General features: G+C 40.0%; 1 long non-coding RNA gene across 1 annotated transcript; it reads left to right on the forward strand.

Annotated features, from left to right (window-relative positions):
• The first annotated feature begins 3,914 nt into the window (after positions 1–3,914).
• Positions 3,915–49,709, forward strand: LOC147823407 (uncharacterized). Its single transcript, XR_015443906.1, has 3 exons — positions 3,915–5,384; positions 37,263–37,353; positions 49,507–49,709. It is a non-coding gene; the product is annotated as an uncharacterized LOC147823407 (long non-coding RNA).
• Positions 49,710–72,089: the final 22,380 nt, after the last annotated feature.

The raw sequence follows: 72,089 nt of genomic DNA on the forward strand, positions 1-72,089 counted from the left end.
ATTGGTTATTCAGAACTGCATTGTTCAATTTCCATGTGTTTATGAAATTCTTTTGGCTTCTTTTCCTATGGATCTCCAATTTCATCCCACTATGGTCTGATATTATACAGGGGATAACTTCAATTCCTTTGCACTTCCTTAAACATGTTCTATGTGTGAGTATGTGGCCTATTTTGGAGAATGACCCATGTGCAGCTGAGAAGAATGTGTATTCTGATTTTGTGGGGTGGAAGACTCTGTAAACATCTGTTAAGTTCATTTGTTCAGGAATTCGATTGAGTTCTAGTATTTCATTACTTATTTTTTGTCTAGTTGATCTATCTATTTGTGACAGTGGAGTGTTGAGGTCCCCCACTACAATTGTATTAGTGCATATATGACTTTTCATGTCCTTTAGTATTTGTTTTATATAGTTGGGTGCACCAGTGTTTGTTGCATAGATATTTATGATTGTCATCTCTTCCTCTTGGATTCTTCTCTTTACAAGGATGTAGTGTCCTTCTTCATCTCTCTTAATCAGTGTTGGTTTGAAATCTACTTGATCTGCAAAGAGGATAGCTACTGCTGCTTTTTTTTTGAGTTCCTGTCACATGCAGTATTGTTTTCCACCCTTTAACTTTCAGTCTATGAGTTTCCTTTTGAATGAAGTGTATTTCTTCTATGCAGCATATTGTCGGATTTTGCTTCTTGACCCATTCTGCCAGTCTATTTCTTTTGATTGGTGAATTGAGACCATTAACATTGATGGTTATAACTGAAACGTATTGACTTCTCATTGCCATGACCTTTACTTTTTGTTGGATTCTCCCCCTTTCCATTTAATTTCTTGTCATGCCAGATGGGCTCATTCTGCTTTGCTTCCTGGGGTTGTGATCCTCAATGTCTGTTCCCAGGATATTGTGTAAAATTCTTTGGAGTACTGGGTTGTTATTCATGAAGTTTCTAAGGTGCTCTTTGTCATGAAAGTATCTTATTTCTTCATTTTGAAAGATAGTTTTGCAGGGTACATCAATCTGGGTTGGAGGCTGTTTTCTTTTAGAGCTTGGAATATGTCACTCCAAGCTCTTTTTGCCTTGATGGTTTGTGTTGAGAAGTCTGCTGTGACTCTGATGGGCTTTCCTTTGTATGTGATTTGTTTCTTTTCTCTGACTGCTTGGAGAACTTTGTTCTTCTGTTGTGTTTCTGGAATCTTAACAATTATATGCCTATGTGTAGATTTTTTTGATCAAGGCTATTTGGAGTCCTATATGCCTCACTTATCTGTATGTCAAGCTCTTTTCCCCTGCTTAGGAAGTTTTCTGCCATTATTTCTGTGAAGAGATTTTTTATGTCATCTCCACTCTCTCCTGTTTCTTCATTGAGCCCAATCAGTCTTATGTTATTCTTCTTTGCATCATCTAGCAGCTGCTGGATAGATTTCTCATGTTCCCTTATAATTTTGAAGCCATTTTTCTTTTCCTGGTTACTAATTGCAATCTTATCTTCTATATCTGAAAATCTGTCCTCACATTGGCTCATTCTGTTGTGTAGACTTTCAATGGAGTTTTTCATGTCCTGGAAATCTCTTTGCATCTGTTTTATGGATTCCATTTGTTTCTTATGTTGGGATTCCATCATGTTCCTCAGCTCCTCTCTAGATTTATTAATCATGTCTTGCACTAGGGGCACAATTTCTCCTGTTATCTGAGAAATTATTTCTGATTTCATTTTTTTCCAGATCCCCTTTTGTTGCCAATTCAGTGGGTCCAGGTGGTTGAGTATCAGAGTGTTCCATCTCATCTCCCTTTGGGGTTGCTGTAGGTGATCTGGAAGTCTGGTTTTGAGACTTATTTACTTGTTTCCTCATTTCAGTTGGGGCGGGGGGCTGTTAGTACCTGCACGGATTACCTCCTCTGAGCTGGGAGAGGTGGGACAGGGGCCAGGAGCAGCGGTAGGGATGGTGACCCAAAAGCCCTTTCCTGTGGGCTGGAAGCAGCGGGAGTGATGGTGGCCGGGAAGCCCCTTCCTCTGGATCAGGAGCAGTGGGATGGTGGCTCAGAAGCCCCTACCTCTGTGCCAGGAGCAGCGGGACTCAGTACCTTGATCTGGTGGTCTGGTGTCCTCTGCATTTTTGTAATGTGGAACCAGGTGTCTGCCTTTCTGCAGTGGGGTGATTCAGTGTCTTCCGCATGACTCTTCTTAATTGACTTTTAAGTCCTAGAGCCTAGCTCAGTGCCTGTCATATAGTAGGAGCACACTAACTTGTGGAAATGATAATTCCTAAAGTGTGAGTTTGTATGATAAGTACAGACTGATGAAAAGGTTACAATAGCTGAACTGGCAACCTTTCCTTTCCAATTTTTTTCTTTCTTTCTTTTTCTTTTAGGTCAAATTACCTCCTTGGGACTCCCATCCCACATGGGAAAGATCTCTGTTTTCCATCAGTTTGAGAAAGAAGTGTATTTTGTATCTCAGGTTTGTTCTTGGATTTGGGAACCTGAGCTCAGGATGGAGCACTGCTATAATGTTCAGATTTTGGCTGCCTTGAAATTTACAGAGAGAAGAATTCTAATACTAGAAATAGATCAATATCCAGCACCTGTTCTTTCTCTGTGCCCAGAACACCCACTGAAGCCAGGAGGAGCGGGGTGTGTGTATGTGTGTGTGGGGGGGGGGGCGTGTGGAAACTAGAATGAATGCCTTTGTCTGCTAATTTGAGTTTCATTCTGTCATTTCACTCCCAAGATGATTCTGAAAAATGAATGTATTTATAAGGGTATTAATAACATATTTCTCTCCTAGTCATAATGATTAAGTTGTTGGTATTGCCAGGTGCCTGCAGCCTCCATCACAAAGTCCCGAACAGCTTTGCTCTACCATTTGACTACACTGAGATTGTCTAACTGACTACACCAGAGGAGCTGCTACTGATTTTTTCCTTCTTTTAGTTGATTTAAATTTATACTGAAAACAGAGAGTGAAAAATATTCTAAATAGTAAAGTCATTCTTCAGCTTTCCTTTTATTAGACTATTCCCAAAGAATAATTTTATAGTCAAAGTGTCACAGTTGGCTTTTCCCACGTTTTCTTTTTTTCCATCCAGAGGGTCTCATGAGCCAGTCATTCATCACTGCCTGAAGTTCTCAAATACTCCCCATTGTACTTACAGCAAAGTTGTTGCATATCTCTACAGATTAACCCCACCTTGTTTCCAGTGTTCCAATTCACACCTGGCCTCATCACAGGGCAGATCACAGAGGAGACCCTGGAGAAAGTCAGCCCAGTTTTGAGCCACAGCGCTGCCATTTGCTATCAGTGGACCTTGGACAAATAACCTACTTCACAATGCCTGTTTTTCTTAATATGATAATTAGAATCATAGTAGTACTAGGATGGTGATGAAGACTGAAATTATCCTGAGATGCTAAAAGTACTCAATAGTTGGTAGTTTTATTATGAGAAAGAGAAAAGCAGTCCTCCAGTGTCCAGAAGCTGGACTGACCCAGAGTTGGTGCTCTCCTGTTAAAATAAATGTTTTCACAGAACATTACCATCAGACAAGGCCACTCTGTGGTAATAAAGATTAAGAAAATAACCAGACCACTGCAAAATCATGTTTGAACATAGACAAAATATAACATTATCCATCCACAAAAATGACCAGGCATCCCTTTATTCTGGCTAGTAGGAGTGACTTCTGATTTTTTACCAATTGCATTGCCTTCTTTCTAGATAAGAGTTATTAAGGCAAAGCCCATGTCCTTAAACCTGCTCCCAAATCATCTGTGCTCATGTTGCATAATAAGTCCTTTTAAACACTTTCTTATCGAGACAGCCCATAGTTCCTTTGGGCAACACATAATAAACCCAACTGTTCAATTACAGGTGTATTTCTGGTGGTCTCCAGCTGGAAGACATTGACAATTATTCCTTTTCATAACCAAAAAATCACAGGATTTAAAGTCATATAACATAGAGCAATGCAAAAGACACCTTGCAAGCTTGGATAAGTTATTTGAGGTCTCTGTTGGTTTTCTCATTTGTTAAAATTAGGAGATTTGGCTCATGAATTTCATAGTTCTTATCAGCATCACCACGCTGTGGGTAACAGTGACAGACACTTAGCAACATTATGAGTGTCATGAAGCAGGAATAATGAACATATGAATGTCCTCAGATTCCTATGTTTCCTAACCCACCAAAAAGAATCCTGTAATCGCTAACCTAATCTTTCCTCTACTCGCACCTCTTTATGAAGAGAAGCTTGGACCTTATGGGATATAGGGCATATGTTGAGAGTAGAGAGAGGAGAGGATGGAAAGAAAACCACACAACCTGGTAGGGGGGTGGGAGATTTTCTAGGGCTCGTAGAAGGTGGTAGAGAAAGACATTAAGACAGAGGGAAGTCGATGACAGAAAAGAAGAAAGTACTATGTAGATCATATGTTTGTATCCCCTTTGTTGCTTTTGGAAAGAAACAAGGAAATAATAGGGTTTTTTGTTTTTTGTTTTTTGAGACACAGTCTCACTATGTAGTTCAGGCTGGTCTTGAACTCCGTAAGTAGCCCAGGCTGGCCTCAAACTCATGGTGATCCTCCTGCCTCAGCCTCCAGAGTGCGGGGATTACAGGTATGCACCACCACGCCTGGCCAAATAGGCTGATTGTTGAGTAATTTGAATTGCTGCATTGTACTTCCTGAAAGGAGCACACTGACACATGTGGCCTCTGAGTTGATTAGGATTTGGTAATATTATAAGTAATAGTTTCTTATATAGACAGAAAATCCACCAAAAGAAAGGGCTTCTTTATCTTGGAAGGCTTGTTATTTTACAGTTAATATTGAGAATAAACAGCTTTTTCTCAAATATTTCCACCAGGATCCAGGCTTTAACCATATAGAGCTGCTCCTGATGTCCAACATGAAAGACCCATAGGGTTGAGCCCCTGCATAGGTGGTAATGAGAATATGCTTAAATGGGGCTGGGGAAGCAACAGAAATTAGTGTCATTAGTTCATAGGTTCCAGAGGCTTAGTTAATTAATACCTTTGGCATAGAAACCCAATGAAGCCAATCTCGTCAGGTCTCAGAAGGAGGGTCACCAAGCATTCTGGCACATGCCTGTGAGTGTGGGGCTTCCCCAAATGTCAGTCTTCCAATGATATAACAAGGATATTCCTTGACAAACTGGGATCACCACAATATTCCTCTTCCTTCACAGCATCAACTCGTCTTTTTATAGTCTATTACAGATGAAGCGCTTCTTCCTAGCATATTCCTTGTATACCAGACCTCTGCTAAATAATGGAGTCCTAGAACTGGTAGAGATCCTTGGATACCATGAAGTCATCCACTGCTTCCCAGCACGCCTCATTCAGATGGTCTGTTTGGATCATCCCCGAACAGGTAAGAGAGTCCACACGCGAGGAACGGACGAGTGCTTATTTTAGCTTCTTATAATCCTCACTGTTTGCTATTTGAATTTCTTTTCTCTTACACAGTTTCTTTCTATTTTCTTACACATTATTATGCAATTGAAAGAGAGGTGCAGCTGCCCCAGTTTTGTAGGAGAATTAGGAATGTGTCCTAGTGTGTAAAATTGCAGAACTCTTAATACTAACAGGAACCATGGTCAGGGGTGGAGGGAGATTACTGCTTTGTTTTGGGGAATTTAAAGAAAAATTTCCAGCAAATATGGGCATAAAGTGAGAGTTCAGTGTTTAGAGGATTCCCCCAAAATGCTCTTACAGCTATAAGATTGGTTTGTCTCAGGCTTAGAGAAAAAAGTTGCTGATATTTCTTTCAGATCCTAATGGTTATGCATAGATATAGCTCAATTCTGATCTCTGGAGGGATTAATTATATTTATTTTTCTCTTATGTTCTACTCCCATATGTGTATAAGACTTAATCAATCTAAATATTTAGGAAATGGAATTCATTTTCTTGTGTATGTATATTGGACTTTTCTGTTACATCTGGATGATAGGGTCTATCTAATCTCAGCGGGCCAAACTGCTTTTGGGTCCCAGTCACCTGAGCTTGGTGAGCTATGGATGACTTGGTCAGATACTCTACTGGTCACATTCTGGACCCTTGGCTCAGTACTTCAAGACACATGCATATATGGTATGCATATTTGTTGTCGTTGTTGTTTTAAATTTTATTTTATTGGCACGTTTTAGGTATACAATATAATGACATTCATCATTGGAAATTTGCACCTTACATAATCTCTCTTAGTTCTTATTTTTCCCCCTTCCCCTGCCCTCCCTTCAACCCCTCCAGCCCTCCCTATTTACAAAGACTTTGTTTCTATTTTTTCATTTTCTCTTATTAATTTCATTTCCTTCTTTCCTTTCCCCTACCCCTCCCACTTCTCCTTCCCCTTTGCCCCTTTTCTTCCTATTTCACATTATCTATTATACCTTTTAGTTCTTATTTACCCTTCCAGTTTCTCACACTAGAGAAACTATTCAGTATTTACACATGTGTGTCCTGTTTATTTCACTTAAGAGTATCGCCTCAATGTGCACCCATTTAGCTATAAATGTCTCTAATTTCTCATTTTTTGTGCATGAATAGTACTCTGTTTTATTAAAAAAACACACATTTTCTTTATCCAGTCTCCAGTTGATGGGCATCTGGGCTGCTGCCAAGTTTTAGCTATTACAAATTGTGCTGCTATGAAAATGGGTGCACATATATCACTGTGGTATGATTCTTTTAAGTCTTTGGGGAAGATACCCAGTAGGGAAATAACTGGGTCAAATGGGACTTCCAGTCCTAGTTCTTTGAAGTATCTCCATACTGGTTTCCAGTGGTTGCACCAGTCTACCCTCCCACCAGTAGTGTAGCAGGGTTCCTCTTTCCCCACAGCCCCGCCAGCATTTGTTATTGGTTGATTTCATGATAGTACCTATTCTTTCTGGAGTGAGGTGGAATCTCAGCATTGTTTTCATTTGCATCTCTGGAATGACCAGTGATGTTGAATAATTTTTCATACGTTTATTTGCTATTTCTACTTCTTCGTCTGAGAAATGTCTGTTCATTTCAGATGCCCATTTTCAGATTGGGTCTTTAAATTTGAGAGGTCTGATTATTTTTAAGTTCTTTGTAGAGTCAAGATAGTAGACCTTTGTCTGAGGAACAGCAGGTGAAGATTTTTTTCCCACATTATGGGTTGTCTCTTCACACTGTTGGTGGTTTCTCTTGCTGTGCAGAAGCTTTTTATTTATTTGATTATTAAAATTTTTTTTTTGGTGCCAGGGATTGAACTCAGGTCCTTGTGCTTGCAAGACAGGCGGCAGAACCACTGAGCTAAATCCCCGGCCCTGCAGAAGCTTTTTAATAAGAAGAAATCCCACTTGTTGATTGTTTGTGCTAGTTCATGGGCAACTGAGGTTTTGTTCATAAAATCTTTTCCTACACCAATGACTTCAAGAGTTCTACCTAATCTCTCTTCCAGGCGATTCGGCATTTCTATTTTAATATTTAGATCCTTAATCCATTTTGATTTTAGTTTAGTGCATGGTAAGAGATATAGGTCTAGTTTTAGTCTTTGGGAAGTTGAAACCCAATTTTTCCAGCACCATTTATTAAAGAGGGTATCTTTTCTCCAATGAGGGTGTTTGGCTTCTTTATCAAAGATGAGATGACTGAGTGTGTCTGGCATGGTTTCTGCATTTTATAATCTGTTCCACTGGTCCTCAGGTCTGCTTCTTTGCCAGTACCATGCTGTTTTTATCACAGTAGCTTTGTAGTATAGTTTCAAGTTGGGGATTGTGATACCCCCTTCCATGTCTCTGTTACCTAGAATTGCTTTTGCTATTCTGGGTCTCTTCTTGTTCCAAATGAATTTTTGGATGGTTTTCTCAAAGTCCATGAAGTATGCTGCTGGGATTTCAATCTGGATTGCATTGAATCTATATAGCAGTTTTGGAAGTATGGTCACTTTCACTATATTAATCCTTCCTACCCAGGAGCAGGGGATGTCTGTCCATTTTCTGATATCATCTTCAATCTCTCTTTTCAGAGTGCCATAGTTTTCAGAGAAGAGGTCTTTGATTTCTTTCATTAGGATGATTCCTAGGTATTTCAGTTTTGTGGATGGTATTGTGAAAGGAATTATTTGCCCTATTTCTCTCTCAGTGAGTCTGTCATTCATGTAGAGGAAAGCTATTGATTTTTGTGTGTTGACCTTGTAACCAGCTACTTGACTGAATTTGGTTATTAAGTCTAGAAGACTTTTGGTGGAGTTCTTGGGGTCTTCTATAGAGATTATCATGTCATCTGCAAAGAATGACAATTTGACTTCTTCATTACCTATCTTTATTCCTTTTATTTCTTTCTCTTGTCTAATTGCCGTGGCTAATGTTTCCAGAATTATATTGAACAAGAGTGGTGATAGTGGACATCCTTGTCTTGTTCCTGATTTTAGTGTGAAGGATTTCAGTTTTTGACCATTTAGTATGATATTGGCTGTTGGTTTTTCATAGATGACTTCTATCAGTTTGAAGTAGAGACCTTCTATTCCAATTTTTTGTAGGGTTTTTATTATAAATGCATGTTGGATTTTGTCAAATGCTTTTTCTGAGTATATGGAGATAATCATATGGTTTTTGTCCTTGGCTCTATTGATATAGTGTATTACATTGATTGATTTGCATATATTGAACCATCCCTGCATCCCTGGGATAAAGCTCACTTGAGCAGGGTGTATGATCTTCTTGATGATCTTCTGCATTCTGTTTGCCATTATCTTATTAAGGATCTTTGCATCTATGTTCATTAGTGAGATTGGCCTATAGTTCTCTTTTGCAGTTGGGTCTTTCTCTGCTTTGGGGATCAAGGTGATGCTTGCTTCCAGGAATGAATTTGGGAGCATTGCTTCCCTTTCAATTTCATTGAAGAGTTTAAACAGTAGTGGCAGCAGTTCCTCTCTAAACGTCCTGTAGAATTCAGCAGTGAAGCCATCAGGACCTGGGCTTTTCTTAGTTGATAAGTTTTAAATTACGTTTTCAATGTCATTGGTCGATATTGGATCGTTCAGAATTTTTAGGTCTTCTTCATTCAACTTTGGTAACTCATATGTATCTAGGAATCTGTCCATTTCTTCTGTGTTGTCCACCTTATTGGTGTATAGGTTCTGGAAGTAGGTATTGATGATCCTCTGGATTTCTGCTGGGTCTGTTGTAATTTCACCCTTTTCATTCCTAATTGCATGGATTTGGACCTTTTCTTTCCTTTTTCTGACAAGGTTGGCTAAAAGGTTGTCAATTTTGTTGATTCTTTCAAAGAACCAACTCTTGGCTCCATTGACTTTTTGTATCAATTTCTTAGTCTCCATTGCATTGATTTCTCCTCTGATCTTTATAATTTCCTCCCTTGTATGAGCTTTGGGGTTGTCCTGATCTTCTTTTTCTAGAAGCTTGAGGTTCAGCATCAGGTTGTTTAATCGGGGTCATTCTGTTTTCGTAATATGTGTATTCACTGCTATGAATTTCCCTCGTAAGACTGCTTTCATTGTGTCCCATAGATTCTGATATCTTGTATTGTCATTGTCATTTAATTGAAGGAATTGTCTGATTTATTCTCTAATTTCCTCTGTGACCCATTGGTTATTCAGAACTGCATTGTTCAATTTCCATGTGTTTATGAAATTCTTGTGGTTTCTTTTCCTATTGTTCTCCAATTTCATAGCACTATGGTCTGATAATACCCAGGGGATAACTTCAATTCCTTTGCCCTTCCTTAAACATGTTCTATGCGTGAGTATGTGGTCTATTTTGGAGAATGACCCATGTGCAGCTGAGAAGAATGTGTATTCTGATTTTGTGGGGTGGAAGACTCTGTAAACATTTGTTAAGTTCATTTGTTCAAGAGTTTGATTGAGTTCTAGTATTTCATTACTTATTTTTTGTCTAGTTGATCTATCTATTTGTGACAGTGGGGTGTTGGTGTCCCCCACTACAATTGTATTAGTGCATATATGACTTTTCATGTCCATTAGTATTTGTTTTATATCGTTGGGTGCAGTAGTGTTTGGTGCATAGATATTTATGATTGTCATCTCTTCCTTTTGGATTGTTCCCTTTACAAGGATGTAATGGCCTTCTTCAACTCCCTTAATCAGTGTTGGTTTGAAATCTATTTGATCTGCAAAGAGGATAGCTACTCCTGCTTTTTTGGGGGTTCCTGTCACATGCAGTATTGTTTTCCACCCTTTAACTTTCAGTCTATGAGTTTCCTTTTGAATGAAGTGTGTTTCTTGTATGCAGCATATTGTCGGATTTTGCTTCTTGACCCATTCTGCCAGTCTATTTCTTTTGATTGGTGAATTGAGACCATTAACATTGATGGTTATAACTGAAACATATTGACTTCTCATTGCCATGACTTTTTCTTTTTGTTTTGTTCTCCCCCTTTGCATTTAATTCCTTGTCATGCCAGATGGGTTCATTCTGCTTTGCTTCCTGGGGTTGTGATCCTCAATGTCTGTTCCTAGGATATTGTGTAAAATTTCTTGGAGTGCTGGTTTGGTATTCATGAAGTTCCTCAGGTGCTCTTTGTCGTGAAAGTATCTTATTTCTCCATCCATTTTGAAAGATAGTTTTGCAGAGTACATCAATCTGGGTTGGAGGCTGTTTTCTTTTAGAGCTTGGAATATGTCACTCCAAGCTCTTCTTGCCTTGATGGTTTGTGTTGAGAAGTCTTCTGTGATTCTGATGGGATTTCCTTTGTATGTGATTTGTTTCTTTTCTCTAACTGCTTGTAGGACTTTGTTCTTCTGGTAAGTTTCTGAAATCTTAACAATTATATGCCTATGTGTAGATTTTTTTTGATCAATGCTATTTGGAGTCCTATATACCTCACTTATCTGTATGTCAAGCTGTTTTCCCCTGCTTGGGAAGTTTTCTGCCATTATTTCTGGGAAGAGATTTTTTTATGTCATCTCCACTCTCTCCTGTTTCTTCATTGAGCCCAATCGGTCTTATGTTATTCTTTTTTGCATCATCTAGCAGCTGCTGGATTGATTTCTCATGTTCCCTTATAATTTTGAAGCAATTTTTCTTTTCCTGGTCACTAATTGCAATCTTATCTTCTATATCTGAAAATCTGTCCTCACATTGGCTCATTCTGTTGTGTAGACTTTCAATGGAGTTTTTCATGTCCTGGAAATCTCTTTGCATCTGTTTTATGGATTCCATTTGTTTCTTATGTTGGGATTCCATCATGTTCCTCAGCTCCTCTCTAGATTTATTAATCATGTCTTGCACTAGGAGCACAATTTCTCCTGTCATCTGAGAAATTATTTCTGATTTCATTTTTTCCAGATCCCCTTTTGTTGCCAATTCAGTGGGTCCAGGTGGTTGAGTATCAGAGTGTTCCATCTCATTTCCTTTTGAGGTTGCTGTAGGTGATCTGGAAGTCTGGTTTTGAGAATTATTTACTTGTTTTCTCATTTCGACTGGAGGGAGGCTCTTGGTGCCTGCACGGATTACCTCCTCTGAGTTGGGAGATGTGGGACAGGGACCAGAAGCAGCAGTAGGGATGGTGGCCCAAAAGCCCTTTCCTGTGGGCTGGGAGGAGTGGGGGGGATGGTGGCCGGGAAGCCCCTTTCTCTGGACCAGGAGCAGTGGTGGGACGGCAGCTCCGAATCCCCTACCTTTGGGCCAGGAACAGTGGAAGGGATGGTGGCCAGGAAGCCCCTTCCTCTGGACCAGGAGCAGTGGGGTGGCTGCTCAGAAGCCCCTTTCTCTGTGCAGGGAGCAGCGGGACTCAGTACTGTGGTTTGGTGGTCCGGTGTCCTCTGTGTCTTTGTAGTGTGCAACCAGGTGGCTATAGAGAGGAGCAGGGCAGGGTGTCCAGTGGATTGTTTTTAGGGCGCGGGCTGATTCAGAGTGTTCTGCACACCTCATGACCTTGATAGGGCGTGGACAGACCTGCCTGTCTGCAGTGGGCTGATTCGGCGTGTTCCATGCGAATCACAACCTCGGTTAGGTGTCCTATATGTAGATATTTTTGATAAAGGCTATTTGGAGTCCTATATGCATCACTTATCTGTATATCAAGTTCTTTTCCCTTGCTTGGAAAATTTCCTGCCATCACTTCTGTGAAGAGTTTTTTTTATGTCATCTGCACTCTTTCCTGTTTCTTCGTTGATTCCAATCAGTCTTATGTTATTCTTCTTTGCATCATCTAGCAGCTGCTGGATTGATTTCTCATGGTCCTTTACAGTTTTGAAGGAATTTTTCTTTTCCTGGTCACTAATTGCAATCTTATCTTCTATATCTGAAATTCTGTCCTCACATTGGCTCATTCTGCTGTGTAAACTTTCAATGGAGTTTTTGATCTCCTGGAAATCTGTTTGTATCTGTTTTATGGATTCCATTTGTTTCCTATGTTGGGATTCCATCATGTTCCTCAGATCCTCCATATATTTTAATCTTTGTCCTCCCTAGATTTATTAATCATGTCTTGCACTATGTGCACAATCTCTCCTGTTATCTGAGAAATTATTTCTGATTTTGCTTTTTCCAGATCCTCTTTTGTTGCCAGTTCAGGGAGTCCAGGTGGTTGAGTATCAGAGTGTTCCATCTTCTTTCCCTTTGGGGTTAATTTAGGTGATCTGGAAGTCTGGTTTTGAGATTTGTTTATGTGTCTTCTCATTTTGTCTGGGGTGGGGGATGGGAATGCTCTTGGTGCTGTTTAGCTCACCTCCTCTGTGCTGGGAGCAGTGGAATGGTGGCCTGGAAGCCCCTTCCTCTGTGCTGGGAGTGTGGACAGCAGCCCAGAAGCCCCTTCCTCTGGGCTGGGAGCAGTGGAACGGCCGCCTGGAAGCCCCTTCATCTGGGCTTGGAGCCTGTTGTTGTTAAATTGTTTTGTTTCAGAGTACTAGCCAGTACATAGTCACTATAGTAGATTTGTAAAACACAAAAGTATAATAGGAAGAGGAAAAATTTACTCTATTTCTACCTAAAGACAAAATTGATTTGAGGAGTATTTCATCCTGATCTTTATTTCTATGTAATATTGCTTGTTTCACAGATGACACTCCGGCACCCTACTTTTTCTCACTTACAATTACAAGCCTTTTTCCATTTTAAAATGAACCCTTTTTTTTTAATGACATGTTTGATGGTTGCATAACATTCCATGGGCCACTCTTCTATTAGTGGAGGAGACAACATACACACAAAGTTTATATTATGTTCCCAAATTAGTTAGTCAAGATCATAAAATTTTACAACAAGGTGTCCTTAGAGAATGGCAGCAGATGTCACACATCTCAGCCTATCTTCTGTCATTCTGTGCCCATCTGACGAGGCACATGCCATCAGCTGCTGCTCTTCACCATAGGTCTCTGGATCTAGAAAGGTCCTTCCACCACTCTGGTGCTTCCTTCTCAGACGAATGTATACCAACAAACTATGCACTTTTGTTGGAGATATTTATTACAATATCTAACTTTCCTAGAACCGAACTCAGCAAGGAATAAGTAATATTCTTGTCTCTCATCAGGCAATACCTGTGCCCTGTCCAGAGAGCTCTGGATTCCAGCCCTGGGCCGAGGATGGGCAAGGGGTCCTTCCTTGGACACTGTCGGAGCCCTGGGGGGGTGGCTGTTTCTTATTTCTGTGTCCTTTAGAGTTCTCTTTACTTCTTAGCTGCCAATTCCTTGTTACTCCAGTCTCCAGTTATAGTTAATGGTTCTTTATATTAGGCATTCTCGCTCAAATCACAATGTATCTTCTTTCTCCTGATGTCGCCCAGACTGATAAAAAGAAGGGAAGCAGAGTGAGAGTCCAGGTGTCTCAGGCTGTGACTTTCTGGCATGATGGAAAGGTCATTTCACTTTGGAGTCTCCGCCCTGATCCCTGGGTTTCTCATCTGCAAAACAGTATTAATAATAGTACCTGTCTCATAGGGTTGTTGTGAGGTTAGAAGAAATAATACTTATAAATACCTTAAATAGTGCCTGGCATGCATTAAATATGCAGTAAATATTATCTGTCATTATAATTTAATCTGGGTGGCCTTGACAATGAGTTTGATTGTAGGATTACAGTGTGAATCCAGTGACAAAAACATGCACTATAGTTTACTTAATTATTCCTGCATGGCATACATTTTGGTTGCTTTTAACATTTTGCTATATTCCTTCCTTTCTTCCTCTGTGTGTGGTGTGTGGTGTGTGTGGTGTGTGTGTGTGTGGTGCTGAGGATCAAACCCAGGGCCTTGTGGATCAAGTGTTCTAACACTAAGATAAATGCTCAGCCTAATATTTTTATAATAGACAATTACAAAATGACTATTTTTGTGTATAAAACCCATTTACCCTGGGATTTTATTTATGGGGGACCATGGAAATTCACTTATCCTTAAGGAAGTACCTCAGTTAATAGGAATAGGTTCTATGTCTAATCCAATGAGGGATGTAGAATTAGAAAATATAAAATAAATCATGCTGGGAATCTCAGGGACTCAGATTTTGCCCAATTCCCAATGATCTCTTTCTAACTGCTTTTTTTTGGTACCGGAAATCGAACTCAGGGACTCACGTTTGCCAGGCAGACGCTATGCCACTCAGCTACATTCCTGGTGTAACTGCTCGTTAATATGTGACAAAACAAAGATTTAATTTTGAGAAAATAAAATTTTGAGTATATCATCTTATTATAGTTCTTAAAATTTTCCTTGACTTTTAATTTGTCTTCATCTTGGAAGTTCTCATTCTGAATTAGTCAATCAAGTTAATTAATATTTATTAAAATGTCAGATCATTTGAAATTAAATGATTTTGAGACAGAATTTCAGAAAGCTCTCATCTAAGTGCTTGAGATGCATTAGTGGAAAATTCTCTGTCCTAAATGACCATATATTTTAGAGGTTATGGTAGTGAGCACAATGCTTAAATAAATTATATAGCATGTTGGAAAACAGTAATGTGATGAAAATATAGATGTAGATAAGGAGGATCGGGTGTGTACAGGATTGCACTTTAGGGGAGGGGTGGTGCTGGGGATCAAACTCAGGAGCTTGCGTTTGTGAGGCAGGCGTAGTGCCACTGAGCTAAATCCCTGGCCCAGGGTTGCACTTTTTAAGAGGGTAGTTAGGATATGTTTCTTGGGATAACATATTACCAAAGACTTGAAGGAGGTAAGGCAGTTACCCTGCAGCTACATGGGGTGAACTAGTCCAGGTACAGAGGAATGTAAGTATGAAGGTCCCTAAAGTGGGAGCATAGCAGGTGTGTTTCAAGAATAGCCAAGAAAATGTAGCTGAGCAAAACAAGTGAAAAGGAAAAATGGTAGCAAATGAAGACAGGGAGATGATACATCCTAGATTGTGTTGGACATTTTAAGCCCTTGTCAGAGCATTGGATTTTACTCTGAGTAAAATAGAGGAGAGCAGAGGAAGGATATGATTGGATTTACATTTAGTCAGGAGCCTTCTGGCTCCTGAGTGAGGCTGAAGTCAGAGTAGAAGATAATCTTTGCTACCCCTTCTCTTTTTCATTCCCTTGCCCATGGAGGAGGTAACATGGCTAAAAACAATGAGAGATGTTTTTTAGAGCCATGCAGACATATGAGCTGGACTGGGGTGGTAGGCTAGTGGCCCAGGAGCTGAGGGTACTACAGAAGAGGGTGGCAATGTTATGGATGTATTAGATGGGAGAAACAGCCATCATGGAAGGGAGCTGATTATATTGAACAAATTAGAAATTTATTTCATAGAAAAGTAAGTAATGAGGATAACAGAAGCTGAGTTTCTCATTGCTGGAAAAGAAATTTACAAACAGAAAAGGGGAAGGCTAGAAGAACTCTTAAGTGTTCTTGGGATTGGAGATATCAGTATGATCTCTCTCTCTCTCTCACTCTCTCTAGCTCTCTCTCTCATCTACTTAATTATAGATGTATAATTATGTGTGCTTTTGTGCACTATATAAGCATACATATCTCTTAGTTCTGTCCATTGAGAGGGACAGGACCAATACCATCTTAGTGATAATGAATACAACAAGCACCCAGGCATTAGTTTTTAAATATCATCTCTAACTAAAAGAAACCAGGGATCCTTGGAAAAATAACTAATGGTTAATTCCAGGGTGGGAGCTTGGAAAGTATAAGGTAAACCTGGAACACCTAGGGAAAATAAGGAAATGCCCAATTAATGACAGAAACATTTCAGAAAGATGCAGGGTCTCTAACTGGTTAGATCAGGGACAAAGCATAAAAAGATAACAAATGTATCAACGATAAGCATAAAAATGATAGCAATGTATTACAGCCCAGTGAGTAAAATTGGAATCAGTGAGTTCATATTGATATAATTAAATGAATGAATGAAGAAATGAAAAGGAATTGCTTTTCTTACTGTAGAATGACAACTGGTAAATGTAGACGGAATAATAGAAAGAGAGAATCACTATATAGCAACCTTCACACATACGGCTAATTTTGTCTGAAGTTGTCAATGAATGCTAAGGTTGATAGGTGAAAGTTTCGTGAGAATTTGGGTATTTTGACATAATCTATGAATACCTCTCTGGAAAAATGGTGATTGAAAGTAGAGAAACCTGGCAGGCATCATCATGACCACGTGACCAAGGTGGGATCGGTTGACATGGTGTACCTTCTGATCTGATGTACTGGGAAGAGCACAACATTGCTTCTGTGGAATTCTTGCTATGAATGAGTTGCCTGAAATCACCAAGAGAGGGACCGTAGATTGAGTGGAGAAAAAGATATCCTCAGGACTTCTTGGCAGGGATGTTTTTTCAGCCTAGGTAAATTCACCAAAAGAAAATCACAAAAAGATGTCCAACTATGTGAAAATCCATGACTAAAACTCCCACATTCTTTATCCTCAAAGTGCTAGAAGTTTTATATATGGAAAAAAGGATTAACATAAGAACAATAATACTATATATATGAACATTTTCATTGTGTGCCTTGTCAGACACCCTTTTAAATGCTTTAAATGGATTATCACATTCAGTCTTCATCTCAACTTTATGAGGGAGGCAATATCATTTCTGTTTTACTCGTGAGAACACTGAGGCTAAGAGGATTCAATTAATGTGTTCCAAATCTGACTGCTGGTAAATAATGACGTAGAGATTCACACTTGTGACATATCTACATAGGCTTCCAGTTTGTAGGCTGAGTTATCCTACCTTAGGACTAGAAAAAAGACAAAAAGAAGTTTATGATGGGGCTCTAGATCCCTCTTGACTAAGTAAATCAACTAGCCCAACATATTCTCTCTCTCTCTCTCTCTCTCTCTGACACACACACACACACACACACACACACACATACACACACACACAATTTGTAGCTGAAGACTTCAGAGGATTTGAGAGAATTCCATTCCTCACCTGACTGACCCTCACTGGGGTGCCACCCTTCTGAGGGGGGTCCTGGAAACTTTGGTGTGATGGAGAAAGGGCCTTCAGGTACCATGTTTCCTAGGGCCACAATTCAACATAGGTGGTGGAAAGAGTGTACAAGGGTCCATATCCTGGGTTCTGAATACAACAAACCCTGTGTTTTAAAGAGCTCTATATTCCTGAAATTTCTTTCTTTTGGCTTTCTGTTATTTGTCACTTTTACAAGCTACTGAACTTCATCGCTGGTGTGAACAGTTTCAAAGCTTACATATTTCTTCTTGTAATCAGTTTAGTCGATCTCGTAACTATAGAGTGAGGTGGTAAATCCTAAGCTCCCATTCTGAGTCAGAATTTATGACAAGAACAACGTGCTTGTGCCCAAACAGAACCATGCATGTATGGTAATGTGGCACTGGAAATTTATGTACTTCCGTTTATCCAAGGAACAGGAAGTCCTTCTATAAAATGAATTAAGAGCCAACTGTCTACAGCAGGCAATGAGAACAGTTCGAAATAGGACTTCTGAGAGAATCATTTAATTTCTGAGAGGCCAGAGTTTATACTGAACAACCACGTGTTCCAGTGTTTTACAGAAGTGGTTCCAGGAGACCACTGCCATTTTAACCCCTGCTCAACAGCAATGAATATAACTATCTTTGCCCACAAGTTGTGTAATTGAAGATATTCCCTTATCACTGTTCTCTGGTGCTGGATGCCACACAGGACTAGGCCCTAGTATTAGAAAAGAGATTATCAGCAGAGTGCATCCCAGGCATTCCTTTCACTGATTAACTGGTTGGCTCTTCTTCTTAGTGAAGATGATTCTTTATGATTCTCCTTGCCAGACTTTAAAACTCTGGTCTTGTAGATAAGCCCACTATCATTTACAACTCCATAGAATAATATGGCTTCTATATACTGTATTCTTTAAAATGCCCATACTTCAATAGGTCCTTGTATTAGTTACCTACTACTGCTGTGTAACAAATTATCCAAAATTATGTGTCTTAAAATCAATACTGATTATGTCTCAGTTTCTGTGGGTCAGGAGTTCTGGTATAGCTTGATTGACCCCTCTGTTTCAGGGTCTCTCACAATATATCACCTGCAACTGTGGTTACCTTGAGGCTCTATTAGGCAAGACCTTACCTTCACTCATAAAGGCTTTTTGCATGATTCAGTTCCCGCTGGGGTAAAAGTCTCAGTTTTTCTCAAGCTGTTGATTGGAAGTTGGTTGTTTACCACTTGTGCATCTCACAGGCCAGAGGGCATAATCCAGACAGAAGTCAGTATTTTGTAACAATCACAGAAGTGACATCCCATCTTCAGTACTGGGGATCAAACTCAGGACCTTGCACTTACAAGATAGGCGTGGCACCACTGAGCTAAATCCCCAGCCCTGACATCCCATCTTCCATTCACTGGTCTATACTTAAGGGCATAGATTACACAGAAAACCTACTTAGTGGGAGCCATTTATAGGTCTTTCATGTGCACTGTCTCACTTTATCCTTATAAAAATTCTCCAATGTAGTATTAGTCCTTCCATTTTACAGGTGGGACAATGAATTCTCTGACTCTTGTGCTACATCTATAACATTGAAGTTCAAATTTAGGGATTCAGTGTTTATTCATTTACATTCAATTACATGGAATGAACATGATACTAGGTGTGTTGTAAGTTTTTATTCTTGGTAAAATATGGAACTGCATCCTAGTAGTTTTTAAATGAGTGTTCTGAAATGAGAAAAGACTTCTGATTTATTGTGTTATACCAAAAGTGGATACAATATAAAAATTATATATTTTGCATCATTATAAGAATATAAGAATTCTTATTAGAATTATTGGTTAATCTATTTTTATAATTTTCAATGATATACTTGGGAACATTCTCTTGGTTTTGAATGTCTAAGATCTAATCACTTCCATTTTGGAGATCGAACACAGATGAATTGTGGTGATGATATAAACAATGCCCCAGAAACCGAAATAGAGCATTTCATTCCAGTTCTATTTATAGCTCAACCTCTGTGCACAGATACATGGGGAAAGCTGACATGTATCTTGAGTCAGCTCCACATTAAACACACATCAAGTACCTGCCACAAGCATCAGCAAGGCTTATCATTATGCTGCTCTTGAGATCATGCAGAATTTACAGAAATAAAGTGGTAAATTGAAAACCTGCACATATATAAAAGATGAATTTAAAAGTTATTTGTGCTTCTTCCTTAGGGGAGCCTACACTGTGCCAAGTACTGTGCAAAGGGTTGCTTATAAAAGTACTCACAAATTACCTATTTAATCCTCCTTAGGGCTGCTCCTAAAAGTAAAGTTGGGGTAGGGGCTGCTGGTGATTCAAAGAGGGTTCAGTTTTCTTTGATGAGATGGCTCTGAGGTCCTGAGTCCTTGCTGGCCAGCCAGGAGGAGATCCATGTGAAACTCTTCTTGCTGACACAGAAACTCCAGAGTTTATTGGAGTGGGAGTGGGCCCCACCTACCTTCCCACTCACGGAAACAGATCTGAGCAAATGTGCTTGTCTCTGATAGCTGGCAGTCAGCATCAGCAGCTTCTGCATCCACGGAGTCAATCAACCTCAATTTGAAAATACTAAAAAAAAGCAAATAAATAAAAAGTGGGTGCTGAGAATGTATAGTCTTTTCCCTTTACTATTTACATAGCATTTACATTATAATAGTAATCTAGAGATGACATAAAGTATATGGGAGGATGACTAATGGTTATATGTACATGTACCAGTTTCTATGGGGAACTTGAGCATTAGTGGATTTTGGTAGTGCTGTCAGTAGTGCTGGAACCAATTTCCCAAGGATATGGAGGGATAACTGTGGTACAGTACTTTCTTTTTGGTTCTGAGGCTTCAATCCAGGCTCTCTCTCATGCTAAGGTTGCCCTTTACTATTGAGTTACTCCCCCAACCTTCCAACCCCCTTTAAGATAACGGAAGATAGTCAGGGGTTTGAAAGTCAGTGAGAGGATCACTAGTGTACAGTGTTTCCTCACTAGCAGAAAGGCAGGTGTTCTGGGGCCATCATCTAGCAGAGCAGATGCAACCTAGAGACAGGTGTGTGATCATCTCTGACCTACAGGATTACTCAGAGGCCAACAGGAAAAGCAAGTCCAGCTTAATAAAACCCAACAGCATCTAGAAATCTAGAGAATCAATAAATGTTTGACGCCCACAGGGGAACTTGGAAGCAAAGTGATTCCAACTGGAAGACCTTTTGCAGATAGTGATTCTTGAACAACAATCTAAGATGTGTAAAGGGAGAAATAGAAATGACTGAAGGCAGGAGCCCTAACTTATTGTCTTGAAATATGAATATGTTTTGGTTGATTTGCAGCCTTTTCTGGTATGCTCAAGAGACCCCAATGATTCGATGACCCCTTTCCTTTCCACCTGGCTCCCCTGAGGTGGGGTGGTGGTGGCGCTAAAATACTCTATAGAACCAGTTCTTCATGCAGCAGCCTCTATAGCAACAGAGCAGGTAGGAGGCAGCTGCCATAGAAGCTGTAGCTTCGATTTTATTTTTTTCCCCTCCAAATATTCAGATTTCTAAGTGGAGAGAAAACACAAACACCAAAAACCTCATTAGAATTTTGGATTAAAGACAGCTATCTGTCTTGTCTCATTTTTGATACACCAGCTGATAATTGGGCTATAGCTAGGTCTAAAAATAACATACAGTACATTAAAATAATGTTCCTTAGCTACATTTCCAAAGTGGTATTCTGGGACTTCTGTGCATTAATCCTGTAACAATAACAGGATTTGCGCTTTTAACTCCCCTGGTGTAGCTTTGAAAATCTAGCCTAAAGCAGCTAATGTTGCCATTTAAATCATCCTCTCACTATCCACAGGGAAATGTGGAGATTAAAAAAATGACAACCCAACTGCTCAAATGACCTATACTTGGGAGAACCAGAGAAACAACCTATTTCCTCTTAGGAACTGGGATGATCAATATAAATATTTCAAAAGAGCTATCATGCAATAAAAGCCCTGGAATGTGTATGCTACTTCAGAAAACCGTAGATATTTTCAATGTGGACAGATCAGGTTTCCCACAGGGGAGAGAGGCATTGTAACTGCTGAATAACCACAGCTGAGCTGGGGTGCATGTGTGTGAGCCTGTGTGAGTGTGTGTGTGTGTGTAGGGAGTATGGAGGAAGAAGGCTGTCATTATTGCGTATGTTTCTGGTAAACATTCTTTTTTTCTCTGTCGAAACTTGGGCGTCTCCCAGAGATTAGGTACTGTTAATTGTGTCAGCTAAAAAAATTTGCATATCTTAAAATTTGCACCCAGCTCTAACGTGAAGCTCTAAATAGCCTTAAATTGAAGTGGCAGGAGTTTTTCAATGATACCATTAATTGTGTTTCATTAATTGAGAAAAAGAGCTTTTGTGCAGCCACAGTTGTGATGGGCTAGATTTAATCAGCGTAGGTACCACTAACAGGCTGGCACTGCTTTTGGCCTGCAATGCCTTTGAAATTCTAAAACGGAAAAGGAGGCCAACACACTGAGCAATTATTTCGGAACAGATTGCCCGTTAACATTTCATAATATCACTGAAATGCATCCTTTCTGGGACAGAGTCTTGCTCTGGCTCTGAATGTCCAAGAGGTGGCAGCACTACCTGCTCTGTTGGCGGCTGTGTCCCTCCAGACCCAGCTCACCGCAGAGGTCTGTCCTTGCAGCCAGTGGAGGGTGGAGGTGGGGAGAAGTGGGGAGGGGGGGAGGGGAGACAGCATTCTGCATCTCAGTTCTTCAGGGGAGTCCAGGAAACAGCTGCATGAATTATTTAAATGGATTTGAAAAGGGTTTTCTTTTTTTCCCCATGAAATCTACTGTCCTCTGTGACATCTTTCTATGAAGACCACATGGGGACACTTATGTGTTCCCTGGTTTGCTCCCTGAGGGAGAGAGGAAGAGTTTCAATTGCTAGGGGTCCCCTGAGGCCTCATTTTTAAGTCCCGGTACTTGTCTTTTGTAAACACAGGAAGGTGGGATTAAGATGGTATTACTGACAATTATTTTCTGAGTATGTTTGTGTGCAAGGCACTTAACACAGCCCTGAGAATGTGACATAGTCTACTGAGGACTGCATTCTTTTTTCTGCAGCCATTCTCAGTGCCACCCCCTCTCCAACACCAATCTCATGCTAAAAATATTCTGCAGAACAAATAGCTGTTGAGACAGCATCAAAGCCTGCGCAGATAAGGGACAATATAACCTGCCATGCTAAGTCAAATGCATGAAATGAAAAGCATCTGGTGACTTGTGTGAGGGGGTGTTAGGGCTGGTCGACAAAGGCCAGCATCCAGGCCCCTGGGGAACTTGGGTCTCTGTGTGCCTGGAGGTCTGAGGACAAGAGTGGGGACCCACTGAGGTAGCCCTCCCGATGTTAACTGGCGGGATGCAGAGACAGGACTCTCATGGGAGACTGGCGTCCAGGAGGTCACAAGACACTGGAGTTAGGCTCACTAACAGTTTATAGTCCAGTGTGGCTCAGTCAGGGGTCTTCTCATTCCTACCCTATCCAACATTGACACTTGGGCACAGTGTCCACCACTGTTGTCACCAATTTGGCCTGTCTTTGACTCTGGGCACCTTTCATTAGCTTATTTCTTCAGCTTAGTCTTGACTTTGACCCTCTGTCCTATAGCTTTCATATATAGCATGTGAGCTCTGTATACATCTTTCCTATTTCTGGTCTCACCAACAACACAATGACTATGTTTCCTGGTCCCAGAGAGGAAAAAGAGAGTGAGGGGAAAGAAGACTTATTGGTTCAGTTAACCATACCATTCCTGTCTATCTGGAGGGAGCTTTGGTGACCAGCACCTCCAGGAAAAGAGCCAGCCTATGATTGGCTGCTCTGGCATCGCCTTCAGTAAAGACCTGCTCTTTTTTTCAGGAGGGTTGTGAATGTGGTAGGCACTGACTTTGATATTTTTTTTTTCCCCAAGCAGCAGTGCTCTCAGGCTCAGTGATGCTGGATGTCTTGGTGTCGAGGTATTGCTACCCTGATGGTTGTTCAGACTCCAGAGGAGAGATGACTGCTTAACCTCTTATTCGCAGGAATTCACTCGTGCAGGTTGGAGAACACACTTAAGGGTGGCAATTTATGCCCAATCCTCAATGATTCCAGAAACTTGAAGGAAGGTGTACAGGGTCTTCATCTGAACCATGATGGTATGTAGTTTTGTATAGTATAGGTTTGTTCAGGCTGGAGGAAGGGAGTACTTGGATTAGATTCTAGTTTCCAGGTTATAACCAAGTCTTCCTTAATAAGGTCTCAAAATGTATGCTTTAATACAAAGATTCTCAAATGCTACTTCTAGAGGATTCCTCTGGGTGCCATGAGGGATGTAGCAATGAGCTTGTCATCTGCTACCCAGTGAGCTGGCCGCATTCCTGGTTGATACTGCCAAGCCATCTGGAGCAGGGGCAAGAGGCACACGGGACACAAGGGCCACAGAGCTGCTGAGTTTCTTGGCCTTGCTCTTTGCCTCCCTCTAGTCCTTTCCCTGCTGCACACTGGGGATGTGGCAGAAAAACGGAGAGCCCAAGAGACAGCTTACTGGATTCTGGCTACTTCCAGTTGGTCCACCTAGAACTTGAGGATTCTTGCCCTGACAGTTGGAACCTTCACTCTGTCTCTTCCACTTGTAGCCACTCTCAGTCTCAAGGTACTGCCAGGGATATAGTAACTGTAAGGATGAAGTGGGGAACAAATTATACTGAGCTTTTCAGAGGCAACCAAGTCCCTTCAGTATAACTGTAAGAATTTCTGTAGATGGTGAATTTGGTCACTAATTGCACTGTTTTGTGATATAACATTTATCATTACCTGAAGTTTTTATTTAAAAATTTTATTATTTAATGTTTCATATTGAGCTCAGAATTACATTGCAAGTCCTTGAAAGAAACCAGGGGCTTCCATCCCCCCAGGCATTTCTTGCAATGTCTAACAAAGTGCTATACAGTAGATCCCTTATCTATGGCTTCACTTCCAGTGGTTTCAGTGATCTGTGGTCAAACATGATCAGAAAATATTAGACAATTCTAGAAATAAATGACTCATAGGCTTTAAATTGCACGCCACTCAGAGTAGCATGATGAAATCTTGTGTCATCTCACTTCATCCTGCCTGAGATGTGAATCATCCCCTTACCTAGGCTACATACACTATTCATCCTAGTCACCTAGTAGTCACATCAGTTAACAGATTGACCATTGTGGTGTCACAGTGTTGGTATATAGGGCCTGGGATGACTGCTGGTTTCAGGCATCTAATAAAGGTCTTGGAATATATATCCCTCTTGGAAAAAGGGGGATCACCATACCAGGAATAGGTACTTAGTGGTTGTTTGTTAAGTTGATTTGACTAATCTTAACTTCATGTTAAGTTCAAGAGATTTCTCATGAAGTTCCAAGGAAGCTAGATCTTTTCCAGTCATCTGTTGGAAATCTGAGGTATGGATTCATTTGACCAGTTTTCCAATTTTAATCTTCCCTTGTCCATTTCAGGAAGAATAACACCCTAGACACTGAATTTTCAGGAATCCAGTGTCCTTGACTTCCCATAGGATTCAAAATATCCAGGAGTTTTCAGCCTCTGACTTAATGCTCTTTACGTTTTCTCCTGGTTAGCCTTCTCCAGTAACCTGTTCTTTTCTTTTCTTTTTTTTTTTTTTTGGTATATCCTTTTATTGGTACATTTTAGGTGTACAATATAATAACATTCATCATTGGAAATTTGCACCTTTACATAATCTCTCTTGGTTCTCATTTTTTCCCCTCCCCATGCCCTTCCTTCAACCCCTCCATCCCTCCCTATTTACAAAGACTTTGTTTCCTTTTATTCATTTTCTCATATTCATTCCATTCCCTTCTTTCCTTTCCCCTACCCCTCCCACTTCCCCTTTCCCTTTGCCCCTTTTAACCTGTTCTTTTCTATCAGAATCGGTGAAATTATGCTGTGGTAATATCAGCTTCCAAAGTGGAAATTCCAAGTGGAAATTCTGCTTGGCAGAGTGGCTCTGGGGCTCAATCACCAGACAGTCTGTCACTCAGCGTCAATCAATAGACAGTCTGTCACTCAGCATGTGCTGCTGGGTCACTGCGGGAGGGGAGGAGACCACAGACGATTGTGTACTAACTTTTAACTAAGTCTTCCACTCAGGAGCAACACACATCATATCTGATATTTCATTAGCCCAGGCCAGTCACATGGCCATGTTTGACTTCCAGGGGATGGAGATGTGCAGTCCTGGGAAGACAGGAGATCCAGAAATACCGGGGACCTGTAGAGTACCCACCATCCTTCCTTAGAGGGGTTGGAGAATTGCTGTCTTCAAGTTCGTTTTTTTTTTTTTTTTTTTTTTGTGGTACCGGGGATTGAACTCGGGACTTTGCGCTTTCGAGGCAGGTGATGGAACCACTGAGCCAAATCCCCGGCCCCGTCCATTTCTTTCTTTACCAAAGCAGGGGAATAAATATAAACATTTTCTCCTTTGGAGGTCACAGAAATCAAAAAGCCAAACAAACCCATAATAAAGATGTTATTACATTTTTTTCTATATTATGCAAATGTCAGTTTCTTTCTCCCAAATCAGCCATCAGAAGCAATCACTTGCAATACTTCCTAAATGCTGTCTGTAAATGTATGGTTCATGTTAGTAATTGGATGTGTTTACAGTCGCTTGGCCTGCTCGTGTTTCTGATGCTTCCTGTACCTCACAAAGGGCTGCCCTGTGGCTAAGAGTCCTTCCTCACAGAGTGGAGTTACTTCAGACTCCTCAGCTGTGGGGATCTGATCTTTCTTCCCTGCACTGGAACTGATTAGACTCTGTTTGTCACAGTGTAAGAACCCAGATTCTTAATCATCTTGTGTTCCTCACTCACTCAACAGTTCCTCTCTCCCTAAAAATTACAATTAAAACCATAAGAGTGAGAAGTTTATCCTCAAATGTAGTAAGTTTGGCAGTCAACTCTCTTAATCCAAGTCAATGTCAACAGGCTATTACTATGACATACCAAGTGAGAGCCAACCGTGATATGGTTGAAAAAGTCTTTGCATTCGAATCTGAAGATTGGTTCAAGTCCGAGCTCTTTATTCTCTAGCTGTGTTATCTCGGGAAAACCATTTGGCCTCTCTGAATTGTCACTGGTAAAATTAGGATAATTATATTTACCTTCTAGGATGCAGTTTCCTATTGATAACATGTATCTATAATACCTACCTCTCACAGTTGTGGGGATTTAATCTATTTTGACAAAGATAACTTCTGGGCAAAATATATTTGTGTAAGATGTATGACCCAAGCTGGGATCTTCTTCCCTCCTTTTTTTCTTGCTAATTAAGAGTCATAAATAAAATGGTGATGAGCTGCAGTCTGCCGTCTGTGCTGTAGCTGGAGGGCTGTTTTGACTTTGCCTGACAAATGGCTAACCAGCCGCTCCCACCATGCCCAACTCAAGTGTTCAGCACTGAGAAATCCAGCTACTGCCAACAACATCTTATAAACTTGTCACTATTTACTTACTTGGTGACAGTGTTTTTGCTCAGTGATCATCCCTAAGATTTCACCCGTCAGGGTGTGTCTGTTTCTCTCAAATGACAAAATGTCATTTAAATATAATTCTTTCCCAAATCACATGAAAAGAATAGAGATCTCTAAGGGAGACCTGGTGCCTGTGTAGCTCATACCCACCACAATACAATTGGGATAGGATGTTGTTTTTTCAGAGTAGTAGCTGGACATGCAAGGGGCTTTGTTGAATGGACATAAACCTGCTTTACTATGGTATTGCTAAGACTCCTGGGTAACCTGCTGAGTGGAGAGATCTCACACTAGCTTGGGGGAGCCAAAGGTTACATTTTCAGAAATTTTGGCAGGTGGTTGGTGTCATGTTGGTCTATTGAAATTGGCCATGGTGAGAGTGTTTACACCACGGCAACTAGCAAACACCACCAATCAGGCATTTTCTCCCAGAGGACTGGCTGCAAACATTTACCAGCTCTCTACCATACAGTCTTTGTGCAGCTGTGTCAAATACAGATGTAACTGAGGATGGGAGAAGGGACATACTATTTTAGAAGTGTAAACACAGTCATGGTGGGGGGTAGGGGCAAAGGGAGCTCACTTGATTATGTCCTGCCCTGTGCCAGGGTCTTTGTCAGCCTAGACTGGGATTGGTATATACTGAATCAGGAGGTGACCAGCAAAATTAACAGGGTGGTCCTGCCAAAAGTGTGTTTGTATAAAGGATAGAAAGCCTCCTGGGGCCTGACTGAAAGCTAGTTATGGGAGGGGAGTGAGAATATTTGGGACAGCAAGGTGCTTGTCACTCAGGTCTCAATCTAGGGGCTCGCTGAGACCTATAGAGGTGTGTGTGTGTGTGGGGGGGTTTCTGTGTCAAAACTGAAAAGGCTGCTTTAGGAAAACTATATGGTATTTGATGGTGCTGTTTGGATTTGTCATCTTATTTGTTTCAGGACCTCAGCTGCAGCATTTTGGGGTCAGCAGAGGTTGGCTGACCTGACCCCTGGAGCAAAGTGGGATGCTTTTCAAGAGCACTTTGCAGAGAGCTGAAGAGTGGATAGAGGGCAAAGGCCGGTAGAATGTACTCATGTGATCCCATATGAATCTGAGGCTGGAAGGCAGGGCAAAGTTGGGTGTACATACATTTTCTCTTTATCCTCACAACATCTTCTGAGAAAGCCACTTTATAGGTGAAGAAGCTAAGGATCAGAGGGCTAGAATATCTTGCTTGATACCACACAAAGTAAATGGCAGAGCTGAAGTTCAAACATGGGACCGCTGGACTACAGACCCACCATGGGGCGCCCCTGGAACCCTCCGTCTTCAGTGTTCATCTATCTAGCCTTTCCTTCTGTCTAGCTTTGGGAGAAGAAGTTCTCTTTGCTCCCCAGAGCCAACCTTTCTTCCCCTGCCTGCGAATTCTGCACCTTCCTAATTTGTGTGGGTCTTTTTACGAGGCACCCCTTGCTCTGTGATGCATCTTTAATCTTTCTTCTTTCAGTCTGTGCATTAATCTTTGCCATTAAGCAACAGAAATGAGTGGCTGCTGTGCCTGGCTCAGCCCTCTTTCTCCTTGCTTCTCTTCTGCATTGAGCACCATTCAGAGTCCCCTTTATTCTTGAAACCCTCTGCTTCCCTGATCACATGACTTGTTTTTCTCTTCCCTCTCTGGTTACTCCTCTGGCCACTTCTGGCTCTTCTCCCAGTTCCCAACCCTTAAAATATAGGCATGACTCCAAGAGTCTGGAGTTGACTCTCATCTCCATTTTCAGTCTCTCCCTTCTGTAGTCCTTCATGGCCTCAGCACTCCATGCAGACAATCCCAGATCAATACATCTGCAGGTCTGGACTGGGTCCCAGGGCCAAGAGCAGTTTCTGCCATGTAGTGGGCACTCAGTCAACAAGAGAGCACTGTGACAGCCTGAGGGCATATGCATACTGATTTATTTGAAGGTTGTCCCCTTTAGAGTCTAACCTCCTCAAAGGCAGGAATTGTGCCTTTTCTCCATTTTGATTCCCTGATTCAGAAAAATACATAGTAGCTGTTCAGTAAATGTTTATGAACAGTTGAATTAGTCCAAGCTCGATGACGAGATGGAGCAAAACTGTGGCAGTCCTTACCTCGGAATGTAGACTTTGTTCTGTGTTCAGCGGGCTGGGAGCCACCCAAGGCTTTTTCTCATTTGAGTAACTCAATTGGACCTGAGTCCAGAATGACTCATCCGACTGCAGTCAGCATTCAAAATTTTACACCATCTTTTTCCCTTGTCTCTAATCAGTGGCCCAATCTTGTTGATTTTATTTCAAAATATGACTTTATGGCCTTCATCTCTGTTTTTGTTGTTATTCTCCTGGCAAACTCCCAAGGTCAGCCCTAATTACCTCTTATCTGGATGTCAGCATTGGTCACTCCCCATTCCAGTTGCTGTTTTTCCTTTTTCTATGTGCCACAAGCTTCGGCTCTTCTACTGATGGCTTGCTCTGTTTGGAAAAATAAAGAACAAAGCTGAATTGGTTCTGGGAAAGCCAGGATAAAGAGGGCTAAAGTAACTCTCCATTATCTGCCTTTAATCCCCAGGTGCTTAAAGGCTGCTTTAGGTTTTACTCCTGAGCTGCATGAGTGGCTTTATCCCCTTATTGCTCCTTATAACAAAAGACTAAGATTCGTCTGCACAATAAAGCTACATTGTTGGAGCAGGAAAGTGGACCGTTGGAAAGTTTGTGCTCAGCTATGTTGTTGAAGAGAGATGAAGGAAAAGGAATAATAATCCTTTAGGAAAGGGAGTGCTAGAGAATGGGGAAGTAAAAGAGGAGCTAGAAGGCTTTTGAGATAATACTTTTAGATGGAGGGCAGAAAGTGGAAGAAGGAGAGAAGACAAGAGCAGAGCTTGCGCCATTTATCTTGGCTAATTATGAGTAAATGAGCCTTTTCAGGAAATATTTTCTTACAACTTCGTGAGTCCAGAATTTATCCTAATAAGATAAATGGATGCTTGGGGACCTCTTTGGGGTCTCCTAAGTTAAGGCATTTAGGACAGTGTTGTGCAATGTGCAATCTGCTTTCTGCAAGAGGTTAAGTACAGAAATCTACAGTAAGTCTTTACAAACTTGCTAGCATTGCCCTTTGTTGCAATGATGTGCTAGAGGTGGATGATACTGGCTAAAGGGAATTGATTGAGAGTTTTTCTTCTCATTTCTGAGGCTCAGTAACTCCACATTGGTAGCTCAAAATCAGTCATAATGGAAGATATTTTGTCATGCAAATTGGCAAATGCTACCTTTCAGGACTTTTCCCACTCCAAAGAACTGGGTACTAAACATTGCTGAGCCATCCGAGTATCTAATGAGAAAATACCATTGAACAAGTTGTTTCACTTTTGTGGCAAGTTGCTTGTGCCTGCAGCTGCCTACCAGATATGTACTGTAGGATCATATGTATAGTGTAGATATGTACCTGTTGGCAAAGGGATAGGGGAAACTGGTCCTTCCCCATGGGGAATTTGAAGTGCACTGCTGTAGATCAACTTCAGGGTTTTATAGATCCAACCTTTCCAACAGGTCTTTGTGACAGCCAAGGAGAATAGGCCAATGTTTTAGAAACCTGCTACTCTAGGTTTCAAGTCATTTAAGACAGTGAGGATCAAGGGCATCATAGGAGACTGATGACAGGTCCAGCTAGGGCAGGGAAGTTATATGTGAAAAAGCTGAAAGTGTGTGCATAATTTCCTTAAGGCTTCCATGACAAATCACAGACTGAACAATAGAAGTTTATTTCTCATGGTTCTGGAGGCCAGAAGTTCAAAAGCAAGATGGTGAGTTTGGTTTCTCTGAAGCCTCTCTCCTTGGCTTGCAGATGGGCTACCTTCTTACTGTATCTACACAGGGTCTTTTCTCTGTCACAAGTGCCCCTGTCTCTTCCTCTTCATATATGGAAATAGGTCCCACTGGATTAGGGCCTTACCCTTATAATCTCATTTAACATTTAACAGTATCTCAAATACAGTAACGTTAGAGGTTAGGACTTGAACATGTGAACTTTGGGAGGACACAATTCAGTCATTATTAGTGAGTCAGTGTGTTTTCACTGTTCAGATTCACTCTGCATTCCATTCAAACATCGTGTTATGGATCATGGAAGATTTTGGAGAAGAAGCCCTGCTCTGATATCTAGGTCACTGCTGTGTGGCTTTGGGGCACATTGTTCTTTCTTATCCTGCCTTACTTTATCAGTAGGTAAAATAGGTATACTATAATGATTCCCTTCCTGTCTAGCTATGAGCAATAAGTGAAATCATGTAGGGAAGCTTTTAGCATAGTATGCACACTATTAGTTTACAATGTAGCTCTGTTGCTATGAATTTCATATGCAGTATACTTTTAGGCCCCAAAGGAGGCCTGCATGTGGAGAGCTGATGTTGAGGGTCTTCTGTCTTATTTTTAGGCTTCATCTCCAGTATTTTAGGTAACAAAAGGCCAAGGTTTTTAAGTGTGCAGATTTACACTGAACTTACTAAAACCAACTTTGGGTGGAGAGCCACGATTTTTTGAAGACCCATAATGCCAAAGAGTGCATAGGCATCACCTGTAAACCAAGGCCCCAGTGATCTGGATTGCTGTGAGTAAGCTGTGCCAGGAAAGCACAGATCTGAGAGTTTTGCCCTGGGGGGAGAACCAGCCCATTTGATGGGGCTAATTCCCATTGTGTAAATATATTCTGTAAATGATTATCTGTACATATTTATATCCTCTACTTCTGCAAGATCCATTTAGGTAAATTTATTTGACTTTTACCAACTAGAGAAAGTTTGTGTTATCAGGAAAAATCTGGAGAGGAGGAGGGCAGATGGGGAGAAGTTGGTCTAGAAGTACGAAGTTATAAGTAGTAGGAGGAATAAGTACTGATGTTCTTTTGTACAGTAGGGTGTCTATAGTTAATCAACACTATCTTGTTAATAGCTAGAAAAGAGGTTTTTGAATACTATCACCTCAAATAAAAGATAAATGGAGGAGGTGGTAGAGATGTTAACTACCCTTATTTAATCTTACATAATGTATACATGTATTGAATCATCACATCACACCCCATAAATATGTACAGCTATTGTGTGTCAATAAATAAATCCAAATCATGTAGCCAGATTGTTAGACTTCAAAGACAAATAGGCAATTTTATACACACAGAACCTGATATGTTTGTTTAAAAATCTAATATATTAATTTAAAGACAAAAAACCCCACAAAAAATAAATTTCTGAGGTGAAATATAAATCATATTATAGCTGGTTCACTTTTCTCTTGGATAATTCAAGTTTTCTTGACCACAATAAAAGATGCATAGACTTTTGTTGCATCAGACTTGCCAGCATATTATGTCCTTTCCTGTCTGGCACTGATGTTTGATCCTCACCCACTGCAAGATAGACCTTCATACACTTTGGAGATTCTCACTTCTCCTGGAGGTCCTTCCACTTTCCAGCCATGTCCAACCTCATCAATGGCCACTGCTCCTTTAGTTCCTACCTGGAGTCCCATCTCTCTGACCTAGTCTTCCCTGAGTATTTATATTTGGAGAAAAGTGTCCCCAACTAAATCACTCTAGCATTCTCATTCTGTATTGTTAATCTTCCAATTAACCTTGTCCAGCTTTGCAGTGCCTTTTCGGCCATCACCTTAAAAGCACATATTGCATAATTTTATGGCTTGTCTACTAGCTAAACTGTAGGTACCTTGTGAAATGGACCACATCTAACTCTGCTTGACACTTCTCCCCCATTCTTATTAATTAGCTATGTGCCTTTTATAGAGTAGGAATTCAATAAATATCATGGGGTTGATCTGCTTTTTCCTTTTTTTCCTGAAATAATTAAGGTCATTATACATTTGTAAGTGTGTAGAGTCAAATTCATAGCAGTGAGAACTGAGGCTATTTCTTTTTTTTTTTATTGTGACTATCAGGCATAATTCTCTAGTAAGTGCCACTGGAATGTAATTTGTGTCATTGTTTTAGTAAATTATGATGCTTTTAAAATCTGAATCTGGCATAAAAGAAACCTGGGTTCAAGTTCTGATTTGTATGGTTTCCAGCTGTCTGAACTTGGATTTTATTTAATTTCTTTGTGATAGTTAATTTGAGGTGTCAACTTGGGTTAAAGGAGTGGGTTACAGGATACCTAGACAGCTGGTTAAGCATGATTTCAGGGTGTGTTTGTGAAGATTTTTCCAGAAAAGAATGACATTTGAATCAATGCACTGAGTACGAAAGATTTACCCTCTTCCAGCATGGGTTGGCACCATCCAATTGGTTGAGAGCCCAAGTTGAATAAAAACACAGAGGAAAGGTGATTTGCTCTCTCTTTTGGAGCTTCTCCAGCCTTGAACATCAGAAGTTCTCCAGCCTTCAGGCTCTGGGACTGTACCAGTAGTCTTGATCCTTTGGCTCTTGGATTTGGACTGAGAATTGTGCAACTGGCTCCCCTGGTTCTGAGGTCCTTAGGCTTGGACTGAGCCACACCACTGACTTTCCTGCTTTTCCAGCTTATAGGTGGTGTATCCTGGGACTTCTCAGCCTCCGTAACTACCAACACGAACCATAAATCCCATATCTATCTATCTATCTATCTATCTATCTATCTATCTATCTATCTATCTATCTATCTCTATCTATCTATCTATCATCTACCTATCAATCATATATTCTACTGGTTCTGTTTCTCTGGAGAACCCTAGTGTACTCTCAGAAGCTCAGTTTCTTCACATGGGAGTAGTAATAACACCTTAGATGGGAGTAGTAATAACACTTTATCTTACACAATAGTGACAGAGGAGAAATAGTAGCACTCAATGAATATTAGATTTTTATCGTTAATATTATGTGACACCAAGACAAAAATGTACAAACCTCGGCAAGGGATTTAGCTCAGTGGTTCCGCCCCCTGCCTTGCAAGTGCAAGGTCCCAAGTTCGATTCCCGGTACCAAAAAAAAAAAAGCATAAACCTCAACCATGGATATCAGTTTCCCACTTGTCTGAACCAAGAACAACTAAAAAACCGAGAAAGACATGCACTCTACTGAAGAATATTTTTCCCTTGGGGAAAGACTATTATGAAAACTCCTGAAGGAACTTTTCCATCTATAAAAAATTGACTTCTAACCCACCTTTAGCCTTAAGTTGTCATCACCTCCCCAAATCTCAGTTCCCTTTATGAAGCTCAAGGCACTTTTAATACCTACAAAGCACTACATTTTGAGGTTTGGTGTTTGGAACCAGCCAGGTTACACAAGTACAACATTAACTGGAGAAAAGTCAGCATGACATTTGGACAATCAGTCTGAAATTAATCATGCAATAAAGTCAACATTATATTCAGTGTTGTCACAGCAAAACAATGTTAGTGAAAGAAAAGGAGGGGAATAAAAAAGCAAAAATCCTGATAGTCTTTTTACAAGGACTGGCGAAAGAGCTCAGGGGAGAGTACTCCTGCTGGGCCAGTGGGAAGGCAGAAAGAGGAGACAGCACAATCCTGTGCTTCTCCAGGTCAGCCTCCAAAAAGGCACAAAGTGGTTTGTCAGCTCTGTTGCATGTTCTAGCAATTTAGACATACATCCCAAGGTATCCTGCAATATTAAAGTCCATTTATATACTCTATAAAGTTCCCCCTGTGTGTCCTGAGAGGCACATTCATGGCTGGGATGTAGTTGCAGGTTGATTCCTTTGTGAATTCTGTGGAGCTGACAGGGCTGGAACCCACAGCCGAGCCTGATGAGGTGAAAGCCTGTGCTAGCCAAGGGGCTGAGGCACCTAAGTATAAGTAATATTAATCTGCTCTCACCCGAGTGGTGCAAAATTATTAAGGCTGCTTCCTGAAGAAACTTCTGACATAGTACCTAATGAAAATTTCAGAGGCCATTAGTTATTAGTTGCTGCCCCGCTGTTCTGAAGTGCCACGTATTTCTCTACCTGTTATCCAACAGCATGTGTCTTGAGGGGAAGGCCACCACCGCCCAAGGAGCACATCAGCACTTATTTGTGCTGAGAGGATCACAGAGTGAGTGGACAGCAGCTAATCGCAAACACCTCAGGCTGTGGCGGGCTGTCTGTGGTGGAGGGGAGGCAAAGAGGCGAGCCATGGTGCAGGTCTGTGGGAAAAAGACAGGCCTGGCGTACACTGTGAGTAATGTGGTAACCCAACTCTCCTGACCCTGTGGGTCTGAGAGCTGTTCTTAATAAGAAGTAGTCTTAATAAGAGGTAGCTCTTTTTAAGAAAGCAGACGGGATCTTGGTGAAAACAAATGCATTTTGGGTTATTTCTGTAATCATTCCAGAAAGTCAAGCTCAGTTTGGCATTTATTGATATAAGTGTTCATTTTGGATGCCTGCAGAGGTTGTGTCTTTCTGTCTTGTGTGATTCTTATTGCAGCCTTTTCTTGGAGTCTGTATGGCTTCTCCTCCCTTGCTCATGTCTAGTCATCATCAAAAGGCTTTGGGCAAGTTTATCTTTTGGAGCCTCCATTCTCTTGGAGTCTGCCCCTGTGGTGTCCCCATGTTCTAACTTGTTTTCTCTTTGCTACTCTCCTTGCCCATTCTCTGTCCAGTCCTGGCCCTCTGCACCTCATGCCTGGACCTCTACCGTCTCCCTCCTCCTCTCTTGCCCTCTTGACCTTCTCACTCGGAGCACAGCAGTAGGACCAGCTAACACCGTTTAAGGGGTACCTTTTCTGTGCCAAGCCCTGGGGTTACTGTGCGTCCTCTGCTATTTCTAATGTTTGCAATAACCCTGGAAATGGAATTACTGCTTCCATTGTACAGCTTGGGAGACTCCGAAAAGCAACAGTGTGCCCAAGGTCATGCTAGCTAATGAGGAACAAGCTAGAATTAAAACCCATGGCAGATGGACCTCACAGTTTATGCTATTTCCTAATCGCACTGTTTTTTCTGCTCAGAAAACTTCGGCAGTTCCCATTGCCTAGCATGTCAAGTCCAGGCTCTTTATGCTGGCACCCAAGGCCTCTGAGATGTAGTCTACTGGGCTTCCTGGCTTTCCCCTCCATCCCTGTCACACATTCTGCTCTTCAGCCCAAAACACAAATAAACATTTTTATTTACACCATGCTTTCTTTCCTAAGTGCTTTTATCCATGCGATTTCTCCTGCCAGGAGTAGGAGACTCTGTCACTCCTTCCTCAGTATAAGTAAATGTTGGCCAAGAAAACATTGAACAGACTTGGGGTACAGATCCATTTATTTTCTAGTTCACAAAGGGTGTATCAGAGCTTTATTAAATAATCTAAAATATCCTTTCAATAATGTTTTTCTTTAATATCTTTTTAAAAGACATTTAAAGTGAATACAAAAGCAATTAAATGATTAATTGCTGCAGCCCAATTCTGTGGCCCACAGCCTCTGTGGATGCTATCTAACTGATTAAGCTCCCCAAGTCTCTGTCTGATTGAGGAAGGCAGTGACGGAAACCGGGCGGCCTATCACATGACTGATTCTTGCTGTCAGGAGCCATCATTTTCTAACTGCAAGCTTTCATTTTCAAAGCCTTGGCATGATTTCAGGGGCTGTAAACCCTCCTGTGAGTAAGTGAGCAGTAAGAACTGGCAGTTTTTCAATCTCAAGTCTCTGGCTTTAAACCTCCGTTTAGCTGTGATTTTTTTTTTTTTTAATTTCCGTAAGTCGGACATTCTTTTTGGCGAATACTTTTTTGATAAATAAAATAAGGTGGAGGTGAATTTGACTGAGACAGATATGAGTTGGTCTGGGTTAGAACTGACCCTTGGAAAAAAGTTTTATCAACCCCAACATTAGTTCCACAGTCAGAGTAGGCAGCAAGAGAGGAGTGAGTGAACATATTGGGTACCTGGTGGCACCCCTCCCCCATACAGCCATAGACTCAGGGTTGGGGCAGTGAGAATACACCTGAAGTTATGAATCCACTGGTGGTGATACTCACAGTACCAGTATGGACAGGATTTATCTTGTCGATGTGGGCAAGGTCAGGGAACATCTCCAAGGTCTGACTTTGAGGGAGCAGTGTGAAGGATAGCTGGGAAGGATCCTTGAAAAGATTTCTTTCCTCCTTGCAAAACTTAATTGATTACAATTTAATGCAGAATTAACTTCTCGGTGCATTATTAACTGGACCATACAGTTAATATTATTTACATTAATATTTATAGGTGATCTGAAAATAAAACTGTGCATATAATATGAAGGACTTTCTCAAAGATTTGTTCCTGCTTGTAGTTTTATTTTGAAATTTGTATACCATATGTTTCATTACCTTCTTTTCATTTTCTCTTTTAGGTTTCAAAACAAATTCTCAGGAGGAGGAAAGAGGAGGGGACCAACAGTGCATACCACCAGAATGTTACAGTTGTCAATATCATGAAAGCAGGTTGTAACTTCATACTTAAGTTTTGATCATTTTTTTTTTTTACTTGTTTGGGTTTTGGAGATCTTCTACATCTTTATCTGTAGCAAATAATTATTGACCAGAAACTGTCTTTAGAGTACCATCTTGAGAAATTGCTGTAAGGAATTTATATGAATTTGCAGATGACATGATACTCTATATAGAAGACCGAAAGAACTCCACCAAAAGTCTTCTAGACTTCATAATCAAATTCAGTAAAGTAGCTGGATACAAGGTCAACACACAGAAATCAACAGCTTTTCTCTACACAAACAACAGCCTCACTGAGACAGAAATAGGGCAAACAGTTCCTTTCACAATAGCATCCAAAAAACTGAAATACCTAGGAATCAACCTAACCAAAAAAATCAAAGACCTCTTCTCTGAAAACTATAGCACTCTGAAAAGCAAGATTGAAGATGATATTAGAAAATGGAAAGACATCCCTTGCTCCTGGTTAGGAAGGATCAACATAGTGAAAATGGCCATACTTCCAAAACTGCTATATAGATTCAATGCAATCCTGATTGAAATCCCAGCAGTATACTTCATGGACTTTGAGAAAACCATCCAAAAATTCATTTGGAACAAGAAGAGACCCAGAATAGCAAAAGCAATTCTAGGTAACAGAGACATGGCAGGGGGTATCACAATCCCCAACTTAAACTATACTACAAAGCTACTGTGATAAAAATAGCATGGTACTGGGGAAGAAACAGACCTGAGGACCAGTGGAATAGATTAGAAGATGTACAAACAACTCCAGACATACTCAGACACCTCATCTTTGACAAAGGAGCCAAACACCCTCACTGGAGGAAAGATAGCCTCTTTAATAAATGGTGCTGGAAAAATTGGATTTCACCTTGCCAAAGACTAAAACTAGACCTATATCTCTCACCATGCACTAAACTAAAATCGAAATGGATTAAAGATCTAAATACTAAAGCAGAAACCCTAAACTGGCTCGAAGAGAGTTTAGGAAGAACTCTTGAAGTCATTGGTGTAGGAAAAGATTTTATGAACAAAACCTCAGTTGCCCATGAACTAGCACAAACAATCAACAAGTGGGATCTCTTCTTACTAAAAATCTTCTGCACAGCAAGAGAAACCACCAACAGTGTGAAGAGACAACCCACAGTGTGGGAAAAAATTTTCACCAGCTGTCCCTCAGTCAAAGGTCTACTAAAGACCCAATCCAAAAATGGGCATCTGAAATGAACAGACATTTCTCAGACAAACAAGTAAAAGCAGCAAATAAACATATGAAAAAATGTTCAACATCACTGATCATTGGAGAGATGCAGATAAACACAATGCTGAGATTCCACCTCACCCCAGAAAGAATGGCTGCTATCAAGAAATCAACCAATAACAAATACTGGCAGGGTTGTGGGGAGAAAGAAACCCTTCTTCATTATTGGTGGGAGTGCAGACTGGTGCAACCACTGTGGAAATCAGTATGGAGATGCCTCAAAGAACAAGACTGGGAGTCCCATTTGACCCAGCTATTTCCCTTCTGGGTATCTTCCCAAAAGAAATAAAAGAATCATACCACAGTGATATATGTGCTCCCATGTTCATAGCAGCACAATTTGTAATAGCTAAAACTTGGAAACAGCCCAAATGTCCATCAACTGGAGACTGGATAAAGGAAATGTGGTTTTTTAATAAAATGGAGTACTACTCAGCCAAAAAATTGAGAAATTAGGAATTTATATAAAAATTTATATTCCTTTTTATTTAGATTATTTAAATTCCTCATTTAAGAAAAAACAGCTTATCATTGGTTTATGGAGCTCATTTAGAAAACAGTTGCAGACAGGTACAAATGATAGCTTACATTTATGGAGCACTGACTACTTCTCAAGTACTGTTCGAAGTGAGTCATATAATATTAGCTCATTTAATCTCCTCAACAACTATCAAGGATAGGTACAATTATCCTTATTTTATAGATAAGGAAACCGAGGCAAAAGGAGGTGAAGTAATTTATCTATATTCACATAGCTAGGAAGTTGTGAAGCCATGGTTTGAACCTGAGTAATTTGAATTCAGAATAAAAAATAAGGTAAGGCCAGGAGCAGTGCCACGTGCTTGTAACTCTAGCTACTAGTGAGATTGAAACAGGAGAGGGCCATGTTTGAGGTTAGCCTGGGCCATTTAGTGAGGTCCTGTCTCAAAACAAAAGATGAAAAAAAAGGCTGGGGACGTAGTTCAGTGTGAGGCCCTCAGTTCAAGGCCCAGGACCCCTCTTCCCAAAGTAAATGCAGAACAAAACTCATTTTACTCTTTCAGAGTATCCTAAATGTGAATTCTAAGTGGCAGTTGGTGTGGAATTGGAAGGAACAGAGGAGGAATTGTTTAGAGAGAGATGGCGAAAGAGGGAAAATGAAGAGCAAAGTGGCTGAAACTTCTGGAGTGGATCTGAGATGAGAATTCCAGCGGGGCAGGTGTGCCACAATTCTTTGTGTGGTGCTTGCCCTGCCTCGGGCGGTACCGACAGGCAGTCAGCAAGTGTGGCTGGTGACTGATTTCTTTCTCTTGTTGCCCTGGTGTCCTGCTCCTCATGCTGAGACAAGACAGCACTGGCTCCGGCTCCCTCTGAGCCCCCGGCCACCGGAAGCACACCACCCTTCTAGCCGTGCAGTCCGCTTTCCATCCGCAGAGCCAGAACAGGGTCCTTTCTTTTCAGATCTCTTTCCACCTCCCCAACACACCACTGTCCTTGGTCTAAACCCAAGGGGCCAGCTAGGTTTGGGAAATCAGAATCTTTCAGATTTGGAAAGGTCAAATGATATATATTACAGATATAATATTTCTAATGGCCTGAGTCAGTACACTGTAAACAAATACATTCACATTTCTACTAAAAAATGTGTAGGCATCGTCATGGGAACTATACAGAGCTTCATGTCCAAAAGATCAGGTTTTGCCACCAAAGGAATCTCTGTACTAAATACATGAAAACATTTTGATTGTGGGCTTTGGGGAATTTTTGAACTGAGGATAAGGGATTGTGAATATCATCACCAATTCCTTCCACTCTAACTAAGGGCAGGAGCTGGAATATGCAGACAAAGCCTTCCTACATTTCCTGTGCTGGCTGGAAAAGGGTCTGATTTGGGCTGAGTCTTAAGAACCGTAGTTCCAATTTCATTCCAAATTTTAGTGGGGAAAGTAGACAGGAAAGAGTCAGTATCTGCACTCTTCATTCCCTGTAGGTTTGGTGAGCAGAAGTAATAAAGAAAATACAAACTCAGGAAAAAAAGATTTGACTTTGTTGTTGTTGTTGGAAAGACCTATTTAGAGTGCTTAGGAAGGCCTTTACCCTGCTACCCTTGGGAGTTTCTTAGTTTAGCTTGGAGAACCACAGATTAAGTACAATATGGAGAGGATTATTAAAAATAACCTGTGAAAATGCATTATTCCAAAGATTTAGCAGCTAATTTTCTGTTGCCTTTACTTCTTACATTATTTTTTCCAGTATATAACCTTTTAAAATTTTATGTCATACTCTCAAATTTCTTCTGGGTTTCATGACTAATCTCTTTATTTGTGTTTACCCTGGTGAAGCCTATAGAAAGAAAATCATAAATTAATGGCACATGTTTATAGCTATAAACAGGGGACAGATTCAGAAATATACAAACATGCCTAGTAACCTATTTCCTAGAATTGCAATGCTCAACTCCCTATTAACCTTAGATTTACAAGTCTAATCAAACACTTCAGTCTGTTTCCATTGAAAAGCTGTGCACTGTGTATAATCTTTCACTTGACCTAAATCTGTAGTAAAGCTTGCAAAATAAACTCCTTTGTAGAGCCAGGCACTCTGCTGGATGAACCCGGTGTCTCCTTTTAGGGCACTGAGCTACCATTTTGTGCATTGCAAGATTTAGTTTGCCAAGGGAGAGTCCAAGGTACCTTATGTACAAGAGGGCAGAGGTGTCTGCTGACTGCAGTGAGTGTGCTGTGCTAGGTCACTCACCCTTTGTCCCCAGGTTTCCCTTGGAAATAGTGTGTGATTTGGGAAAGTAATAGTAGCAAACATTTATCTACCACCTCTCTGGGTCAGTCAAGCATTCTTCTAAGGCCTCTCCTCTATGAACCCATTTTATCTTCTTAACAAATGGGGAGGAGCTATTATCATCACTAACAGTTGACAAAACCCAATAGAAAAGTTAAGTAAATTGCCCAGTGAGCCTCAGTGGGTGAAGGGGGAGGAGGACTGTGAACCTGGAAGTCCTTCTCCAGGCTGCATCCACATGACCACAAAGTTACCCTGCTTTCTGGGGTGCTGTGTGGCCCATTGTAAGACTTGGCTCAGTGACATGGTCCTTTCCATTTAGGTTTTAGAATGTACTGGTACCCAGTGGTCTTCAAACCATAGAACTCTGAGAATCCCTGAGGGTTTTGAGAATGAAAGGCAAAGGGGGCTTGGGACTTCCACACCCACCTCAGCCAGAGCAAGTCAGCATTTTAAGTGTTAGTTGTTAGCACTAAGATTTTATTTGAATAAGGAGTGCTGCAGTTCACAAGAATCTTGAAAACCAAAGCTGTAATCATTTGAACCAGTTAGCTTGCACACCAATTGCAAAGAGAAATGGGCTGTAGAAACCCTGAGCCCAATGCTGTGTGTTACTATAATAGTTTTTCTTAGTATAACAAAAGCCATAGATCTGAAGTCCATGTTGATTTTGGCAATTACATTTCAGGATAAACTAGAGGTTCCTGTGTGGCTGAGGCTATATGGCCAAGAGACCAGATCAAGAGCTGTTGAGATGGCACTGGTAGGCAGAAACTACAACCTCATCCTATATATGGTCTGATCCAGGGTGAAGGGAGGGATAATGAGGCAAAAAAGGCCATGTGATGAAAGAAAGTGGTGAACAGAGCCAGGATAGGTGGTGAAACAAGGTGCTGAAAACAGGAATGAGGGAAGTAGAGGAAAAACCAACAGAGGGAGGCAAAAGGGAAAACCAGGATGGAAAATGGTGGACCACAGAGGACCCAGGAATAGCGACCCTTGAGGCTTTATGTGGGCAAAGTTCAGAAGAATGAAAGGCCAGGGTGTAATATTTCAAATAAAGATTATGATGTTGGTAGAGCAGGTAAAGCAGAGAATTAGCACAGAGCTTTTACTAAGTTCCTTTCATGCCCTTGATTAGGTAGAGGCAAAACCAGTTGGGCAAACTCTGCACAAAGATGCTGCCTCCTGGGTTACTTTTGGCCTGGAGGGCTGGTGTGGCTCTGCACTCATCAACTTTTATAAAGCAAATGCTCTGATGCTAGGTGTTACCAGATAACGGTATTCTCTCATTTGCCCTCTCTATGTGTCCATTTCTTCATTGCTTAATTGATAATGTGGGATTCTTAGGTGAGCTTCAGGGGGTTCATGAATCCTCTGAAATTATACTACAATTATCTATGTACATTTCTGTTTCCCTTGGTGGACTTTGAGCAACCTGAAGGGTGAAGCGAGTTGGAACTAGAAAAAGAAATCAGTGTGTGCATTGAGCTACAATTTATCCATCCATTCACTCAATGCTTACCATATCAAACATGTTTACAAATGATTATTAGGCACACAGAAAAGAGAGACGTCAAAATCAGCAAACAGCAAAATGATAACAATAATAATAATTACAATGTACTGGGATAGAGTGAATGAATGAGGGGGGCCACCTAATGTAGCATGGAAAACTGGGTTACCTTCCCTAATAGGAAACACAAGCTGCTTCTAGAAGGTATAGGGGAGCCACGGTTCAGCAGGAGCCAAGGAGAAGCACATTCTAGGAACAGAAGGGATGAGAGATAGCACAGCATGTTGTTTAGAATGATGACCATGAAGGGAATCCCTGAAGGCTGGGATAAATAAGGCTGGCTGATACCAGACCTCTGAAACCATACTAGGAATTTAGGTGTTATCCCCAAAGCCATGGGGGCCATTAGAAGATTGAGAGTGGGGAGTGGCATGATGGAATTTCTATTTTGGAAGAATCACGCTGCCGGCAATGTGAAGGATGCAATGAGAAGGGGCCAGAGTGTGGGTAGGGGACAATTTCAGAAGGTTTGCTTCTACCACAGTTGAGGTTGAGAACCTTACTGCCATGCTGTTAGCTACTGCTCAGGCTACCATCTCAGCAACTGGAGCTCTTATTCTAATTACTGTGGCTTTTGCTACTATCCTACCACCCCAACCTTCACAGGGACAGGAAGGGAGCACCAGGACCATCTAAGACCAGGAGCAAGGAGAAGGCCACTGAGAACATGAGGAATGAATGAGCAGAAGCTGTGAGAGTCTTGAGGAAGGAAGGGTAACCCAAGAGGAGTATCAGGAGGGAGGAATCCTCTAAAAACCAAGAACAGGCAGGGAGGACTCACAAAGGATGGGGAGAAGTGAAGGAAGAGAACTCGGAGTGTTTATACTGGGGTGAAGGCGAGTTTGCTCTCCAAGTGCCTAACTACACACTGTGGTTTGAGTGAGCAACACCAGTGGAGAGCAGAGGAGGAAAGGTGAATGTCTGATTTTCAGACTGACATCAAGTCTTTGAAAGTTCAAGAAACACTTCAACTCTTGGCCAGTGGCATGGTCAGTAATGGTGCCTTGTGTTGAGGCTGAGGACCCTAGAGCTTTCACCATAGAGACAATAAAACACAAGCAAAGATATTCCTGCATCATAATCCAGACGTGTACTGAGTCATATCCGATGCTTTCAGACACTGCCTTGTACTCTGGAGCTAGCAGAAACAGAAAACGAAATTCGCCTTTCAGCTGTCTTCATGTGTATTTTTGTTTCCTCCTCAGGTCCTCTGGTACAGCCCAGCCATAGCACATGCTCAGTGGCACATGGGGTGACCCACACTTGTCTCAGTAGCTGGAGGGCAGTTAAGGACAGCTGTGTCCACCCCTTCTGTGTTTGGCAGGTATACATGGAAGGAGATGAGCACTGGCACTCCAACCTCTTCCATGATTTGAAGTGTCAAAGCATTTTGGAAATCAGCTCTTAGTGCTAAAATCTCCCAAGAAGCTCTAGTTGGCTCAACAGTGACAAGGAGTCACCTCCTAGCCACCCAGGGTGACAGTCTTCTAAAACCCACCAGCAGAGCTACTGTCAGTGACGAATAAGATCGAGGAAAAACTGGTTTCTACTATTTTCTTATTCTTTGTCAGAGATACAAGATTTGTCTGCATCTTTTCTTCTTCTCATTTTTTTTTTTGCAGCTATTAAAATATTTTTCCAGGGGCCAGGGATTTAGCTCAGTGGTTCCTCTGCGTGCCTCACAAGTGCAAGGTCCCAAGTTTGATCCCCAATACCAAAAAAAAAAAAAATATTTTTCCACTTCCTATGAGGAGCTGTGACTAAAGGGTATCCATGAAATTCAGAAAAGTTTTCCTGTAAAATGCAGGCATTTACAAGACCTAGGTAACAAACGCATTCCCTAGCATCTGGTAATTGTAAAGGAAACAATCCCAGCATCAGAGAAATCTTTCTCAATGTTTTCTGAATTGCCATTTGTCAGTTGAGAGTAAGGCATTTGCCTGAAGAATTTTCAAGTAAGCCTTGCTTGCACTGATTATCTTTAATAAATCTGGGGGTGACCATAGCAAAAGACAGGGCTACCTGGACCAGGTTACCAGATGAGCATGCTTCTTGCCAGAAATGTGAGCTGCATCAGACATGGGTCCTCAGAGGAGTCACCCAGGTGATGGTTGATGTCACGGGAGCAGAGAGGATGGGTCCCCACTGAACACTGTCCAAATTTCAGATTTCTGAATAAAATAAATAAATGGGCTTTAAAAAATTGTTAATTGACCAATAATAATTATGAATATGTTCAATCCCTCGAACCGAAAAAAAATAATTATGAATACTTATGGTGTACAATGTGATGTTCCAATATATGTCCACATTAGGATATTATTAAATCCAGCTAATCACCATATCCATCATCTGACATATTTATCATTTTCTTGGTGAAGTCAACATTGAAAATCTTTCTTAGCAATTTTTAGGTACACAATATGTTTTTACTAGATAGTCAATGTTCTGTACAACTGATCTTGGGAAGTATTCTTCATAACTAGAACTTACCCTCTGACCAACATCCAGTTCCTTCCACCACAGCCCCTACTAACTACCATTTAATGCCTTATCTTCGTAAGTCCCAATTTTAAAGATAGCACATACAAGGAAATGGCACAGGACTTGTATTTCTGTGCCTGAGCTATTCACTTGGCATAATATCCCCAGGTTCATCCATGTTGTTGCAAGTGACAGAATTCTCCTCCTTTTAAGGCTGAGTATTCCATTGTGTATATAAAGCATATTTTCTATTGGTGGATTCTAAGGGTGAGTCCATGTGCTGCCCCTTGTGAATGGTGTTGCACTGAACCTGAGGGTACAGATTTGTCTTTGAATTACTGGCTACAAGTCCTTTGGATGTATACCCAGAGTGAGATCACTGGATCATAGAACAGTTCAAGTGTTAATTTTTTGAGGAACCTCTGTACTGTTTATAATTGTTGTTTATTAAAGCCATGAAGTTGGGGGTTGTTATATAGCAATATATAATCAGAACATCTGATTTCTAGGATATCCTACACCTAGTTTTCTTTCTGCTTCATGTTCACTTTTTAAAAATTTCTTTTAATATTTCCTACTTATTTGTCTTCTTTTTCACTTACTATGCAAAAATTTAGCCATAAATGCCAAAGATTAAAACTAGATGCCTATCTTTCACCATGCAGTAAACTAAAATCAAAGTGGATTAAAGATCTAAATATTAAAACAGAAACACTAAATTTGCTGGGAAGACAAGTTAGGTAGAACTCTCGAAGACATAGGTATAGGAAAGGACTTTATGAACAAAACCTCAGTAACATGGGAACTAGCACTAAGAATCTACAACTGGGATCTCATCTTATTAAGAAGCTTCTGCAGGGTGGGAGTTTTAGCTCAGTGGTGCCGCCACCTGTCACAAAAGCGCAAGGTCCCGAGTTCAATCCCTGGTACCAAAAAAAAAAAAAAAAAAAGCTTCTACACTGCGAGAGAGACCACCAACAGAGCTAAGAGACAACCTACAATGTGGGAAAAAATTTTTACCAGCTGTTCCTCAGACAGAGGTCTACTATCTAGAATATATAAAGAACTAAAAAAAAAAAATCAGACTTCTCAAATATAAAGACCCAATTCAAAAATGGGCATCTGAAATGAACAGACATTTCCCAGACAAAGAAGTAAAAGCAGCAAATAAACATACAAAAAATGTTCAACATCACTGATCATTGGAGAGATGCAGATAAACACAATGCTGAGATTCCACCTCACCCCAGAAAGAATGGCTGCTATCATGAAATCAACCAATAACAAATGCTGGCAGGGTTGTGGGGAGAAAGAAACCCTTCTTCATTATTGGTGGGAGTGCAGACTGGTGCAACCACTGTGGAAATCAGTATGGAAATACCTCAAAGAACTAAGACTGGAAGTCCCATTTGACCCAGCTATTCCCCTTCTGGGTATCTTCCCAAAAGAATTAAAAGAATCATACCACAGTGATATATGTGCACCCGTGTTTATAGTGGCACAGTTTCTAATAGTTAAAACTTGGAAACAGCCAATTTCCCATCAACTGGAGACTGGATAAAGAAGGTTTTTTTTGTTTGTTTGTTTGTTTTTAATAAAATGGAGTACTACTCAGCCATAAAGAATGAGAAACTAGAGACATTTATAGCTAAGTGGATGCACATTGAGGCCATACTCTTAAGTGAAATAAATAGGACACACGTGTGTAAATACCGAATAGTTTCTGATATGAAAAACTAAAAATGTAAATAAGAATCAAAATGTATAATTGATACTGTGAAATAGGAGGAAAATGTCTAAAGGAATAGGGGAAGTGGGAGCAGAAAGGGAAAGGAAAGAAGGGAAAAGAAAATATGAGAAAAGAAAAAACATGGAAACAAAGTCTTTGTAAATAGGGAAGGGTGGAGGGATTGAAGGGAGGGCAGGGGAATGGGGAAAAAATAAGAACAAAGATACATCATGTACAGGTACAAGATCTCAATAAGGAATGTAACTATACTGTATACCTAAAATGTACCAATACACCAAATGAAAAAAAAATTTAGCCATACACAAAATAGCAAAGTCTAATGAAATTCCAAATGTCTGTTACCCAGCTTCAATATTTATCTACTCAGAGACAATTTCACCTCATCTGTGCCCCTGCCTGCTTTCCAACTCCTACTGTTTTTAAACAAATTCCTAGCCTTTCTTTTCTACATTATATTCCCCTGCTGATTTCATCTGGACTAATAACTAAATATTATTCATAGCCGAAGACTCTGAAATTTATTAACTGCACTAGCATTGTGACTCACAGTTTGAATTCTTGTACTTACATGCCTGGATTCGAATTATGGCTCTTTCATAAATTACCTTTGTGACCTCACAGAAATTACTTGACTTTTCTATGCCCCAGTTTCCCACTTGGTGAAATGAGAAATAACAATATTTCCTACTACCTCTCAGTGTTGTTCTGAGGAGTAAATGAGTTACAATTTTAAATGCTTACAGTAGTGTGCACATACACAATGGTTGGATTTATTATTAGATCCCCAGGCCAGACCACTTGCCTGAACCCCAGGATTATATATCCAACTTCCTTGGCATTCTCACTTCCATGTCAGCTAGACACCTCAAGCTTTATTGTTCTAAAACCAAATTCCTAGTCTCCTTCTCAGTTAATGGCATCTTTTCCATTTCTTAGCCTCAAATGCCACGATGTCATCCTTGACTGGTCTCTTACTGTCATTTCTCACATCAAGTCCTGTTGGCTCAGCATTGTAAGTAGACTCATTCACCATTACAGCTTTGCCTGCAGTGCTGCGGCAGCTTCTGTCTGCCTGCCCCCACCTCGGTCCCCGTGCTCTAACACCCACCAGTCCACTCTCAATATGACAGAGGGGTCTTTTCAAAGACTTGGGTCAGATAGTGCCACTCCTCTGTTCAAAGCCCTCCAGTGCTTCCCCTATGATTCAAAGTGAACACAAAGTCCCTACTCCCTGACCACATCCTCACCTGTCCTCACTTACTTTGTTCCCACTTTGCTGATCTTTTTCTGTCCCTTGAGCATGTGGGGAGGGCTCCCATTGTAGATCTTGTAAAGATTGTAAAGTCAGCCATCCTCCTCCTGAAATTCCCTCTGTTCAGGTCCTCATGGCTGAACCTTCCCTTGTTTTGACCTTTTTCTTTTCATTGCAGTACTGTGGTTTGAAGCCAAGACCTTCCCATTGAGCTACATCCCACTCATTTAATTTTTTATTTTGAATCAAGTTCTCTCTAAATCACAAAGTTGCCCAAACTGGGATCAAACTTGTGATCCTTCTGCTTCAGCCTCCCCAGTAGCTGAATACAGGAAATACAGATGTGCACCACACCTCGCCCCTCATGTTGGCTTTAATGTGAACTTGTTATTTAAGGAGTATTCTGCCAAAGAGCCAGCTTGAGTCCTGGACAATCATCCCAACCCCATCTTCAACACTCTCAATCCTCCTTACTCTGCTCCACATTTTCTTTGTTCTTTGGTGTTCATCAACTTCTAACAAACCTCACAATGTGCTTACTTATTTCATATGCTATTTACCTCCCTCTCCTAAATTTTTTTTTTTCCCTCTCCTATATTTTTAAGTGTCACGAAGCCCTCTCTGCTTTGTTCACTGAAGCCCTGGCACAGTACCTAGAAAAATAGATGATATAGACAGATACTGTATTTCCATGAAAATAAGACCTAACTGGAAAATAAGCCCTAGCACAATTTTTCAGGATGCTCATAATATAAGCTCTATCATTTAGTGCATCCATTGCAACACATGACATACATTGAATTATAAAATAATAATATTTTGTATAATTAAATATAAATAAAAAGTATTGCTGACATTAATACTAGAAAGAAATCAGAATATAAATTATAATTAGGTATTTGTAAATACTCAAGCAGGGATTTTGGATGAGAGGTACACACCTATGTAAACTGATGAACTGGAGACTTATTTCTGAATGTGTGCACCTGATAATGAATGGACATGGTTGTATGTAATATTCAGTACATTATGTGTTGTAACAGTGCACTATGAGCAGTCTACATGGACAAGAAGTGCTCATTTAAGGACAGCTCTATTTCTGGACATGAGAGATTGGAGCCAGTGATTCTACAGGAAATGGAGTAGCAAGAAATTCAGGCTGGAATTCACGATGATGTTGCAGAAGATGACATGACTGTATTTGAAAAGGTAGATTTTTTTACACAAATAAATGATTAAATGTAGATTGTTGTACATGAATAAATGTAGATTTTTTGCATGAAAAAATAAGACATTCCCTGAAAATAAGCCCTAATGAATCTTTGGGAGCAAAATTAATATAAGACCTGTTCCTATTGCAGAGGAAAAATGGTAGATCTGTGTTTTAGGAAGATTACTCAAGAAACAACATAAGAGGAGAGAGGAGAATGGAGGCTCCTGAGTCCTGTGCAATGATCCTTGCAAGAAGTGAGAACTTGAGGTAGAAAAGGGGTGAGAAAGAGATGTTCAGAAGTAGAAATTTATGAGAGTCTGTTTAAGGGGGAGAGAGAGAGAGAAAGGGAGAGATAGAGGGAGAGAGAGAAACATCAGTGAGGTTATATAGAGCAAGTTTTTAAAAATACAAGTTACTTTAGATGTGTCAGATGTGAAGAGATCACATTGAAAGAGTATATAATAAAATATAGGCCTGGAAAAATGAGTCTTTACAGCTAAGCACTTAATTTTAAAAATTATATTTCAATTATTTTATGTGAATAGTCTTATCTATTTAGATTCCCCTCATGTTTCTTCTGCTCACAATGATGGACTTTGACAGATAGTTCTGACTGATAGGCTGAAGCATATTTTAAAAACACAAGAAAACCCTAGTTAACCACCTGTCCTCTACTCCCCAATATTTGCTGAAATCACAGCTATGATACGCAGTGAGATGATCCTTGAATACAATTTTCTCTTCTTCCAGAGTAACAGAATTTTAGCTGGACACACGGTCACTCAGCTAGAAACTATTATTTTCCAGGCACCCTTACTCTCAGATCAGGCCAAATCACTGAAGTCAGGCCAAGTAATGGTAGTTCAAGCAATGTGAGCTGGTTCTAGAGCTTGACCTTGGAACAGCTGGATTATACTTCCATTCAGACTGGTCCCTTGCCCCTGGAGTGACACAGGGCATGCTTGTGACCTAGCCTTACCATACAGATGAAGTGAAATGGCTTAGGAGGTTGATGGTAGAGAAATAAATTGAAAGAAACCTGTGTCCTTAAATGCTCTGGTGGAGGACAGATACCCTGGCAGAATAGAATTGCCTACTGTTATTTGGGAGAGAGATGTCTGTCTTTAAACTTCTCTATTTTAGAGGCTGCCTGTGTCAAAAGCTTAGACTGCATTCTGACTGAAACAAGAGATAAACTCAGTTGTCTTTGTTTCTTAGTGTTCCGGGTTATTAAAAGGAAAGATGAATATGTTGAATTGAGACATTCTTAAAACATTAATACGAGAAACTCAAAGTATAAATAAAGAACAAACCACCCCCCAAAATGAGACCGATAATAGAAAACAGGGAGATAGGACTTTTGCAAAAGGGAAGGGGACCAAAAAGTGGAAGGAAGAAGGAGAGAGAAAGGGAGAAAAAAGAATTCAGGTGTGTTACGTACATGTTCCAACTCCCCGTGATGATGTAATCATTATGTAGTAAGCATGTACTAATAAAGTTAATACTATGATTCTTCCGATTTTGCTCTTTGTGTTGGTGAGTACTTATTCTGTAAATGTAAGAGGAAATCACAGAATCAAAAAATAGCAGGGGCTGGGGATTTAGCTCAGTGGTGCCGTGCCTGTCTCACAAGCACAATGTCCTGAGTTCGATCCCCAGTACCAAAAAAAAAAAAAAAAGGCAGCATTTAGGCATGTGGACATTTAAGTAGGTTAACACTTTGGTGTTCATGAACAGTTATTGATTTGACACAGACATCTAATACTTTTAATATTTACCCCTTAGTGTGCCATTCTTTCTTTATAGTTTTAATATAGTCTCTTTAATCTTTGCAAACATTCTTATTTTATAGCCTATTCTGGATTATTTTACTATCTTCACCATTTTTTTTTATCTTCGCTATTTGGGGATATGAACCTCTCCTGTTTGTTGTGTCTGTGACCCACTTTTTCTCAAAGCAAGTTATTTCTGCAGGCAGTTTATTTTTTTATTTTTTAATTTTTTTTCTTAAATTCTTTTATTGGTACATTTTAGGTATACATTTACATTTATCATTGGTATCTTGTACCTTTACATGATGTATCTTGGTTCTTATTTTTTCCCCTTTCCCCTGCCCTCCCTTCACTCCCTCCACCCTTCCCTATTTACAAAGACTTTGTTTCCATTTTTTCCTTTACTCATATTTCTTCCTTTCCCTTCTTTCCTTTCCCCTACCTCTCCCACTCCCCCTTCCCCTTTGTACCTTTTCTTCCTATTTCGCATTATTAATTATTCATTTTTTTGGTTAAATTCTTTTATTGGTACATTGTAGGTATACAACACAATTACATTTCTCATTGGGAACTTGTACCTTTACAAAATTCATCTTGGTTCTTATTTTATCCCCATTTCTAGCCCACCCTTCCCTATTTATAAAGACTTTATTTCCATTTTTTCCATTTCTCAGCATTTTTCCTTTCCCTTCTTTCCTTTCCCCTGCCCCTCCCACTACCCCTACCCCTTTGGACCTTTTCTTCCTATTTTGCATTATCGATTATTCATTCTAATCATTGGTACATTTTAGGTATACAATATAATGACATTCATCATTGGAAATTTGCACCTTTACATAGTCTCTCTTGGTTCTTATTTTTCACCCTTGCCCAGCCCTCCCTTCAACCCCTCCATTCCTCCCTATTTACAAAGATTTTGTTCCTATTTTTCCATTTTCTCACATTAATCCCATTCCCTTCTATCCTTTCCCCTAGCCCTCCCACTTCCTTCCCCTTTGCCCTTTTTCTTCCTATTTCACATTCATTTTAATCCTTATTTACACTTTCAGTTTCTCACACTAGAGACACTATTTGGTATTTACACATGTGTGTCCTATTTATTTCACTTCAAAGTATGTCCTCAATGTGCATCCATTTAGCCATAAATGTCTCTAGTATGTCATTCGTTATGGGTGAGTAGTACTCCATTTTATAAAAAAAACACACACCTTCTTTATCCAGTCTCCAGTTGATGGGCACTTGGGCTGTTTCCAAGCTTTAGCTATTACAAACTGTGCTGCTATAAACATGGGCGTGCATATATCACTGTGGTATGATTCTTTTATTTCTTTTGGGAAGATACCCAGCAGAGGAATAGCTGGATCAAATTGGACCTCTAATCCTAGTTTTTTGTTTTTTGTTTTTTTGGTACCAGGGATCGAACTCAGGTCCTTCTCCTTGCAAGGAAGGTGGCAGAACCACTGAGCTAAATCCCCAACCCCAATCCTAGTTTTTTGAGGTATCTCCATATTGATTTCCATAGTGGTTGCACCAGTCTTCTGCAGGCACTTTATGAGCCCATTTGGCAAAAGGGCTGAGACCTAAAAAAAAAAAGAATGCCTGAGGTCTTTTTGATTTTTATTTTGTTCAGTGGTTTATCTCCAGTGTCTCAAATGGGACACAACACATAGAAATCACTCAAAACATACATGATGAATGAATGAATGAATGAATGAATGCTGGGCTCAGCCTTTCCTGGACAATCCAGATCAGGTCCAAAGGTGCAGACCTCACCCACAAAACCTGGTGGTCATCCCAACCTTACCTCTGTGGAACACACTTGAGAGCTAAGCATCTGTGAGGTCATCATTTCCCTTGTATGATGAGTCCTTTTTCTCTCACCCCAAGCAGCTTACCAAAGCACGCCTTTCTACCACATATACTCCTTGAGTTGAGGCCTGATCCATGTAATATTCTACATTCAAACTGAAATGGAAGAAGTCACCATCTTTCCATATCTTTGTCCATGAACAACTCCAGAAAAGAGAATTTGTAGTCAGCAGCTTTGGTGCTTTCTGTATAACTGTGAGAATTGAATAAAAAACTTCCCATCAAGCAAATAGGGCCTTTCTGGAAGCCCCTAAATGAAAAAGGGATCAGACTGGTCCTTAAGTCTTCTTGCAAACCAAATAGTGTTGCAACCACCTGTTCACTGAATATGTCAGAGTTCTCTCCCTCCCACCTACAGAAGGTCTTTTCCTTCCAGTGATCCAAAGCACTAGGTCAAAAATTTAAGTTAACATTAAAAAATACGTTTTACTGTGTTTACTGTGTCACAGAGCATTTTGTATCATAAATAATGAGACAGGGTTGGATGTACATCTTGGCTCTACCACTAACAAGGTTTAATCCTTAATCAAGTCATCTCACTTCCTGCAATCTTGATTTTCTCTTAGTAAAGATAAAAATACTCATTTTTAAATGATAGCTATGAAAGTTAAATAACATAATGGTTGTGAAATGCCTAGCATAGTCCCCTTGCACAAAATAGACACTCAATAAATTTTAGTTACCTTTATTTTTGTCCCTCTTCCCATGCAGGTGAAAGCTGAATAGGGACAAGTATTTCAAATTCTTTTTCTCTGTTTGGGAAGTTTTCTGCCATTACTTCTGTGAACAGGCTATTTAAATCATTTGTGTTATCTCCTGCTTTTTCATTGACTCTAATCAACCTCATGCTATTCTTCTCTGCATCATCTAGCAGCTGCTGGATCGATTTCTTGTGGTTCCTTGCTATTTTTAAGAAATCTCTCTTTTCATGATCGTTAATTACAGTCCTGTCTTCTGTATCTGATATTCTGTCCTCACATTAGCTCATTATGCTGCATACACTTTTAATGAAGTTTTTAATCTCCTGGATAACTGTTTGAATTTGTTTCATGGATTCCATTTCTTTCCTATGCTGGACAATCATGGTTTCCATTTCTTCCCTATACTGGGCATTCATGATTTAGATTTATTTTCTATGCTGAGTGTTTGTGGTTTCCATCATTTCCTGAGCTCCTGTATTATTTTTTTCTGTTTCTTCTCTAGAGTCACTAAGCATGTCTTTTATTCTTGTCACCATCTCTGTAGTTATCTGGGAAATTATTTCTGTTTTGATTTTTTTCCCAGAACCTTCTTCATCTGCTTTGTTACTTCTGCTGTTACCAATTCAGAGAGACCAGGTGGGTAGCTTTTGGACTGTTCCACCCCATTGCCACCCGGGTTTGCCTTTGGTAAGCTGAATTTGGGGTGGGGGTGGGGTTACATCTTGTTTAAGTGTCTTCTCATTTTCTGTTTTTCTAAAGTTTAATTCCTAGGTTGATGGTTGTAAATTGCTTATGGTGAGTAGCTTATTACCAGTATTTAGAACCATTAGGAAATGACTACTCAGAGTTGTCTTCCAGATGTAGCTAGCTTTTGGGTTTTGAGTCTGTTTCAAGGTCCTACCTCTTCAATTTATTGGGGATGAGAAGTTTCTGCCTACTTGGCCCAACTGCCAGTTCTTTGGCACTGGCCTACAGTTTTTTTAAAAATATTAATTTTATTGGTACATTTTAGGTATACAATATAGTGACATTCATCATTGGATATCTGTACCTTTATGAAATATATCTTGATTCTTATTTTTTTCCCATTTCCCTGCCCTCCCTTCAACCCCTCTACCCCTCTCTATTTACAAGGACTTTGTTTCCATTTTTTCATTTTCTCATATTAATTCCATTTGCTTCTTTTCTTTCCCCTACCCTCCCAGTTCCCCTTCCCCTTTGCACCTTTTCTTCCTATTTCACATCGATCACACATTTGTATCCTTATTTACACTTTCAGTTTCTCAGGCCAGGAAACTATTTGGTATTTACGCATGTGTGTCCTATTTATTTCACTTAAGAGTATGACCTCAATGTGCATCCATTTAGCTATAAATATCTCTAATTTCTCATTCTTTATGGCTGAGTAGTATTCTATTTTATAAAAAACACATTTTCTTTATCCAGTCTCCAGTTGATGGGCAACTGGGCTGTTTCTAACTTTTAGTTATTACAAACTGTGCTGCTATGAACATAGGTACACATATATCACTGTGGTATGATTCTTTTAATTCTTTGGGGAAGATACCCAGCAGGGGAATAGCTAGGTCAAATGGGACTGCTAATCCTAGTTCTTTGAGGTATCTCCATACTGATTTTCACTGTGGTTGCACCAGTCTACACTCCCACCAACAGTGGAGAAGAGTTCCTTTTCCCCCACATCCCCACCAGCATTTGTTATTGGTTGATTTTGTGACAGCAGCCATTCTTTCTGGGGTGAGGTGGAATCTCAGCATTGTTTTCATTTGCATCTCTCAAATGACCAATGATGTTGAACATTTTTTTCATATGTTTATTTTCTATTCTTATTTTCTTTGAGAAATTTCTGTTCATTTCAGATACCCATTTTTGGATTGCTTCTTTAAATTTGGAGTTCTGATTTTTTGAAGTTCTTTATATATTGTAGATAGTAGATCTTTGTCTGAGGAACAGCTGGTAAAAATTTTCTCCCACTGTGTGGGTTGTCTCTTCATGCTATTGGTGGTTTCTCTTGCTGTGCAGAAGCTTTTTAATAAGAAGAGATCCCACTTGTTGATTATTTGTGCTAGTTCACGGGTAACTGAGGTTTTGTTCATAAAATCTTTTCCTACAACAATGGCTTCAAGAGTTCTACCTAACTTCTCTTCCAGCCGATTTAGTGTTTCTGTTTCAATATTTAGATTTTTGATCCATTTTGATTTTAGTTTAGTGCATGGTGAGAGATACAGGTCTAGTTTTAATCTTTGGCAAGTTGAAGCCCAATTTTTCCAGCACCATTCATTAAAAAAGCTATCTTTCCTTCAGTGAGGGTGTTTGGCTCTTTTGTCAAAGATGAGGTGGCTGAATGTGCCCGGAGTTGTTTCTGCATCTTCTAATCTGTTCCACTTGTCCTCGGGTCTGTTTCTTTGCCAGTACCATGCTGTTTTTATCACAGCAGCTTTGTAGTACAGTTTCAGTTTGGGAATTGTGATACCTCCTAACTTGTCTCTGTTGTCTCTAGAATTGCTTTTGCTCCTCTGGGTCTCTTCTTGTTCCAAATGAATTTTTGGATTATTTTCTCAAGGTCTGTGCAGTATGCTGTTAGAGTTTCAATTGGAATGGCATTGAATCTATAGAGCAGTTTTGGAAGTATGGTCATTTTCACTATATTGGTTCTTCTTACCCAGAAGCAAGGGATGTCTTTCCATTTTCTGATATCCTCTTTGATGTCTTTTTTCAGAGTGCTATGTTTTCAGAGAAGAGGCCTTTGATTTCTTTTGTTAGGTTGATTCCTAGGTATTTCAGTTTTTTGGATGCTATTGTGAAGGGAGTCGTTTCTCCAGTTCCTTTTTCAGTGAGTCTGTTGTTTGTGCACAGGAAAGCTGTTGATGTTTTTGTGTTGACCTTGTATGCAGCTACTCTACTGAATTTGGTTATTAAGTCTAGAAGACTTTTGGTGGAGTTCTTGGGGTCTTCTATATACAGTATCATATCATCTGCAAATAATGACAATTTGACTTCTTCATTACCTATCTTTATTCCTTTTATTTCTTTCTCTTGTCTAATTGCTGTGGCTAATGTTTCCAGAACTATATCGAAGAAGAGTGGTGATAGTGGACATCCTTGTCTTGTTCCTGATTTTAGTGTGAAGGATTCCATTTTTTGACCATTTAGTATGATATTGGCTGTTGGTTTTTCCTAGATGGCTTTTATCAGTTTGAGGTAGAGACCATCTATTCCAATTTTTTTGTAGGATTTTTATCCTGAATCCATGTTGGATTTTGTCAAATGCTTTTTCTGCATCTATTGAGATGATCATATGGTTTTTGTCCTTGGCTCTATTGATATAGTGTATTACATTGATTGATTTGCATATGTTGAACAATCCCTGCATCCCTGGGATGAATCCCACTTAGTCAGGGTGTATGATCTTGATGATCTTCTGCATTCTACTTGCCAGTATGTTATTAAGGATTTTTGCACCTATGTTCATTAGTGAGATTGACCTATAGTTCTCTTTTTTGGCTGGGTCTTTCTCTTCTTTGGGGATCAAGGTGATGCTTGCTTCCAGGAATGAATTTGGAAGTATTGCTTCCCTTTCCATTTCATTGAAGAGTTTAAACAGTAGTGGCAATAGTTCTTCTCTAAATATTTTGAAGAGTTCAGCACTGAAGCCATCAGGACCTGGGTTTTTCTTAATTGGTAAGTTTTTAATTACATTTTCAATTTCATTGATTGATATTAGGTTGTTTAGAATTTTTAGGTCCTCTTCATTCAACTTTGGTAATTCATATGTATCTAGGAGTCCATCCATTTCTTCTGTGTTTTCCATTTTCTTGGCATATAGGTCCTCAAAATAGGTATTGATGATCCCCTGGATTTCTACTGGGTCCATGGAATTTCATCCTTTTCATTTTGGGGGGGGGGTACTGGGGATCAAACTTGGGACCTTGGGGTTTTGAGGCAGATGGTGAAACCACTGAGATAAATCCCTGGCTCAGCCTTTTCATTTCTAATTGCATGGATTTGGGTCTTTTCTTTCCTTTTTTTGATAAGGTTAGCTAAAGGTTTGCCAATTTTGTTTATTCTTTCAAAGTACCAACTCTTTGCTTCATTGATTTTTTTGTATCATTTTCTTAGTCTCCATTGCATTCATTTCTGCTCTGGTCTTTATAATTTCCTCCCTTGCATGAGCTTTGGGTTTGTCCTGCTCTTCTTTTTCTAGAAGTTTGAGGTTCAACATCAGGTTGTTTATTTGAGCTTGCTCTGTTAATGTGAGTATTCACTGCTATGAATTTCCCTTGTAAGACTGCTTTTATTATGTCCCATAGATTCCAATATGTTGCACTGACACTGTCATTTAATTGCAGGAACTGTCTGATTTCTTATTTAATTTCCTCTGTGATCCATTGGTTATTCAGAAGTGTGTTGTTCAATTTCCATGTATTTATGAAATTCTTGTGCTTTCTTTTGCTATTGATTTCCAATTTCATCACCCTACGGTCTGATAATATACAGGAGATAACTTCAATTCCTTTGCACTTACTTAAACATGTTCTATGAACTAGTATGTGATCTATTTTGGAGAATGACCAGCATGCAGCTTAAAAGATTATGTATTCTGATTTTATGGGGTGGAACACTCTGTGAACACCTGTTAAGTTCATTTGTTCAAGAGTTTGATTGAGTTCTAGTATTTTGTTGTTGTTTTTCTGTCTACTGGATCTATGTAGTTTGTGACAGTGGGGTATTGAAATCTCCCACTACAATTGTATTAGTGCATAGAGGTCTTTTCATGTCTGTTAGCATTTGTTTTATATAGTTTGGCACAGCAGTGTTTGCTGCATATATATTTATGATTGTCATCTCTTCCTCTTGCATTTTTCTCTTTACAAGGATGTAGTGTCCTTCTTTGTTTCTTGTAATCAGCTGTTGGTTTGAAGTCCTTTTGACCTGGAACTAGGATAGCTACTCCTGCTTTTTTTCAGATTCTTGTTGGATGGAGTATTGTTTTCCACCCTTTAACTTTCAGTCTATGAGTTTCTTTTTGAATGAAGTGTTTTTCTTGTATGCAACATATTGATGAATCTTGCTTCTTGACCCACTCTGCCAGTCTATTTCTTTTGACTGGTGAATTGAGACCATTAACATTGATAGTTATAACCAATAAGTATTGACTTATCCTTGCCATGACTTTTTTTTCCTTGTTGGATTCTCCCACTTTGCATTTAATTTCTTGTCATGCCTGATGGATTCATTCTGCTGGGCTTTCTGGGGCTGTGATCCTCATTGTCTTTTTCCTAGGATATTGTTTAAAAATTTTTGGAGTGCTGGTTTCGTATTCATGAAATTCCTAAGGTGCTCTTTGTCATGATAGTATCTTATTTCTCCATCAATTTTGAAAGATAGTTTTGCAGGGTATATCAGTCTGGGTTGGAAGTTGTCTTCCTTTAGGGCTTGCAATACATCACTCTAAGCTCTTCTTGCCTTGAGGGTTTGTGTTGAGAAGTCTTCTGTGATTCTGATGGGCTTTCCTTTGTATGTGATTTGTTTCTCTTCTCTTAGTGCTTGTAGAATTTTGTTCTTGGGTTTCTGGAATCTTAACTATTATATGCCTATGTGTAGATTTTTTTTTTGGTACCGTGGATCGATCTCCGGACCTTGCACTTGCGAGGTAGGCGGTGGAGCTACTGAGCTAAATCCTGGGCCCTGTGGGTGTTTTTTTAATCATGGCTACTTGGAGTTCTATATGCCTCACTTATCTGTATGTCAAGTTCTTTTCCCCTACTTGGGAGGTTTTTTGCCGTTGCTTCTGTGAATAGTCTTTTTTTTTAAGATCAGTTGTACTCTCTGCTGTTTCTTCATTGAGTCCGATCAGTCTTATGTTATTCTTCTTTGCATTATCTAGCAGCTGCTGGATTGATTTCTCACAGTCCTACAAGCCTTTTTTTTTTTTTTAAAGACCCTTAGGCAGTCTTATTCTTGGTATACCAGGAGGAACAACTTATTAGCACAATTATTTCACCTTGGCTAAATCAACAATAACAACAGCATCAAATACAGCCTAGAAAATGACAAACTCTTTGCTACCTTTAACCATTTGGACTAGATCTATAGTTATATAAAAAAATCTAGAATGAATAAAAAAATTGTATGCAATAAATAAGTCCTTAATATAGCCATTTTACCCTTAGGGGAGAAGATTTAAAAGGGGTTGGGGGCACAGAGAAACAGAAGAAAGAGATCAGAGGCAAGGCTGGAGGACAAACTTTCAGAAAGTGGTGAAGAAGACAGGGTGGAAAGAGAAAAGGAAGAAATAAAAACAAGAACAGAACAGAACAACAGCGAAAAAAGCTACAAAATGTGTTCAAACAATCAAGAAAAAACAAAACACGTGCCAGAAAGGAGGAAAAAAGCAAAAAGAAAATGAAAGAAAGAAAGGTGTATTTCTGTTGTCACTGGTAGGTAACACAGGCAGACAGAGTCCAGAACCGAGCCAGCCACAGCGGGGATTAATCCCAGCCAGCCACAGCTTCATGTGAGATCATGGATATACCAGCTGGCCTGCACCTTTGCTTCTACCAAAGTTTAGGCACATTTCTGGCTATGAGGCTAGAACTAGATTCCTTGCGCCTGCAATAGTCCATGTGCCTCCTGCCAGCTTGAACTCCACTTCCTAACCGCCTGCTGACTTGAACTCGGCACCCTCACCAAGTGACCGGGAGCCACTTGATGGATCCAGTCCATAACTATTCTGAGTTTTGAGCTCAGTTTGGCCCTCTACAAGATGGCTACCAGCCAATCACCCTCTCCTGGGTGAGGTCTGAACCTGGATATCTCACCAGTGCTGCAGTCCAGTGTGTCCACTGCTCTGTTCCACTGGTGCATTTCTCCTTGGAGGCCTCTGGGGTCATCAATAGTCACCGTCTGTCTGCAGGTTTGGCCCACAGTTCCCATGCCCTGAGTCCAGGCTCTGGGAGGGAGTGCTGCTTGTTATCTCCTGTGTACTTCACTTCTCAAGATCCACAGACTTGTTCCTGAAAGTTATCTGTACACAGAAGGTTTTAGAAATCAAATTCTATTTTAAATGTACAAAGAGCCTTTTTGACAGAGTCTCTTTTCCCTAAAAGTCATTGTGGGTTTGGCATCATGTTCAGCCTGCCGGGGGCCAGGGGAGCTGAACGGTAATGACATGCAGATGTACAATTGTTTTATGGAAATCATGTCTGGCTCCAGATGGAGTTTTGGAAAAAGGAATGATGACTCCTGTTAAGGAGGATGGGAATTCTGGCCTACTGAGCCAGCTGGTGAGGAGAGAGCAGGAGATGAGGAGTTGATGGAGGAAAATACAGGTTAAGAGAAGGGAACTCTGGATCAACTGAAAACCTACTGAAAGTACATTAAAAACAGAAAAGAAAAAAAGGACAAAAGAAAAAAGAGACAGGAAATATCCAGGATAATAGCTGTCATCATTAAAGTTCCCATTTGTTAAGCATCTGTTATATGACATGCTCAGGGGTAGATTTTTACCAGTGTTTAACTTAACCTTCTGTTTTCCAATCAATTGGATATTGTTACCCCCAGTAGTGATGAGAAAACTGAAACTCTAGAATGCAGCAGTCACTCGGATATTAAGTGGTGGAGCCAGGATTAGGATTCAGAAGCCAATACCCATGTTCCTTCCGTGAGGTGTAGACTCCATTGGGAAGAGGGTGAATGCCCAGGATCCTGAGAAAATCTTGCATCTGTGATGCTAATGAGGCCAATGGCTGAGAAAAGAATGTTTTATTCCCCTGAGGCTGAGGACAGAAGACTCAAGGTTGTGGAAAACTAAGAACAGTTGCCCTTGTTTAACAGAGGGCAAAGATTGGTGGCCTGCTAGCTTCAGACTCTGGGATGTGCTCTCAAATGCAGAACTTGGCAGCCAGAGGGAAGGCTGGGAAAGTTTCACTCTTTGAAAGAGTAGTAAACCCTTCTCCTTCACCCCTAAAAGTTAACCAAAGAAAATTACCAAAAACCCATGGTGGCAGGAACCCACCTGAGAGTTGTGACTTCTCCATTTCATCACAGAGGTTTGCTATGAAGAAATCGTGTGGTGAACTCTTAAAGAAAATATAAATAGCACCCCTTTTCCAATTTATCTTTTCTGAAAATCTGACTTTTCATGTATTAGATTTCTTTACTGTAAACTAAAACCTTAAAGAATAGATTTCAAAATATTTAGGAAGTAGCCTATTTATTTTGAATGATACCCAACCCTATGAAACTACAATGTTGGGAAGATATCTGAACACTGCATATTGATGTGTCTTGTACTGTAACTGAAAAGAAAATGTTAATTAAAAAACTTCTTTTTGGTACATCACATTGATTTCCAGGGTTTTATTTCCATTCTGAATTTGGCAGTTTTTACCCTTGCAGGCCTAGAAAGAATGTGACATATATTTAATCACAAAGAATGCCATCCAGTGGTAACAGTGGAACTGGGGTTATGACCATGTTTTAATTTGTTTTATGCTGAAAGGCATGGCCATTTACTGATTCTGCCTGTAAAACCTGTCATGTACCAGTCACCTCGCATTATCAGCATCCTTCTGTAGAAATAGGCAGTGGATTTTTCCTCCAGTTCATGCTGTGCAATCTCTTCTTCATGTGTGAACTTTGCAGGATGTCAAGTACCCCATTAAAAATGAATGGAGCACTTGAGGGGCTCCAGCAAACCCTCTAATGATCTGCCCCTTTGAAAAAGCAGCATTTTATTGTGTAAACTAGAAAAACAACATAGAGTCTGGCATAAAGAGAACAGAAAACTGGTGCTACACCAAGAAAGAAACTTAACCTCAGTCTCTCCCTCATTTGTCCAAGTATTGCAACAGAATTTTTTTTTTAACTGCATGGAAATCCTAATAGACCAGGAAATACTCTATACTAGAGAGTGTGGGGCTAAGTCTTATTTTCAGGTGGAGTCCAAGTGAGGATAAATCACTGGCCTACTACTGGGCCTTATCTCCTGTTTTCGGAGCAACATTAAGATGCCCCTTGGTCAGTTGCAGTGTGCAGAAACCCCTCCTCAGCACTGCTGTTATCCTCAGTATTAGAGACACCACCAGTGCTGTTTGTTTCATTTCAGCACAGTCCTCATGTACTCTAAAGAGTAGAGACTCTTAGTGTTAGAAGTTTCTTTAGAAAGCTTAATTACCTTTTCCATAGTCCTTTTCTTGTTGCCTGGGCTGGTGGCAGCCTCAATCTGCACTGAATCTCTTTCTGGCCTCCTCCAGCTTTGTCAAGGACCATGTAAGGGGAGGACATCATCTATGTTATCATGTGAGAGAAAAATGAAATGATTTATCAAATATCTTCTGATTCTTGGTTGAGGTCCCAAGGTTTTATTCTTGGGTTCATTGATTTCTGTGGCCCAAGTCTGGATGTTTTACCAATATTTAACTTTTCTTCTAACTATCCAATGAAATGAATATTATTATTCTAGTTTATGGGAAAATAAAAGCTCTAGAAGTTGAATATTTGGAAAATGGCCTCCTTTGCCATCACATGGGTTTTTGCAACTTTTCTTTAAGGATATTTTTACATTTTGGATATATTATGGTTGTTATTGTTTTAGAAAGCAAGTGATATGAGCAAATAACATAGCTTTCAGGCTATAAAATTATGAGCTTATTAAAACTATCAACTGACACTAGCTTTGAATGATTTATATTTTTTCATAAAACATTGACAATGATAAGAGGACCAGGACCACAGGATGGCACAGGAAAGTGATTGACTCATCTGCTTTTCTTGATCTTAGGAGGAGCTGCAGATAGAGCGTTAGTGTTATCATGAGTTGTTCCTTTATATACATTGACCACCTGCAAGTGCATTGCAAGTACAGGAGAAAAAGGGGAAGCAGCCCATCTCTTTCTTTGTGCCTTATGTTCAAAGTGAGCCTAGATTCTGATAAAGGCTCATGCTATAATTTTAATGTGTCCCCTAAAATTCATGTGTTAGAAATTTAATACCCAATACAACAGTGCAGAGAAGTGGCACTTTTAAAAGGTGTTTAGGTCATGAGGGCTATGCTTCCATGAATGGATTAATCCCATTATCAAAGGATTGTGTATTGGATTGGTTATTGCAGGAGAGAGTTCCTGATAACTGAATAAGTTCAGCTTCCTCCCCCCGCCCCTGTCTCTCTCATCCTCTCCTACCATCTGATACTTTTCACCATGTTGCAGCAAGAAAACCCCCATCTGATACAATCCCTTGATCTTGGTCTTTCTATCCTCCAGAACTGTGAAGCAAATAAATTTCTACCATTTATAAATTACTTGGTTTGTGGTTTTCTGTTATAGCAGCATAAAATGGATCAAGACAGCTTACTTGTCAGAAAAGGCAGAAAACCAGGAGTTTGTCTCAAGATACTGAATTAGGAATGGTAGGATCAAAATACCAGATCTAAATTTGATAATAAAAGTGATGCAACTTTATCCCTATTGGACTTGTGTCTTGCCTTCCCACTAATTTATTCCCCATTCATCATTGATACTTTCATCTTATTTCCCATTTTCCTTTTTGTGAAGTTTGAGCTTGATGTTTCAGATGCCCTATTTCTTCTCTGCTTTTTTTCACCAAGGTCCAGTTGATTTACCTTTTCAGACCACTGACTTTCTTCTGAAAGAGATGACACCATGGCTTCTGACCTTTCTTGTTCTCCATACTACATACACATTCTTATTCCCACACTTGATCCAGAGTAAGTCCTTGGACACTGCTTGGGGTGAATTGGACTCTGAACCAGATGGGAGATCTAGAAACAAGCACAACTTTCCAGTGGAAGCTAAGGGACAGCACTGTGTTTAAGGCCTGCCTACCTTCTATCTCCTCTATCTTTGTGATTCAGAAGTCTAATTCTGCCAGTCCTGTTTCAGCCATTGTTACAACTGCATGGGGGAAAAAAGTCTATAGGAGAACATTTCAGCTAAGGAAGGCAGCCTAAAGAGAGGAATAAAAATGAGAACTGATTTGATTAGAACTCATGTTTCAAATTGGAGAGTTTCAAGTACGAGGAAGATAAGTGAGATAAAACTAGTATTCAAGATTTGCATTGAGGAATCTGGAATCTAATAGGTGAAAAACATTTGAAATACTTTTGTGGAATTACTAATATTAAGATTGTCCTTTACTAAAAAAAGTGTAAGCATATCCCACTACAATTGATTATAGTGTTTATGTTCCTTCAAGTTCTCTTAATTATTATTTTATCTATTGATTTTGAGACATTGTTATTCATTGCATACAAGTTGACGGCAGCTATGCTTACCACTAGACCACCAAGGCAATCTGCATACAAGTTGAGAATTGCTATATCTTCCTTATGAACTGACTTTGATCATCATATAGTGATTCTCTTACATAGAAAAAACAAATTTCGTCTTTATGTCTAGTTTGTATGGCAGTAGTATTATATCACCAGTTTTCTTTTGGTTAGCATTTGTCGCAGAATAAAACATTCTCTTTGCTTCTGGAACATCTTAGAGCATTCCTTTTTCCTTTCCCACCTGTATTCACTATATGCATCTGTTCCTATTTTTTTCCATTCTACTCCTGAGTACCCAAAAAACCTAAGTCTTGAGATATTTATATGTGTACATGGATGCACATACTAACTTGTATGTGTTGCTCATTACTCTCTCCCTACATGAGTTTCTCTCATGGCTTTCACTTATCTTTAAACTGCATTTCACATCTTCTCTTTAGTTTCACATTTGTAACAGCTTCTCATTCTCTTCCATTCAAAAGTGAATCCCTTGTCTATATCCCATACTCCATTCTCTTTTTCTCTTGAGTGTGAAACCCCAGAATAATCCTCCTTTCTCCTTTGTTTTCTACATTAGGTTGTCACAAGTCCTATGACTTCAACTAGAATGCCTAACAGAGTCCCAGCAGTAAGCTCACAGCAAAAAGGCAAAGCCAAAAGTGCAAGGGGAGAGAAAGATCAATGGCAGTCAATTGTAGAATATCTCCCAAAATTCTTTCCCTTACTCTGAATTTTGCTCCATTGAATCTTTGGATTTAAATAATTGTCCTGGAATGTTTTACAGTCCAAGAAGCCAACATTCTTAACTGAGTTCTTCAGTAAAGGTGACACTCAGTGAAAATTCCTGGCAACATTTCCCTAGATGGGAGAAAAGACCAGGAATTAGATGAAGAGGCTAGGAAGCCATGATGTTAAATATGGTAAAGTATGTGCTGATAGCTTGTGAAAGAGGATAGAAGGAGGTGCCTGTCCCCATGAGGATAACTTTTTCCTAATCAGAATCTTGTTCCAACTTCTGTCTCAACCCCAGGATGAACTTTAAATGGGAAGAAAAATGCTCCTTGAAAGATATTTCATTGTTTTTCTTTTTTCTGTGTGAGCACTACAGATAACAGAGTCCTGTGATTGAACGGAGGTTCACATCTGACTATTGGACCATGGCAACAGATACTGAGCATCACTGTTGGTTGTCATATAAGGAATTTAGTGGGGCTTGAGGTTTTATAAGCCATTGCTTTTCTCTATCATAATATTCCTGCAGTCCCTGTGGCTATCTCCAGAGTGATGTCAAATGCCCCCATGTCTGCGAATGTCTTTAGCTTTTAGAAACCTCATTCAGATTTCTTTCCCTCAGAGAACTGGTTTTCTGTCTGAGAAAATGCTCCTTCCTCTTACTGAACAGTGAACTGCTGCAGGGACCCCCTAAATGGAGTGGAGAGAAACAAAAATGGGGCAGGCAAGAATTTGCCATACCAGACCTCAGGAGATGAGAGAACTAGTATTTACTTCTCTGGAATCTAGACTTTCAGGGGTCTATTAGAGAGGGGAAAAAAATTGCTTGATTTTGTGACCTACTTAAACAATCTGTGCACACTGTAATCATTTGAGGTTTTCTAAGACACGAAAAAGAAGTCTAAATATAATCCTAAAAGGCAGGTAACTTGACAACAAGGCAGAGACTGTTTCTCTGGAAGTTGGCCCAGCAGGCAAAATCTTCCCTGATTACTGTTGGCTCTCCCTGCTGCTCCACCTACTCCATGCCCTCTGTTCACAGCAGCGCTGTTAGCTTCTCCCACGTGGCATCTCCAAGCTTCATGCCCAGGGCACATCCATCCTGTTCCTCCGTCCTGGAAAACTTGGCTCACTTCTCCCCGACCCTTTTCCCAATTCCCTCACAGTGTGGCTCGAGATCTTCCACAGGGATCACCTCAACATCAGCTCTCCCATTAGTCTGTGGCTCTTCCTTCAGCCCTTGGAACTTTAGGGTCCGTTAGCAGAGCATCATGACCAACATGCACTAATATAGTGACAGCAGAGAATTCGGGGCCAGGCTTTTTGTCCAGTGGTGAAAACAAATTTGTGTGGGTCCACCCATGGACTGCCATTTGATCTGTGTGACAAGCATCTCTCATCTGCCAGCAGAAGCTGATGGTGCAGGCCAACTATGGAACAGCAGGAAGACTGGCTCGGCTCCCCAAGATGTGCCATTCCTGCCCTTGCTCTTTATTTCTGAATTTCATCTTTTCTCCCTGGTGGCAAGTGTTCCCCTAGACTTTGTGTTTGCATATATTAAAGGCATGTTTCAGAGGTGAAAGATAATAGTAAGAGCAGTTAACAACTAATGAGAACTTGATGTTGGGGGCACTCTTTTAAACACTATGTGTATTGACTGATTTAATCCTACAAAGTAAGTGATAGTACTTCGAGGTAGGAGGTAAGTATTACCCCATCTTATGGGTGGAGGAACTAAACACAGAGAAGTTAGATAACTTTCTCAGGGTCACACAGCTAATCAATGTCAAAGCTCAAGTTCTTGACCTTGAGCATAGGTCGGTGATGGCGAAACTTTTAGAGCTTTCAATGATACAAACAGCTTGCTGCAGCACACGTGCATAGGTTCACCACTACTGGCCTAAGTTGTCTCTTGGTTTTGGAGTCATCCATACAAGGCTTCATCAACAGTGACTGGACTCACAAGGGAGTTCAGTCGACTGATGTTCTCATTAAATCCGTTTTGAAGGAGTGACAAAGAGAAAGTTCATAGAATTTGGAAATTTAGCTCTATGTGAGAACTTACAAGTTTTGTCATCAAGGAACCAGGGACTGTCACATGTGCCTCATCTCTCTTACCTCATTTTCTTTCTTTTTTTTTTTTTGCTTTTAAATTTTATTTTATTGGTACACTTTAGGTATACAATATGATAATATTCATCATTGGAAATTTGCACCTTTACATACTCTCTCTTGGTCCTTATTTTTTCCCCCTTTCCTTGCTCTCCCTTCAACCCCTCCATCCCTCCCTATTTACAAAGACTTTGTTTCCAGTTTTTTATTTTCTCATATTAATTCCATTCCCTTCTTTCCTTTCCCCTACCCCTCCCACTTCCCCTTCCCCTTCCCCTTTGCCCCTTTTCTTCCTATTTCACATTATCTATTATACATTTAGTCCTTATTTACACTTTCAGTTTCTCACACTAGAGAAACTATTCAGTATTTACACATGTGTGTCCTATTTATTTCACTTAAGAGTGTGGCCTCAATGTGCATCCATTTAGCTATAAATGTCTCTGATTTCTCATTTTTTATGGCTGAGCCTACCTCATTTTCATTGCCAGGGATGCCACTAAGAATGAGGAGGGAGTAGCACTTAGGATGTGTCATGTATTCATAATGTTCTGGGTGCCAAACACAATTTCTTGATGTTACATTTTTGTCCCTCTGGGATTTTCTACACTAGAGCATTACTGTAATTTTAATAGTTTTAGTTATTAAGATCATTAGAAGGTAAATATGCACAGTTATTGAAATCTTTCTTATTTTATATGAAAGGGAAACATTAAAAAGTTAAATTTAACAACTATAATAAAAGTTGTAACCTTTATTTAGAACTGCCTTATCATCTAACATAAAGTTATTTTCATTGTCTGAACCTGAAACTTTCAAGATTATTTTATTAAGATCTGAGAAAGTAATTTGACATACTGGTATATAAGAGTGTAAATTACCCTGGGGATTAGAAGGTAAGTTTCTGTAGTAATTAGGTGTCCCAGAAATAACCCCTCACCCCCCATCTTTCCTCCTTTTCTAGGTGTACTTGCATTGCTCTTGGTCTCTTAAGTCATTCTTTTAGGACTGCCTAATGTAATGAATTTGTCTTCCTCCCCTCTAGGGAGTGCCTTTATTGCCATTCTTTTATGGAGTTGTACGTGTGGGTATTTTGCTGACCTTGTGGTATTTCAAAGAATAGTAAAAATCCAACTGTCACTAATACTCAGGGAAAGGATTTTATTTTATTTTTTGCAGTACCTGAGACCAAACCCAGGGATACTCTACTACTGAACTACATCACCAACCCTTTTGATTTTTTATTTTGAGACAAGGTCTTACTAAATTGCCCAGGTTGGGCTTGAACTTGCAATCTTCCTGTTTCAGGCTCCCAAATTGCTGAAATTATAGGCATGTTCCACTGTGCCTTGCTTGGAAAGGGAATTTTTTTTTCTCTTAAATTCTTTTATTGGTACATTTTAGGTATACAATACATTTACATTCATCATTGAGAACTTGTACCTTTACATGATGGTATTTTGGTTCTTATTTTTTCCCCATTCCTCTGCCCTCCCTTCAACCCCTCCATCCCTCCCTATTTACAAAGGCTTTGTTTCCATTTTTTTTCTCATATTTTTTCCTTGGAAAGGGAATGTTAATGGATGATTTTTCTATTGAACTAAGGGTTAATCAGGATCCCTCTCTCTACTTTTCCAAATTCCTTGGTTGCAATTTTCCTTCCTTGGTTGCAAATTTTATTTTGGTGAATGATGACAACTCACAAGTTTGGTGTCCAGTATTCTATGTTATTGTTATTTCTGCAACAAGCCTACAATGTATTCTTTTCTATAGGCAGGAAAAGTGAGGCTTGAGAGGGGATTTGCTGAAAGTTGCATAAATGGGAGTAGAACAAATTTCTTTACAGCAGTTTGCTACATTGATTAGTCAAATGTTTTTACTTTGAGCAACAGTGATTGCAGATAAACATAGTATAGAAGATTGGCCAGAAGCATACATTGTTTTGCTTAGATTTCTTTTGGTTATAGGAACAGACTTTAGGTTTGAGAGGGATTTTAGGGAAATCCAAGGACAGAAATTGAATTATAATTGGGTCTTAAGGGAAGCTGTCATGAATCAAGGCTGCTTTTGACTCTCATCTTCTCCTCTCTCTCTTCTTTCTTTTTCCCCTCTCTCCCTTCCTCTTTCTCCTCCTTTCCCTCCCCTTCCGCTCCCCGCTCCATCTCTCTGGCCACAGGGTGTTGCCCCCACCATCTTTTCTGTATTGCTCGACTCCTTCATAACTGTAGCATGCATGTGGCCTGTACAGGGATTTCCATGCCTCTCTCTGTCACACCACTTCTGTCCATTTGGCTTTTGCCCTTACTGCTAGCTAGAACCCTCCCTCAGGGTCTCATGGTTCTGACTCCAGAGGGAAGGACATTATTGCAGAGCTGACCTACTCTGGGCAGATCTGAGGTCACTGATTGCTGATAAGTTCACAACTTGGCTGCCTGTGCACCAGGTGTCCTCCTCTGGGGCTGACCACTTAGCAGAAGCTGTGGGAAGAGGAGCAACAACAGCTGTGTCGCTCATAACTACAATGGGTGTCACCGTTGTCTTTTTTTTTTTTTCAAAAATCCCTTATATTTTATTGTTGCCCTTTAGCCCGTCTCCCTTTTAACATATATCATCTCTGCCCAAAATAATTCTTAATAATCAAGTGACAGTTGATTCAACTCTTATAATGTGAGCTCCAGGAAACATGGAGCCTTGTATTTAGTCTTCTGACTCACCATTTCTAGTATCAGTTCTATAGTTACATATATCATAATTTTTTATATATATTTTTTTCCATCAAAATTTAGGACTTTATTTTTATTTATTCATTTCTTTTTTTTTCATTGGGAATTGTATCTTTATATAATGCATCTTGGTTCTTATTTTTTCCCCATTCCTAGCCCTTCCTTCACGCCCTCCACCCTTCCCTATTTACAAAGACTTTATTTCCATTTCTCATCATTTTTCCTTTCCCTTCTTTCCTTTCCCCTGCCCCTCCCACTGCCCCTACCCCTTTGGACCTTTTCTTCCTATTTTACATTATCGATTATTCATTCTAATCATTAGTGCATTTTAGGTATACAATATGACATTCATCATTGGAAATTTGCACCTTTACATATTCTCTCTTGGTTCTTATTTTTCACCCTTGCCCAGCCCTCCCTTCAAGCCCTCCATTCCTCTCTATTTACAAAGATTTTGTTCCTATTTTTCCATTTTCTCATAGTAATCCCATTGCCTTCTATCCTTTCCCCTAGCTCTCCCACTTCCTTCCCCTCTGCCCCCTTTCTTCCTATTTCACATTGTCTATTATACATCTAGTCCTTATTTACACTTTCAGTTTCTCACACCAGAGAAACTATTTGGTATTTACACATGTGTGTTCTATTTATTTCACTTAAGAGTATTGCCTCAATGTGCATCCACTTAGCTATAAATGTCTCTAATTTCTCATTTTTTATGGCTGAGTAGTACTCCATTTTATAAAAAAACCACATTTTCTTTATCCAGTCTCCAGTTGATGGGCATTTGGGCTGTTTCCAAGTTTTAGCTATTAAAAACTGTGCTGTTATGAATATGGGTGCACACATATCACTGTGGTATGATTTTTTTAATTCTTTGGGGAAGATCCCCAGCAGTGGAATAGTGGGGTCAAATGGGACTTCCAGTCCTAGTTCTTTGAGGTATCTCCATACTGATTTCCACAGTGCTTGCACCAGTCTACACTCCCACCAGCAGTGGAGTAGGGTTCCTCTTTCCCCACAGCCCTGCCAGCATTTGTTATTGGTTGATTTCATGATAGCAGCCATTCTTTCTGGAGTGAAGTGGAATCTCAACCTTGTTTTCATTTGCATCTCTCGAATGACCAGTGATGTTGAACATTTTTTCATGTATTTATTTGCTATTTCCACTTCTTTGTCTGAGAAATGTCTGTTCA

Source organism: Heterocephalus glaber, unplaced genomic scaffold (assembly GCF_053883595.1).
Source record: "Heterocephalus glaber isolate CG9 unplaced genomic scaffold, H.glaber_assembly_v1.0 deba00001586, whole genome shotgun sequence".
Lineage (NCBI taxonomy): Eukaryota > Metazoa > Chordata > Mammalia > Rodentia > Bathyergidae > Heterocephalus > Heterocephalus glaber.